This window comes from Varroa destructor, unplaced genomic scaffold (genome assembly GCF_002443255.2).
Source record: "Varroa destructor unplaced genomic scaffold, Vdes_3.0 BEIS01000003.1, whole genome shotgun sequence".
NCBI classification, from domain to species: Eukaryota; Metazoa; Arthropoda; class Arachnida; order Mesostigmata; family Varroidae; genus Varroa; species Varroa destructor.
In genome coordinates this window covers 4,022,472-4,094,560 of record NW_019211456.1, presented here as the reverse complement: position 1 = coordinate 4,094,560, position 72,089 = coordinate 4,022,472, and the positions used below count along the sequence as shown (strand labels likewise).

General features: G+C 39.4%; 2 long non-coding RNA genes across 4 annotated transcripts; one reads left to right on the top strand and one right to left on the bottom strand.

Moving 5' to 3' along the window:
- Positions 1–21,292: 21,292 nt before the first annotated feature.
- LOC147756407 (uncharacterized) lies at positions 21,293–52,180 on the top strand. Of its 2 annotated transcripts, XR_015324373.1 has the most exons (6): positions 21,293–21,607; positions 22,322–22,489; positions 22,707–22,800; positions 32,382–32,446; positions 33,008–34,168; positions 49,435–52,180. It is a non-coding gene; the product is annotated as an uncharacterized LOC147756407 (long non-coding RNA). The 2 variants fall into 2 exon arrangements; XR_015324374.1 differs by lacking the exons at positions 21,293–21,607; positions 22,322–22,489; positions 22,707–22,800; positions 49,435–52,180 and adding an exon at positions 31,646–31,828 and having other exon boundaries at positions 33,008–35,032.
- Positions 36,040–46,062, bottom strand: LOC147756408 (uncharacterized). Of its 2 annotated transcripts, XR_015324400.1 has the most exons (5): positions 45,891–46,062; positions 40,583–40,736; positions 39,541–39,731; positions 38,046–38,516; positions 36,040–36,447 (listed from the first exon to the last, which is right to left on the bottom strand). It is a non-coding gene; the product is annotated as an uncharacterized LOC147756408 (long non-coding RNA). The 2 variants fall into 2 exon arrangements; XR_015324399.1 differs by having other exon boundaries at positions 38,046–39,731.
- Positions 52,181–72,089: the final 19,909 nt, after the last annotated feature.

The window sequence follows — 72,089 nt, the reverse complement described above, 5'->3', positions numbered from 1 at the left end:
AGAATATTCAATAAATTAAGCCTGCGAATTATTTGGTCATAATTTTCACCATTTTAATCGATACAAAACTGAAATAAATTTTTACTTTTCTTTGAGTTAGAAGATAACGCTACATGGCTAAGGGTGTGTAATTTTCCGTATATATCGTTCAGAAAAGATTTTATGTGTGTTTGCATCCGGTGAGTCGCGGTAGTTTGTTTAAACTAGAGCATAACTCCTCCAGTGCCCATTTGAGCTCGTTAAACATCCAGTCTGTAAGGTGAAGACCACGGATCGTTTCTTTTGTGTCTAGCAAGCTTGAAGCTTGACATCGTATGCCAGCTTATTCGACAGTTCCTTTTATTCAGTACTTCTGTCCGTTTCGCTTATGTATAAGCGAGAAAAGCGACGTTTCGGGACGACGCGCGTTGCAGATAGACACATGCCACTGGCGAGTTTTGTATTGCGCTTATTTTACCTTACCTGTGTAGAGGTGAAAAGTTAATTAGGTTAGGTAACATCGAATCACGACCAGCTATAAGCTGAAAGCCCCCATTACACTACAGTTTAGACCGTTTTTCATGCGATACAGGCTCACTACACCTGTCTAGGTAACACAATTTTTAGAGAAAGGTAAATTTGTACATTTAATGACATATTAGCGCTGAAGATGCTGGTAGCCGTCCTTATGTTCGTCAATGACGGTGCGGCACCGTTTTCGTTTGTCGGAAATCGCTGGCTCTGGTTGACGATGACACAAATAAATATGCTCGGTAAAAAAGAAAAGAAAAGCAGAGCTTGTTCCCTGGGGGCAAAAGTTTTCGTCCGACGAAACTCTAGCAACCCCGTGAAAAAGTGAGCTTAATCCGTGCATACTAAAGGTTGTCTTTGAGTCGGACAAATTCAAGATTTTGATTTTCAGTAAATCAGTAAAGTATAGCGGAGTAAGTAATAAAATCTTTACTCTTTGTTATTCGTTTTGTAGGCTTCGATACAGTCAGATGGGAATAATAATAGGCATTCTTCCGAAAGACTTCATAACGTCAGGTGTCGTCGTTTCCTCAACGACCTATCTTGTACGAGTGCTACTCTGATAAAGCAACGGCGCCTGGGTTATTGAAAAAAAAAAGGTAAACATACGTTGACCACGATGAAACTATTTTATCACTTACGACCTAGATTGCGTAATGCGAAAATGGTATTTCCAAAATATTCAACGCTTTTAGAGTTGAGCCGTTCAACCACCCCAGTAAATATACGATACGTTATCCTGTATAGTTGCACGAGCTGCAGATCTGAAATAAGGCACCATTTGACTTAAGGAAAGGCTAGCGTTAGCGTATCAGTGCGAAAATAAAACAGATCGGATCAGAATATTACCAGTTATACATTTTCAACACGTCACTGTCTCTGACTGTTGATACAAAACTGCTAGTTTTTTATGCAGATCTCGATGTAAATACGCAACCCCAAATTTATCATGGCAGCATCTACGCTGCTACTTAAGCAGAAACTCGAAGCGGATTACAATAGCGTTATACATATTTAAGCAAAAAAATATAAGCGGAGCGATAAGGTACATAAGTGAGCTGTATAAGTAGCTATATATATGTCTATATATAGATATACAAATCTGGATTAACTGACCCGCTTTTAACCTACGGACTTAAAACACAACTATATATTTGATGAGTTTCCGTATAAAAATACATTATTTCCTTTAAAAATAGATCGAGAAAAAAAAGATCGACTTTCTATGTGTAATTACGAGTTTATACGTTTTCCTTATCCTTGAACTAGATTTTTAGGCCAAGCTCCGTAAATCCTGTTTTTACATTTTTTTTCTGCAAAAGCATAAGTTAGTTTAGACCCTTTCGCACGGAAAGTTCTAAAGTCACTCAAGTTTAGTAACTTTCAGGATGTTTATGTTATGAATTTCTTTGTGATATCGTGTCAGGGAAATCAAGAGAATCTAGGAGAATTATAACTCAAAAGATGGAAAGAATATACTTAGGCTTATTTGCGCAGAAGTGCTCCTGCTATGCTTTGATCCTTAGATACTACTGCTTAAGCAGCAGCTAGGCAACCTCTTCGTTACTTTCTGGTATTTTCGGCGTATAATATCATTTTCTCTTGCACTATGTCATAAAAAAACACTTCTCTCTTCCTTTAATCTGCGGCCTCAGGTAGCGGAAGTTATCGTCGCCAATTAGATAGATAATTTCTTCTAAGATGAATCTCCGAAAAAAACCTTTTGTCCATACGCCCACACTCGAACACGCTACCTACTTTAGACTGGCTCGTCGCAACGGCCGCAGTATTGCCTGAGCCATCCCTAGTGCCCGCATGTAGATCGCATCTTCTGTAAACATGAACAATTTGTGAAGTAGTATTGACCCCATATTATTAACCGGCTCGCTGATCATACCTTTTAAACAATTCTACCAACCAATTCCTTGGACGCGTCCTATGAGCTTTTTATTGGAACTGTGGCTCTAAAAAATGTTTACAATCTGTACATTTCAAATGTTTAATATAGGTTTTTACCGTGCGTCAACATTTTCTTTGGAATAAAATGCTAAGCTGTTTAGAAATCAGACGCACACAGAGATGGTGTACATTTGAATACAATCTGATCTTTTAGTAATAATCAGAACTGTAGAAAAAAAAAGGCCAGGGATATAGTAATATGTTCCCTTAATCGGTCGCTCCAGATTGCACGTACGGAGCTCCCTACCTTCGAAAGGGTCCTAGTCTGTCAGAGTCCTTATGGTCCATTATGGATGTATTGGTCCTGAAAGGTTCCAGTCTTTCTAAAAAAACGCACCTATTTAAGAACAGGAAGAAATACAATCTTGACGTCACAATCACTATAATACCTGTTAAGTAATTTAAAAGTTCCCAAATTGGCTTTTTTCTACACTCGTGTTTCTGATCACGCCCTAGGCTATTGTTGAACATTGCCCCTGTTAAAGTCTGCGAAAGAAAGACCTATTTCGGAATTAATTTTCTGTGACTATGATTAGGCCTCTTCAGTTCAGCTTTTCCTTCAGTGATTTTAATGTCTCTTGACAAAAATTTGAATAATCAAGATTTCCGTAGAATGGACGTGCTTAACTCTGCAACCCTTGCCGATCTATTGTCGCTTTGGAATATGTGTACAAAATATAATTTAATTTTTATTCATGACCTACTTTAAACTAGAACGAAAAACAGAAAAAAAAAAAGAGAGAAATAGTTTATAGGCTAAGAACACGTTTTCTGTACGGCGGTTTCAATAAGGCCTGATAGGTTCACGTAAATAATGTAGTAGAATGTATTTATTTTCTACTTAAATATTGTGCAAACACACTTCTGAACACTATAATGAAGATGCAATTGAACAAGCAGCCGACATTTTTAAAGAATATTTGGCAGAAACGATTTATTGTTGAACTATGTCCCTTTCGTTATATATCTTACAAACCAGTACCCTACTCACCGACATAGTGAATCGTACTGATATCAGCGTGCTTATGTAGTTTACGATAAACATAAGTGCACATAATATTGAAACGGATTTACGTGAACATTTGTTATTTTAATAAGTCATTTTGAGTACTTGGAACGTAGCTGAGCTCGACAGGGTCGATCTTGCAGAAATTTCAACCATTTTTAGGGTTATAGGTCTGGACGTAGACATTCTAATACTTGTAATATATCGACCATTCAAATTTCAGCTTTCGAATGACATCGATGCCGGTCTGACTTGAACCATGTTACTTAGGACAGACAACCTAAATGCCACCTAGCTACAGTGTGTTCAATGCAGACTATGCTAGCGATGATTATTATGGTAACGGGGGTGATTATCTCTCGTTGGTATCCCATCGGAACACTTTACTCCAATATGCTATTATTGCTACCGCTAGTCCAGCAGGATAGCTATGGCTCGCAGCAGTCTTCAACCTACGATTACATGATCGAACATACATATACTCGGGAGCGCATCTCGTTTCGATCTTCTCACACCACGCTCGGACTTGTTTTTAGCAAACGCATGAACTGTGTCTTCACTGAGAGAAGAACTTTGTTTCCGTTGAGAGAATTTTTAGAGAAATCCAAACCTGGCGCCTATCAACACTGGCAGGCCCACCCAGCCAATTCAGATATTGTATTCCTGGCTAGCTTATTCCTAATAAGAGTTCATCCGTACCTTTTCACGTTCGTGTGTTCTCACGTTATTTACTCGCGTGTGTGTGTGTTTTTGTCTGCATGGCAAACATCCCTTAGGTCTCGATTGCACAGCATTATCGCACCATAAGGAAAGCACAGCGGCGACGCTTCCATAGGCATCAACACGCTCGACTCGCAGACAGCTAACATCGCAAGGGGAACATACTCGAATGCTTCACGTCCTAAAAGGAAGGACAGATCTATGGCCTAGACAGCGGCGGCAGCATAAATAGTAATGGCAGCGGCAAAATACGAACAACAGCTTATGCTTTTCAGCTCAGTTGGTCCCATTCGTCGAAGCCTTGGATTTGCCGCTTAGACTTGGATGTATGGAGAGGAGCAGGAAAACGACCGGAGAGCACTGGGAAACTGGGGCTGATGGAAGAAGAGCAGAGGACGAGGACGGGTGGGTGTGGGTGTGGGTTCGACAAACGAAAGAAGAGGAAAAAAAAGCCTCTTTCGGCTTGACGTCGTTTTCGGGCTTGATCTGTAGTTTGGACGCTCTGTCTGAAAGTGTGCACATGTGCGTGTCTATGTCAATGTCTATCTTTAGCGAGAAACCCGTCTCCCGACGGCGCAGCACCGCTTCGCCTGAGATCGCATGGAAAGCAAGGACGGCATTGCTTTTTGTAGTCGTTGATCCAGACACGTGTTTTCAACGCGGTAGAAATTCTAAAAAGTTTAAACTGTTATTTTTATGACAAAGAACGCTTCTTATAACGCATGCGAGGTGAATATTGAATAGCTCCGTGGCTTTGCGACGGCCCTATTGGACGGTTATATGATTTAATTATTCGGAGATTCATTGACTCATAGCCACTAGTTCAGCTGCGGGTCGAAAATTACCTTGCCAGTATCTGCTTGTTTGTAGCCCATGTAACTCAAAGCCCTTCAGGTTTTTGGGTGATCGTAGCCTAGACGGGATGCGAGCTAGCTCCGAGTTTGAAATAGTATTAGATCACGGCGAGGGTTTTCTCAAAAACTAGCTTTCCGCTTACGCCTCAGAAAGTCTATAAATGTTTTGGGTCGACAAGTGGCTGACCATAAGAAGTACAGTAAGTTGGGCCAATGTATCTAGCACCACATAGGAGTAAGTACAACTCGTAGGTGATCGACTGAGTGAAGCGACATTTTTCTGATGGCAGGTATTAAGTACATGTTCCAGCCTATTCGAACGATGGGTATAAAAGTAAACTTATTATCGCTATGCCAATTTACCATAAACAAAATACATGTATATCAAATTAATCTCTTTAATCTCTTAATTTTATACTTAATTTCATTTTGTTAGATAACATCTTTCACAACTACTCGAGAAGTACCATAAGCCAATCTGATACCATCGATCTGCTGGCAATTTATAGCACAACTGAAGTAGCTCTCATCGACGAATAGGCACGGCATTATTATCGAGGCCGCTTGATAAAACGTTTTGTATTACGATAAAATCAGTATCACGTCAACGTTGCATCCTAAAACCTACTGACGCATACGTATCATATCAGAAACAGACAACCCAACATGAAACGACTGTTAGTGTTTAGTGATTTGACAATTTAGTAGCAGTAAGGTATCGTTTGTATGTATCTCTTGTTTTCCATTGAACTAGTTGGGCCAACCTAGTTATTATTCCAACTTTTCCAGATAAATTATATGTATAGCAATCTCGCACTTATCTTCCGTTTATCTCATTATAGGCTCGTAAGGTGCTCGCTGACGTGCGGCATGTGCTAAGTAAAAATGGGACGTTGGATTGGGGAGGACCGTGAAGCATCGCCAATGATAGACAGAGAATTAATTGAGAGACATTATTCGTGTACTATTTCAAGCCGAGTCGTGCTTAAATGCCCATTACTAAATGGCCAATATAGCCGTTCGTTGTCTTCTATTGGCACGGGAACCTCTGCGGGTTGTTCACTGGCTATTTAGCAAAGCTTAATATATTTGCTATTATTGATGAGATCCTGTTAGATCGCCTACTTCGTTTCCAAGCGTCACGGATTGATTCTGGAGAGCCAAATGAAGCCTATGCAAAGCAACCTCTCTACGAATAAAGAGCTTATCTGTGTGCCTGAGTGTTCTATTTTGGGCTAACAAAACTTTATCAAACGGTCAATGCAGTACGTTATTCGAACAAGCTGAGCAGTTAAATCAAAAAGGAAAACTCCTTTGCCGGTCTAGGACATCGCAAGATGATTTAAAAAAATGGGTCTCCGAGAATTCTGCCGCAATTCCCAAAACGCTTAAAAAGGACTGTGGATCATAATAGCCATTACTTCGGTGACTGAGGTTTTGACTATTTTCAAAAACAAAGCTCAAAATTGACTAACTATATTGACAATTCGTTCTTATATATAATAAATATGCATTAATACAAGAGAGGCAACGTCCACACACATTTTCTGCGCCTGTATAACTGTTTGTTGAAACATATGCATTTACTTCATCGTTTCCCATTTGTTCCATCTGTTTCAAAAAGTAAAGACGCCCAAAGTGTGCGTATGAGAAAATTACCTCTGATTTCCATATCAAAGGCAGCCTTCCAAAAACAAAACGTTACTTTTCACGAGCCCCCTACTCGATTCTTGCAACGCAAGCAAACGAAGAACAGAGGAACGAAGATGCAGTTAAGCGTACGTTTTGCTGACAAGGACGTCGCGATCAAATGCGACCTTAAAGAAGAAAAGCGAAAGCTTGCAAAAGAGCTTTGAAGTTTGCCCCTGGTAGGCACATGTAATAGAGTCACATGGTCGGCTCGGGAAATTTTGGTGGCCTTTTTTCAACTACGGTTAGTTGTCGGGCCGTAACTGAGGAAGAAAAGTAAATCAAAGCTGAGTCCTTTCCAGACAGGATTGTCGTATTTTAGAATTATTATCAAAAGTGCCAGCCTGTCCTACTACGATGTAATGCAGCTTCCGCACAGGTTCGTATAATTGGCGCGTATCTCTACGGCGAAGCCAGTGGACACCAGCGACTGACTCTGGTAAGCGTGCGTGTATGCATAACAATGCACGCCAATTCGTGCATCACTGCATCAGTTAAGAGCAATGATATTTACAGACCAAGTGAAGGATTATAGCCGTCTCGAGTGCCATCATTGGAGAAACCAATTATAGTTACGCTACACGAATCGCTTCTAAAAGCACGTGAAGGTAATAAAATTTGCATAGAACTAGAGCAGACCTGTCTCATGGATAACACGCTTAGCCCATGTAGCATGCATGGTCGATATCTATAATATTAACTGGTTGTAACGTATACGTATTTCGGTGCTCGTTCGCCAAGGGCGTTCGAGAGATACAGGGCTGATTGGCGGATCACATCATGCTGAAAAAAGAATCACGTGCATGCACACACAGTATGAATGTTTGAATTTCATAAATGTTAGTTAAACAAAGGTTCGCGGTTGGTGGGCTGGGTGGTTGTAAATTCTCAGGTAGTGCGAGCCTATCTGTGTATAAGTAGATGTTGTACTTGTAGCACATGCTTTTTCTAAAGGGGATATTTACTCTCCACGAGTCTCCGCGACGCCTGTTATTTTTGATATTCGACCTTTCCTCTAGCACTTTAGGCAGCTACTTAACTGCAACCATCTATACTTTTTTCACTATAATTATAGTTATTTCAAGCTTGATCAACGCTCGATTCAGGTAGTGAAACGGTCTTCTATAATCAAACCGTTTCTCGCTGCTTAAATCGATTCGTCTGGGTGTTTAAAATAGCTATTTTGATTTAGCTCTGTAGAAAGATATCCAGATTGTAATGCGATTGGCAGACACTTGCACCCATCCCTTGATAAAACTACGTGCGGTGAACGTGTGTTAAAACTTAATGGAGACCCAGAATATGTTTTATGATAATCGCTACTATGAACCCATTTATTAGAAGACCGTAGAATGACCTGGACGTCAATGTTGAATAAAAATTTGCTAGTCTTACAATCATATTTGTTGAATGCGAAGAAAATGGCTTCGTGTGTTTAAGAAAAGTGGCAGCCAAAAATGTCCGTTTTCGTATTTCGTTATAACTAGCTGGGTGTGACACATTCGGGGTCGGACCATTTCTTTGAAGCTACATACATACAAGTAGAATAGCTATGCACAGTTGGTCTATGCCCCCGCCCGTCTGATCAATGCTAAATGGCATCATCTGAAATGGGTATGTTGTTTGTACCTAAGAGGTAAAGTGTGAGAACCGATATTCTGCACTGATTATTGTCCTAGTCTAGGCGGTGGTGTTACAGTATTTATCTTGATAATATTAGAAACATGAGCAGCCCCGGCAGCAAGAATTCTTAGACAAACACACCATTACACATATATGTGTCCCTTCGGTGGGATAGGTTCCATTGAGATTTAAGTAAATAATTCATTTCTTTTATTGTAATACATGCGTATGTGAGTGTGTGTGTGTGTGTGTGTGTGTGTGTGTGTGTGTGTGTGTGTGTGTGTGTGTGTGTGTGTGTGTGTGTGTGTGTGTGTGTGTGTGTGTGTGTGTGTGTGTGTGTGTGTGTGTGTGTGTGTGTGTGTGTGTGTGTGTGTGTGTGTGTGTGTGTGTGTGTGTGTGTGTGTGTATCTAAGACGAGACCTGACGAGAAGATCATAGCAAACATGTATCCACTAGCTACTACTGTGGCGATGCTACGGCTTTCGCTATACGGACGAATAGGTACATCATCTACACTGAGTACGTATTGCCCCTCAATGAAGGTAAACATGGCGCTATTCTATTTTCTTTGTTTCCCTCCAGCCCATGTCAATATGAGTCTATGCGCCTATTACGGTGCTACACAGGCTGTAGGTATAGTGATACCGTAGTGCTATACTTGGCGAATGTCTTCTTCCCCTAATTCTCGTAACACGTTGCCAACATTAACGCTTTGGACATTTTGAATTGATCTTATAATTAATTGCTTACATCATATGTAGCTAACTGCGCTCATGACGTGTATTTTGGCTGCCATACTCTGTATAACATGCTGTATTATAGGTCCTCCGCTATATACCATAGGTGAGCTGCGTCGCAATTTTTCCCACCTATAAATCAAGCTTGTGAAAAATTATCGTTCCTTCTACTACCTATGAGTAGATGCAGCCGGCCAGTCCCGTAAACAAATATCCCGTCTTGATGTGAACCTTAACTTGAGTGCATCTTGCCTCCAACAATAAGAATATATAGACTATAACTACAATTTGAAAAATTTCTAAATTTTCATCTAGATAATCATCAAAAAATAGAGAGAAGGGGTTATCTAGGTCGACTAAGAACGACTACTTGATAACCAGACCTTAGTTTTACTGTAGCCTTAATTAAAGGTTTCGAGTTTGATCACGTTGTCCTGAGACCTAATCATCGATGTCAGGCAGGTCATCTGACGCGTATATACAATTAATTAAGATTCTGCTCAGACGTGAGATCAACGATAGACCCTGTGTAGGCTGGTTTATTGGTTGTTGTCTGTTAGTCAATAGAGCTAGACCCAATTAACGATCCTTTTTTATCTCTTGAACTGTAGTATGGCTTAACTTTAAACGTATCAGATGCCTTCACACGAGTAGACTAGAAACATCGTTCTTGAAGTATATGCGTTCCGCATGCGCTGATCCCTTCCGTTAAGACCTCGCTGTTTTTAGCAGGAGATATAATTTATAGCTACTTTTATCTATTAAAGAGTCCCTCTTTGAGTTTTTTTTTCTTATGATCACCATTATTCTTTTCAATTGATCATTTGTCTTCCTGCATAATCCGCCTGCGAGGATGAAGCCTAATGAATTTTATAGCTGTTTCATGAATCAGGTTATTCATAGTCTATATTCGTTCTATATATTTGCAGCCTGGATTTTTTCTGTTTGATCCCTTTACAAGACAGGAGATATCGGTTAGGGGAAAATGCTCAAAGATGGTTATCCTTGCTTCTAGTGTCTCTATCCGGACGCAATATATTCAGCCATATTCTGTAAGTTAGGCAGATAGCATCATGCTATGAAAAGGGCGACCAAATATAACATTGCTTTGCTTCCTGATAATTTTTGTAAGACTCCGTGTGTGACTATTCGCACCGAATCTCTCTTATTAAAAATTGATCAGCACGTAATAAGGATAGGCTAGCGCGATTTTGCTGTTCGCTATATGAAGGAACTGTTCAAAACGTTGGACGTGGCTGTTCCTGAAGCACTAAACGAAGTACCATCACGTGGATTATTGTGGACTATTCATTTCAGTTTGAAGCCCCTCTTAGTGATTTATTTGCAGCCATTCACAACTATTTTTCCTGCTGAAGAAGTGCATACGATGCCTTGCCGCACGCGAAAGTTTCTTGCAGAATGCAAGCCAATCAATCTTTTACAACATCCTTGTGCCTTTTTCATTTGTTGTAGTGCGGCTATAACCCAAAAAAGCATAATCCTTGTACCTGTATTGCCACGATTCAGATCCATGGCAGAAGGCCGGTAATAATTCTACTAATACCATTCAAATATGGCAGCGTTGACATTTTCGACGATTATCTCGGCAATCGTTGACATGTTTCTTCTAAGAGAATGCTCGGTGATTTTAAGACTTAAACAACCTTAAAATTAGATGTTGCTACCTTTTCAATTGGCCGGCATCGCTGCATACTATATCCACAGAACTGGCATACAATAGAGTTGAACAAAAAAACGTTTTCCAAAAAAATGTCCTTACTTAAAAGAGGTAGCTTTAGGAAGAACACCTATTTTTAAGTACTTCCTATCAAATCTATAATATAAATGTAATGGAGAGACGATATTAGAGATACCTTTATTTCATCGAAGTCTCAGGTTGGTTATTTTTCGACGATAGTGATTTTGCGGGTGTTTCTGTATTTCAAATAACTGTCACATTAACAGCGAATACCGTATCTGCGGGTCGCGGTGTTTGGGTGTATTTTTTTGGGTCGCATCTGATCGCACTGACGAATGATAGACCACCTAATATATAGTTTTATATTACATCACATTTTTTTTTCGATAAATCACCTAACTCATGAAGATGTTTTTAGTAAGGAGTGATCCCACAAACGGTCTTCATAAATCTTCCAGGTCGGATTCCTGCCTATTCATGACAGCGTCTTAATGAGGTTGCTTTTCACTGTCCAAGCTAAGATTAATGGGATTTAACGACGCCCTCTGCAAAACAAATTGGCCTGAATCAGGTTCACTTTACAGTAAACCTATCTTCCGTAGCTTCATTCTCTTCTCTGTATTTTTACTGAAAGGCTGAGAATGCAATCAGGTAAAAACAATAACTTCGACCACAATCGAAAGAACGATAAAATCATTAGTCCTCAGAGTTGCCTCCTACGTCCGCATCAGAGCTTTTGACCTACATATAAAAACTAGAAATTTTCACTGGATGATTCAATGGCATGGCTGTATGTGAATCTCTAAAAAATCGTTCTTAACCATCACATAATGCGTTTTTTCTCTCCCTCTCTCTCTCCCTCTCATAATGAGTAGATGCCAAATGTGATCGATATTGGCCGCGTGAAAACGGTCCAGCTAGATGACGCCTGCAATGCTTGCCTATGTCGACAAAGTTCCGCGAATATAAACTTAATTACATAACAAGCAGTTACTAAGTGCACGGACACTACAGGACTGAAAAAACATATTTGTGTGATTTAGAAAAATAAAGAGTATACAGATATATATATATATATATGTTAACACTGTGACGACCTATGTGATGAAATTTTTTTTGTGCTTATACGTTCGTCCAGCGGATGAGCGCAACACCAGCTGGCATTGCTTTTATCTAAAGTGAGACAGGTACTCCGAGACCGCCATCCACGTGGTTATGAGTTTGCTGTTATCAGACAGGGTATGTGTTTATAACAGTCACACTACGGCTCTCATTTCTTTTTCGCTTTCCCCTCACACATTTATCTCGAATAGCCAAGCTCCAGACGTTCTCTGCCCCTGCCGCCCGCCATCCCTCCTAGCAACAATTTTTTCCCCGCCTACTTCATGCCCGGCCAGCTTTTTCTCTCTCCGAAGTTCGCTGGTCTTTTTTCAATTTTACCTGTATTTGCGTTTCATTACCACCACGATCATCATCAACAAGCGGCAGCAACATCGCTATCGTCACAAGGGTGGCTGTCTTTATCTTAACGTACACACTGTGCATGCCTGATTGCCGCTTCCTTCCTTCCGCTCCCTAATATAAGCCTGCTGACGCTTTGTCAGAACATTTGGCAGCGGAATTCTATCAGTAAAGGAAAGTAGTTCGATTTAGAGGGGCAGAACAAATAACTAGACTCAGTGTACGGGGAATAGATGTCGAAAACGGCTCTACCATATATATATCGCTACTACTCCCACGTGGTACCCAGTATCCTGTTTCGAGCTGAGGCGGTGAATTCCGTGCGCGGCCGGATTGAGGATAGTAGGAAGTCAGGGACCGACCCGAAACCATGTGAAACGATGCCCTGTTTTTCGTTCGTTGGCTCCGCTTAATCGTTCAGCGTTCGTATGGCTGGCTTGAATAACAACTTTCAATGCGCTGCACCGAACGCCATATTTGCTCCATTCACAGCTTTATTAGTTTGTTCCACGGTTTAATATAATGAGATGTTGAACTGTTTTTCATTTAGTGTTATTTTATTGGTTTTCACTCATTCGTTTGAGGTCGCTCGTCACGAAGGTTACAAGAATTACATAATCTTTTGCCGGTCAGATAGCCAAAAGCCGCTTATCTATGCGAGCTATAATATCTACAACGCCCGCGGACCATTCTATTCATGCGCTAAATCACTGCAAGCAAGTTCTCCAGTAGCCAGATTTGAGAACCTTTAGCTTTGCAAGGTATAATCGGGTGTACGCTGGGGAAATTTGAATGGACGAAACTGAGCTCTGGGAATGTAGCGTCGCCCGATGTTTTAGATAGTACACAACGCTGTACATATATAAATAAGCATTGATGGTTTGTTGTGATTAGGTGGTGGGGTCATGCAGAAGTATTACGTTTGCCTATGACTAATGATTTTTTTAATTGTATACCCGTCCCGTTGAGTTAGAAGAGCTGGCGCTCGCTTAGAATTTTTCAGAAAAATGTAAGGGCCTAAAAACAGGAAACTCCCTTTAACCGGTGTGCTATCGTTGCGATGTCATTTTGAATTGAACCGTCGTATTGTTTTGTAGAGTAAGATGTATATTTTTCCCGCTTTGCCCTATTTAGCAAGCTTTCTTCTATTTTTAATATCGTATTATAATTGCTCCATACACTTTGTGTATCGGCAGCTCACAGGTTTCTATCTCGGACCGAACATTCAGATCCATTTTGATGGCAATATCTATCCCATATAAACATTTGCATGTTTAGAAGCCTTTCTATATGTTAGACAATATGTGTACCGAACAGATCTATTGATGTTTATTCTATAGGAGATATGTTTTTAAATGTACCACCGTGGTCCATGTTGGGTCGAGATATATATACTGCCGCTTGAAAATCGACACGAAAATGCTTAATAAGTCATTTTCGTTCGAAAATACGAAATTATATATACACCGATGGCTTGAATATTTTATTGTATAGGGGTTGACTCTAAGTAGCAGTTGAGAACCTTTTTCTAAATATTGATGTCTTCTTTGATTCTTCGCGCCGTTCAATAGCTACATGAAGCTTCGAAAATTTAGCTCTGTTTCGTCATGAGATAGCAAAATATCCAAAGGATCATAACAGGACTACGGCAACGGAGCAACGGCTTAGTTTCGATAAATGCAGACGACAGTTGTCACAGGGAAATAAGGCATTTGCTAGAGACGCCAGAATATTGTTAGAATACGATAGTAAACATATTCGTCATAAAAGTTAACGAAAAATCTAGATAGGATATCAGAGCAACGTGATTGAATTATGAAAACAGATTAATGAGATAGTGCAGCAGTCCAATAACTAAAATAGTCCAGTAAATAGGCTGGTGGAAAGGTACAGCTTCTGTTAAGCTATAGTGGCTCAACAACGATCCTTACAATGGTAGGTACAGCAGGCTCATGGAGAGTTATTGGAGACAGCGATTGAGAGTGTATTCAGTGTAGATCGTAATGGATATAATCGTTAAGAAAGCGAATAGGGCCTTAAAAACAAAACGTTGTACCTACCTACCTACCTACCAACTTGAAAATGGCGTTAGGTAATTTTGCGGTTTTTTCTACATAGTCTTGATTTTCGAAAAAAAAAACACCACCTTCAAAGCGACCCAATGTGGAAAAAGTCGAGTCTAGACTATAAAATACCAAAAAAAAAAATTCGCTGTCAATTCTAATGTAAACTAGAGGACGATTAAGTTTTTAGTAGTCATTCCCATAAAAATTTAGTAATTCTCTAACATCTAAATGCAAAGACTTCAGTTTTTGATTTATTCAAATTGGGCTTTCGAAAAACTCCAGTTTTTTCTCCTTTTCATTGCTCTAAAATGGTATTTTCGTTAGACAATCATAAAAAATGGTCCGATTGTCGATGTTTCCAGTTTGCGCACAAAACTAACAGGTTTCCCAGTTGGACTGATACATGCATGGCGTTTTGAACGTTATCTCCAGTGACTAGAAAACGAAATAGCGGCAATGAAATAAAACTGGGTAACATCGACAGGGCAATGGGTTGGAACTGGTCAACTAGCGAGCAGCCAGTGGAATGAGAAAAAATACTGGAAAAAAATAGTCGAATTGTTAAAACAGGGAAACCGAACAACTGCTTTAGAACAACAAAACTAACTTAAAATTATCTGAAATATGCCATCGGCAGAGCAGTGCAGACGGAAAACAAACCACCTATACTAAAGCTGAACTCAATTTCAAATAGATTAGGTTAGGATCTATTTTAGATGCAATTGAAAAAAGGTGCGGAGGTGTTAGCAGACGCATAGTGTAACGTATGCTCGCAAAAAAGGCTGAATAATTAATAAAACCTAATTATTCTTTCGTGTCCATTTGGGTCCCCCTGCAGGTCAAATCGCCTTCACCACTCAGCCTCGATAATAATAATGATAACCATGGCAATAATAAGCAAACTGTGCACGATTGTTTGGCCGGGTTCTCGTTAACATTTAGATCGACCTACGATAAGGTGTACTTAATGTATACATATTGGTACATGGGACGTGAGGAAGAAGGTAGTCGTAGGCATGGAATAACCGAGACACGGAACGAAAGTTCTATCTAGACTCATAGCACAGCTGTCAATGAATGCGTGATCGATATATACTAGGTAACCCATTATCTGCCAGAGACAAGTGATCAATCCAAGCTGCTCGACTTCCAAAATGGAACTGTTCACCATGTTTACGCATCCATATTCTATGCTTCCTTTGTAAAAAGGAAAAAAAAACCAGTGAATTTGGATAACTCAAATTTAGTCACTTAACTAAAATGAACCATTCAAAAGTTATAGTATAAAGCGTTATATTACAGTAAATTTCGTAATGGGACCAATGTATGTACTTGCATATATTGCACATTACCGGCATCTGTGTTCCAGATAGGAAACATACGTCTTCGTTCTACCAGCTTTAATGTGAGTCTCATCTTAGATCTGAGCCTACGCCTATTTACTATAATTTTTATCAGGATTTTCTCTAGGACTGGAAACGTCAAGACCTGTTAATTGTTTACCAATACCCACCATATTCTCTGTGTGGTCAGAAGCTTAACTGCATTGTAGATGTAGGTCGTTGCAATATGCGTATGGTAGGCATTTGCATGCGGTTCATCGACCCAAGGGTTCCTTCACTCTATTTTCGAACGACCGAACTAGAAAGCTATTGGCGCTGACGGGGTCGTGGTACATAGAGATATGGAACCTTGCAGGGTGCAAAGCGCATAAAGGCAAGCCGTGAGGACATTGGGTACGCAGGGCTATCTGTGTGGGTATGTACAGCATACGAGTATCTGCTACGAACTCGATTGAGATCAGAGAGTAACCAGCTTGAGAGGGCGACAACAGTTATGGAAAGAAGCAATATTTGAGACTGACGCCGAACAGACGCAGTTGCCGCCGAAGGCCGGGCCAAAGGCGGCAAATAACGGTATCTCTCAGACGTGCGAATGGCGATCGGACATCGACGAGCGGACCGAAGACGCGCCGAACGAGTCCGCTACGTGTTACTGGCCAAAAGCAGCCTGCTGTGTTCCGCTGGGCATGCCCTCATCCATCGATATCGCTGCAGTGGAAATTGTGCGTGCGACCAGCATACGTTCACTACACTTATGTCCATTGTATTTTTTTCGCATTTATTCGAGCGTTAAGCTGTCAACTGCATCGCCTATAGCCTAATGATAATCGAACCCAACAGACCTATATGGTTTGAACCAATATATACAAGGTAAGAGAGCTACCGGAGATGGCCTTACGTGTTAGTTGTATTCGAATGTCCTCCTTGTAAATTTCTGTCTAAAGCTCCCTTTACCGAATGTCGAAGCCACAGTCAGTGACTTACAGACTACATGGTCTGAAGCAGGAGTGGCCTGACAACAAAAATTGTTATTAAGCTAAATACATAAGGAAAATTTACAACCATAATCTGCTTATTTTACTGTTACTTTTACAGACTTTTCTATATTACGGCAACATCTGCAATTGATTTAAGTCGCCGGGGTCGCGATAGAGAGTTGCGGTTGTGAAAATTTGTTCCGAATGGCAGCTCGTTAAGCTTTAGCTAGCGTATAATATCTAACAAATACTCGGATTTGCACCCAAACGGTCGCGTATAATCGGGATAATTAGTCTTATTTGTACCTGAATTGAAATTTCGACAATGGCAGAAGGATCGAGTAAGTTTGTAGAACTTTGCAGATTTACAAAGGAAATATTACATTTTTGATGAAGTCGCATCAATATCATAGTTTTAACAATTAGCTGGCCAGTCTTCATTCTGCACATTTGTTTACAGCGTATGACAGTTCGAACGCCATCCGTATGGAACCTGGAAGACAGGTCACAACTTATTTCAGGCATCAGCATGGTACATTTTTGCAAGTAAAACGTTCGAAGTGCAAACAAGTTTACCAAGATGGTAACGTTTTCTGAAAAAATTTGAAGCGCACTAGCGGCTAAAACGTAGAACGAATGAAAAATACGACCACAGTACAGACGGTACGAATCATAGAAGATATATCGGAACGGCATAGTATCTGTTGTACGTCCTTAAATTCTCCCGTTACTTATATAATATAGCTATGTTTATCTATGGTTGCCTATAGAAGACATTTATCACAATTTAATGTGACTTTCTTTAAGAAACAAAAAAAGGTAAGTAAACGTATGGCCATTACTTGAAGCTAAACAAGGACTTTTAGCGAAGTAGAGCTTTTGCAAAGCCTGTCAAGACCGTATAGAACTACGTGACTTTAGCCGGTGTAGCACTAGTTACTCTTTTCGGGTTTTGCTTACTAGGCAGTAATAAACTTAAAACTAACTACTAAATTTTCAAAGGAGCGAAAGATGGAAAAAATGTCTCCTCAGCATTTGTCACGCTCCTGAGAGTTTCCTATACAAGTAAGCGTTCTTGGGGGGGGGGAGGGAAGTGAAGCTTGGCACAGTTCGTATCTTCGCTCCGAACGGTAGATAGTTCTCAGAACTGCTTAGCGAGTACAACTTCACCTTCAATCACCCCACCTACCCAAACTATATCAGCCGTGGACGGCACGTCATCAACAACGTTATAACAATTGATCTTAATATGCGTCGCACTTATTCGTTATCCGGACGCAACATGCTTCTTAGCTTCAAGCGTAGCGACAAATAGTCGCTGGAATGGAAATTAACTTTCTTCTATTGCCTACCTCACATTTCAAAGCTGTGGCAGCTGAACGAGCTAGAAGACGCAATCGTTAAACACATGCAACAATTTTTTTTTTTTGCTATAGCCGTTTGTATTTCGCTGAAGTTCAATTATGCTTCAGCATTAAGAGTTATAACTTGTACTTACTTTTAGGAAAAGCGTGTTTAACGTAATTGCTTGTTCACACTATCGAGAACACCTTACATTTGCTGAGAGTGGAAGGTAATTGAGGTATAAGAGGTGAGGTATGAGACGTACCTAGTACGATCCCTACCATAGCTTTGTAAAGTTTTTAGTTGCATTTCGAATTACGACTTGACAGCCTGCAGGTTAATTTTTTTTTAAAATAAACTTGTTTTTAGGTGTATTGTGAGGCTCGATCATTTGGAGATGTTGAACGCGAACAAATTGATTTCATAGAAACAGGCAGGGCAACATGGTCGGTTTGAGTTCCCTTTGATTCACGAGCTGCTTCCTTGTAGATGACGATAAATAAACAACGAAACAGGACAGTGCCGATATGCCTGAACGATAGAATGCCCTTTCACTTATCTTAATTGTCAATAGTTTTAGCTCAATTTGCGACTCCCAAAGGCATACATATGCTGGGATGCGTTTTTAACAATACTACTATGCATTCTTTTGTCTAGACATTTGGAACAAGCCTTTGTTTGAAAGTATACGTATGCTTGGTTTTCATTCACCTATCGTATTTATGTGTACATCTAACAATGGCAAGCTCGGTAAAAGCTCTTAGTTATATTTAAGTGGTTCTTACAAAAGTTAAGCAAGTTTGAACTTGTTCGCAATGTAGGCTACCGGCTTACTTGGAAATCAACAGCCACTGCTGCAAGAGTAGAACCGATTCTTGTATATATTGATTAAGCTAAGTTAGTGGCTTTTCGTTTAGAAGCGATCGATGCAAGAAACGCATCAGCCATTGTTAGGGTTTTTTCGAGTGTTATTTTCTAACGAGCGACCGGCTTTCAATAACGCGCTAAAGACCATGTCTGTTAGAAACCAGACAGTCTGAACTAAGTCTTTGCGAAATGCTCGTTCTCTTCCCATATATATACATATATGTTATTAACCATCCCGATAATGGCTTTTCTACGCCTTCGGAGGCTTCTGTTCAGCGCATGAAATTTTGACTGTCCAAGTGAGTTCTACTATAATATATAACTAAAATGATCATAATGAAAGCATAGCTGGACGGGATTGCAGCTCACAAAAAAAAACTATAAAAAGCAACTGAATCAAGTCACTGGGGCAATATGGTCGATGTGTTTACATTCAGACAGTAGAGTATGGTGTACAGTGTAGCGGCGAGAGGATTCTGCGAGAAGAAGATTGTGCTACGGTGACATCGGTAACCATAACCTAATGCAACTAGGTAACAGATCAACGGCAATAACGTATTCGGAAGCGTTTCGAATTAGATACGGAAAAGCAACAGGCGTCCTGTTGAATAGTGCCCCGTATACGTGTTTGCTAAAGAGGAATTCAGCAACACTGGGTTTAGTTACTTGGATTGTACTGAACAAATGCTGTCCCCGGCTATCGGTGGCTGATAATCGAATTTTGGTTTAAACCGAAGACTCTCGTGACTGAATTCACAACAAGTCACATATTGTTCGTAGTAACAGGTTCCAGTGAGCCTAATCCAACAATACACAGAGCCTTCAGAGGTAGGTACCCACTAGTCGTCCACCGTAAAAACTAACGCGGCTTAAATATAGGCAGCAATATCAACTTATTCTATTACAATCATCAGAATATATTAGTGAAATAAGATGACTCGAAGCAAATAGTTAGCTGCTGCCTGAAGACAGAACAGGACAAGCCGGTTTACTACTGCCAGTGGATACCGTTATACGGCCATCGCAATGTACTTTCGTGACATTCCTTGCCATGGTAAAGAGGACACCCACCGCTTATTTCATAGGATGGCTTAAAAATCGCATACGCATTTTTATCGGGCCACTGCTCGTTTACCACTCATCAACCGATTCCGTGTCGTCGGAATGAGCCGGTGTGAAGGCCGTGACACCATAGGACAATAAGTATATCAGCGGCTAGCACAAATTTTAAAACAGATCTAAAGGTAATACTTAAATAAAAGTAACGACACATAGATAACCGTATTATAGACGACTACACCTTATATCAAAACAAAACTATAGTTGCAAAGAACGTAGCGTTCTTTGCAACTATAGTTTTGCGTAACAATTGTTTATGCTAGAATTGTAAAAAACGCCGCTAAAAGGAAAGATCTCGATTTGAGTCGGATTTAAAAGTCAATAAAGCTTCACTCAAGTATTAAATTTACGTGCAGTGTTATTTCTAATCGTCCTCTCACTCATATCTTTACAATTTACTAACAATATTCTTCGCCGATGCCTTAATTGTAATATTATCTAGCATGAAATTTGAACACAAGACCGACTCTGTGTCCCTGTGATTAACCCCTCTCAATTATCGTAACGGTATATTACCTCCGCCCCCTTCTGCATATCGTCATGCATAATTATAGTAATTACTGCAATTATGCCCGTTCAAAATTTTTACTTAATTTAACGGTCATATCAGGATTGGGTGTCATCTTCTATGACATCGAGTTGCTTAACATGTAATATTTTCTATGGTAATATGTTATACTTAGTCTTATTTTTTCCCTGGACACCAGCTAAAATAGGCTTACTTTCGCTTATATAACACAGCTAGTTCTAGCGAAGTAACCTTGACTGATCTCTGTTGAGCCACACTCAGACTCGAGTTTTTCTCAAGATTATTTTATTCCGAACTTGCGCAAATCGGGAAACACCAGTTCTTGTTCCTACAGTGTACGGGGTTATCTATTCGTCAACGTCTAATCAGCAGCCATCGACTTGCATGAAAAAGTACGGTCATAGCTATGCCCCTCCGTGTTATTCTAATAACTGGCTTCAAGAAGATAGCGTTAAGTGGAAGTAATAATTTATATATTAATTCTCTTTCATGTTTCGCAAAGTAGCTGTTCTCATAATTTGTCGGAACAAAGCCTGGGCGTGTATACGGTGTGCCAACAAAGGCGGAAAACTTGAATGTCGCTTTTGTTGTATAGCTACATGTCTGCGCTTCAACAGTCAAGCCATTATAACAGCTATATAGGTAGTAGAATGTCCGCTATTGTTAGAAATGAATTGCTCTATAAGCTGTTTTCATTACTAACTGCTATTTTGAAACATATCAGCGATTCGACTGCCACGATCCGCAAGTCACGCTTCATTTTCGGCAAACAAAACGTCGCAAACGCATCAAGTATGAATAGGCGAGGCGAAAAATTCGAGGGGCCTGCAGTGATCACGGAGACGAAAACAATTGCGTTCATCTTCTGTCTCTCAAGAGGAAACGTCTCCGCTGTTTGCGACAGTGTCGGGTGTGCTCAAAATGTAGCATGTCTAAAGCCCAATATAGCGCATTCTCAAGACGAGGCACGATTTGCACCTTCAAGCCTTTGAAATACAGTTCACTGAGTAGGTTAGATCAGGCCACACACAGTGAAAAGGTTCGCTCAGTTGGGCAACGGAATAACAGGTGAACGGCGAGTTCCGACAAAATCATCTTCGAGAGGTGAGGTCCATTGTTACCTTGATAGCTCCGTAAACAAGCCACACTTGGGATGATGAAAACCCACATATAAACATAAAATTATAGCTTTTTTTTTGGGGAGATATCGTTTGATACGCCCGAGCTTTCACTGGGTCATTTTTACCAAAGATGCTGTTGGCAATACGAGTGCTGAGTGACGTTAAGACATGATCGCTCCGCCTCAAGTAGGTGAATAGTTGTTGAGCATCTGGGACTTCAATAGAACAGTTCCGTTTACCCCACGGCGGCACGCCAAACGTTGCCTGTATAGTACGAACTATTTACTGTCGCATAATTTTTCATCTGCGCAACTGGAATTGACCACCGGGATCGTGGGATTTAATGCCTTTCAACTTCTTTCATTGTTGTTTTTGAAACAAAGTTCATGTCCTTGGACCTACAAGCACTTAAACCGTAAAGAAGAAAGCTGTTTACCGTATTACTATTCATTATGTATGTCAAACTGCAATATAAAATTCGTGCAAATCGCAAATGTGTTAGCAAGGCCAACGAACGCATCTGCCAGTTGCATCACACATTAACCCCGCATGCATACTTTATGATGGAAAGAGCATTTCGGTATTAGGTCGAGCAAATTGTGTCTCAGATTTACATTTTTCGTTTTTGTCTGCACACATAAATACCATGATTACTTTTTTTGAGCCGATAATTCTTGTTTGTTGTTGTGTCGCATAGTCGATGTTTATCATTGATCCTCTCGTCGACTAATTCAATATGCGCCCGACATGTGTGTGTGTGTGCTAGCATTCCGAGCAGGACAATTTCGTGCGTGCCAGCTGGATGTCCTGGCCATGACCGGCATACACACGGGCTGATCGACTAGCAGAAGCGAACGCGGTTATGGTGAGTCGCTCATCAAGTTATTTATCATTCTTGTCGCCTTCGTATTTCCGCTGATTTAACTCGTGCAGCTAACAATTCCTTTGCGCTAATGTAATTCTCCGCGCAGCCAGTCAAAGGGAGCCGAACTGTTTTGTTATTCAGCGCTAATTTGCATATAGAAGGATCGTATTGAATCCTATTCCACACCGACCTTACTAGATACTTTTTTTTCTTCTAGGAATAAGTTTACAGTAAAAATCATATCAGGCGAAATGGCGAAGTCTAGGACGATTCGAATCTCGGCGTTTGCAGGTGAAGCCCTTGTCCAGAAGGTAAATTGCATGAGAAATTTATGGGTGCTACTGGCATGGTTATAAATCTAACCGCGGCTAAGTTTAGCAAAAAAATGTTGAAACATTACATAACGATGGCTTCTTCATATAGGGAGCAGTTAAAGGTCGTCTCGGAACAACATGGGACTTACGTTAAAGTGAAGTCCTCAAATCTTTACCGAATCCGGCCGCTGCCGTTATCCAAATACACGTAATGATAACAATTATATTAACTCTGTTATGAGAAAAGAAAGTCATGTTATTTTACATGTTGATTAAAAAAGGCAAAGCTTAAAATTGATCCTACGCAAGGGCCCTGAGGAACGCTGACTAGGTTCAAATCTATCGAAATGTATTTTATAATATACATTCAGTCCATGAAGTTAAAGCTCGATGAACGAGAATGCCCCATGACGCTACTGGAGTCAGCTGGCTTCAGTTATGAGGCTAGGAACTTAGTTAATACTGTCGTCTAAAATCGTACGGAAATATTTTTCATAAGGCAGCTATAGTGCGTATTCTGACACCTAGAAATTTAAGAGGTTTCCAATGTGAACGAAGCCTTCACATTATCTTATGGGACTCCTTTGTGAAACATGCCTGCTGGTCTTGTGGCTGATCACAAAATATAAAAAATAGGATGAATACCTAATTGCTCGAAAGATGTACCAGGGATTTAAAAATAAGTAGAAGACGTATATTCGCGAATATTTGGTTTACTACATTTTTTAAGGACGGACATAACAAAAGACCGCTTGAAAAACTTGAGCATCAGGCCATTTTCAGATCATTGACAAAAAACAGATTGCAAAAAGCAAGGCTATCTGTCTAAATGACGTGCGAGAACTTAAAATATACCAGAGATATTCAGAAATATTTTAATTCTTTAATTTTCTCTTTGACTTCATTTACATCTATGGCAGAAGTTAACAAGTTAATAGGCAGAATGAAACGAAGTGAGTGACAGTTTCTCATTAGCTGCCAAAATGGATCAGGATAGATTCTTGAAATACTTCGCTTTTTTTTGTAGTTGACAACAGTCTGATCTCTGTTCCGATCGAATCCGCCCGGCATTTAGTTACTCGATCACAACTCGACGAATCAGTGGTTGTTCTACTCTGTTAAATTCAACACTTGGCAAGAAGTTGTTATCAGGAATAATTATCTATTGCTTACATTTTAATCTAAACTAAATCGTTAGAACAGGTCCATTTGATTTCATTTACTTTCGCTGTCCTCGTAGTTGTTTTTGCCATTTTATCAATTACCTAGTTGAAACGATGTTCGACAACGTACCGAAATATGACGCAGATGCTAGAAGCGATCACCAATTCTCGGTCAGAAGAATAAAGCATAATTAAATGTCAAGCAAAACCTACGATTGTAGGTCAAAGTTAATACGATATAATTACGGCTTCATTTATTTCACTGCCATTGTCGATCATGAGTATCTGACGACTGTACCTATATAAGGCCACGGCTAGGAAACGCAATGGGTAACTCGTAATCGATAAACCGTCTGGATGATTATTAATGATACCAACAAGGTCATAGCATTACTAACACAATAGAGTATACTTAAACATCTGTGCATATAGATATTTTGCCTTTGTTAGAAAGTTGACGCACGCGAGTCAAACAAAAATCAGGACAAAATTGTGAAATACGGTCGCATTGACTGAACGAAAAGCCCTCCGCAGAGTTGGTCTAGTTAAATTGGTATTGGAGTTTACTAGGCATGTATTGCGCAGTGATCTCGATGAGTTCAGCTAGCGGATGCTTTGTAATGCAGATCTTGAGGTCTTTCTTTAAGTGGTACTTGAGTTCCACATCAGCTTTAACAGTTAGGCCACGAAACGGCTGTCCAGCGAATAGAAAAAGTAAACATTTGTCTGGAAGGGCCTGGAAGTTATGGTGGGTGCAATAAAAGCACCAACTCGAAGTCCAGGAGGGCAGCTTTCGCGATGCTTGCTGTGTATGGCCTTAGGTTGCAATGGAGCAGGATGGCCTAACCTTGGTTGTCGAGCCTTATCTTAAATAGCTTACTTGACTCGATACAACCGGGCCAAACAAATGTGCCGAACGTGCCTGGTTCATAGAAAGCAAATCTTAGCCTTACGTTTCCACCAAACGTAAGGTATAATGTTTTTTGGTTGAAATCCCGATTATAACCTATTTTAGAGTCAGGTTTAAGAGAGTCTATAAGGTCCTCAAGCTCCAAGCTCTGTGTAAATTCAAAAAAGTTACGGTTATTAGGACAGTCTTGTTGCTGTACCGCATCTTTTAGGCCAATCCTTGACTCGTCATGCGTCTTCCTCTAATACTTTAAATGGCCGTCATCAAATTGACGCGGTCAGCTAGAGAGAGAGGGACATCCCCTCTCCCAGTGTACCGCTTTCAAATGTTTCCAGTTATTTTTGAGCACTCCTTTCAGCAATAGTGCCGTGTCCGTACGCAGGGCAAATGTATTAGTGTCAAAAATGCATTTTTCCTGCCTGGAACATACATTTTTGGGAACTTACTTTAAGTTGAAATTGCATTTGTACCATAGCAGCAAGGTGCCTAAGCAAAGAATATTTTTCATGTTTGCTTTCGGTACTTAAGCCGTTAGCTACTGATTTAGATATGATAGATCAGAAGTAAACAGCACGTAGGGGGGAAATGGGAAAGAAGAAGTTTTTGAAAATAACCGCGGAAGCTTATTATCCAATTTAATAGGTCATCTATACAATGCCATACTGCTACGAAAAACGTATACGGAGTGCGGTGACACCGGCGCATGAGCGTTCGGGGGCTCAGTTGCCAATTTATGTTTGTTATCTTTCATCACACTCATTTGAGAAAATACTTGAAAAAAAATGTACAGTACTTCTAATTATAAGCGAATGATACCACTGGAATTGTTGTTAAAAACAATTCATTCTAGTATCACTCTTTTTCAACATTTAGACAGGTCTTACGAGAACAATGCTATGGCTGACATAGCATTGTTCTCGTAAGACCGGTTCATTTTTAAGAGGCCGCTAGACAGATACGAAGGGTCGAAAATAACGTTACAGATTTTTAGCTTAAAATTAGACGCAGACATCAGACATTATTAATCGATCGGGTTCGATCCGTTTGACCATAGCGGTCTGGCATATCGCATTGTTGCTTACTTATATTGTTGGTACTAAGTAATGAAGGCTTCAGTCTCCATTGTGTGAACGTTTTAAAACTTTGCAAGTAAAAGCCGAGTTAGGACATCTTTTTAAAGAAAAGAACGACTGACTCAATCCAAAAGAAGCTTCACACCTCGTATTTTTGGTTGCTTCTGCACTTGTCTCTGCACTCGTTTAATCTGAAACCAATTCGGACGAGAACTGTGAATGTTTATGAAAAAAAAAGATCAGATTTGTGTGCCGTATGGCATGTTTACTTCGAGCGGAAAAATTATAATCTGGATAATAATAATAATAATTGGATAATCTGAAAAAGAAAAACTAAAAATCCACGCTCAAAAAATAATTCTAATTAATCAGCACTTAACGGACCAAAATGGTTTTTAAAATGACGGGTTCACTTCAAACAGTGAAGTACGCTATGGAGAAAATAATAAGCGGTATCTAAATAGTACGTCATCAAGTCAACGCTTCCTTTAAGGAACCTCCTTTTTGCCTACCGGTCCATCTTCAGGAAGTGTATTAACAGATAATCTCAGGCTTAATTGCGTTAAATTGAAGGACATTTAGAAGTTACTAGATGAGTCTGCGAAGCTCTGCGTAGGCATGTTTTCCTCTTAGACACAAAGGATCAATCACATTTACAACAGGAATAATATCGAATAATTCTGGTTTTAGCGTGAGATCGTTCCCTTTGACATGGTTAAAATTTTGATTCTCTGATCGTTTGGATTGCCGGATTAGCAGTAAAGGTGGACCATTTGGCTCATTTTTGGTTCTTTCCTTTGACGTTTGTATATTAAGTGAGATTATTTTTTTGCAGGGCAATATTGTCGCCTCCTCATCTCCTGTCCTCCTGATCCTAGGCGTTTCGATGTGAATTAATACGATTCTCTGTTTGTAAATTTACAAGTAGATAAGTTCCTATTGTTCATCAAGGTCAAGTTATCGCAAGGCGCTACGAATAAGAATATTTCTAGTTTTGTTCATTTGCTTAAAAAGGGTTTTGACATTTCGAGAGTTGGGCTCGCAACTGAGAACATGATCGCCATTAAACACCGGTCCTTTGAGGGACATCTTCTATTGCCTGTCATTGTACTTAGTCAATCGTTATAGCGCAGCGTGATTGTACTGGAAATCACTGTCGCTCTAGTGAGACTTTATTTTTTCTTGAAGGGCTTTTGAATTGAAAGGAGTGAGGACTTTTGAATATACTGCTGATAATAATGAACGATCATTTTGGTGCCGTTGCAGCGTTCGTAGTTTTTGTTTCTCCTTAAGATGGTCGACGAACCATTCCTGAGTCGTAAATTGTGAGTGGACGTAGACAGACTCTAATACTGTTAAGGTACTTTGTGTGGCGTTGATATCTACTGTCGTTTGACTAAACGAAAAGTACACTTTGATATTTCCAGAAAATTACGCAGTATCTCAACTATGCCGAACGATCTCCTTAACAGGAACGAATGTGCGTTTCTTGGCGATGATATATCCATAAGAACCTCGAACAATGCTCGTGGATAGGTGCGGTGCATGGTACAATAGGGTATCATTTTGTCGCAAGGTGGCGTGATCTCATTACTGGCGTTTTACAATGGCCTGCCTTCATTACGTTTAACAGAAACTGGGAGCGTCCGGCGTCAGTGTTGTCCAGCATTAATAGCTAAATTGCTTATACAGCGTTTTTACATATACAATTTACTTACCTCTTTTAAGTTGACGGTACGAAATTTTGGACGAGTCAGAATTTGTAAACGGCGATCACTGCTATTTAGAAGCAGATTTGAAGACGTTGGGATTACTGGTCGTATGTATCGTGGCAGCAGTAATGCAGATTGTATAATACAAAACTTTGGTATAATTAAGGGACGATTATGAATTATTTCAGAGCAGTGACCTTCCTCAACGGCACCAAATTATCTGAAATAGAAAATTGGATTGCTCGGTATTATTTCGAAAAGCCTTTGCTGATGGTACGTTTTTTGGGTGCAACTCTTCCACTTGTTTGAGTATAGTTACATGATAGAACTTTGCTGTTTTACCTTTAAAAATGTGTACTTCTACTTCCTCCACTGATTGACATTTGCTAAGCTGCTTTCATTTTACTTTGTTTTACCTTGCCAAAAATATTCAACATAGGCACAGTATTCATCTTTGCTACAGCTTCAATTAGGGACTGCTCATTTGTCATTTTAACAATATTCCTCCTTTTAATCCTCAAGTAATTTCCAATAGTGGCTGGATGCGATATTGCTGAATATATGATCATTATTATTATATTGCAATATCGGTATAAGTTTTCCGTTTTTTTTTTTAAATAAAAAAGACGCTTTCGTTTGGTACTACATAGCGTAGAAGATGAAACTGAACTGCATATATATGCGAGTGCATAATCTCGAAGTAGATAAGTTATCGGCTGCTAACATGTTCCCTACTAGGTTACTAGCTCTATTTGTTACACGGGATTCTCTCATACGGAAAATTTTACTATAGACAAAACACTGAATTACTGTTTTTCTAATCTGTTGATGCGATTACGGTGTGTTATGTTGGGAACTATAGAAACTAACTCGTAATGCTTTGATAGTTTCTGCGTTGACCTCTTCCGCTACGTCAAGATGGCACGTCGTCTATTAATTCGGATCATGTACGCATGCACGTTGATACATCAGAGTCGCTGTAATATGACAGTACGAACAGCTTCACTGTATAGTTCAGATTGTTCTTAGAAAAATTTCTAGGCAGTGGTTCTTGCATACATAACGTTTGTTTTCAAGCATTTCAACAGGCGACTATATTTGGGGCTTTCGGTTTTCCGCTACGTGTCTAGGTCACTCCCTATGTTGCTTAGCTCGAATTTTTCGGTATTCGGATAAGGCTGTAGCTTGCATGGATACGACCATGGTCGTGTCCACGTTCGAAAAACAAAATGAAAAGAAAAGCTTGTTATTGTAACTGTGGTCCACATGCGGCGTTCCTGATAAATTCGTTCGTGTCTACCTCAAGCTCGATATGCCTGAATCAATAGCATACTCTCTCCGTATTAGGTGAATATGAATATTTATTTAACTACACAGTTTCTTTTCTATCGTGAGACATGTTCCATCTGAAAATTAAGCAATTAAGCCTCATGATTAATAATTAAAAAAAAAAAAAAAAAAAGCAACAATAGTGATCCTCAAGAGTTGTTTTTTTCAGTATTATCCATCGATTATACGTTTACTAACCTGTGCTATTCCCCGCCAATTAACCAGCTATATTTGATAGAAGGAACAAGATCCGAACCACCATGAGATCCTTATAAATAGTTAACGCCTTTAAAGGCGAGTACTTGGAAGTTGAGTTAGTATAGTAGGTTGTTAAGTAAGTCTTCAGTAAAATATATGGAAATATTTTTCTGTCGAACACAGTGCGACGATGCGACAATACATTTTATTTATCTACGAAGGTGCGCACCCCCCCGTTAATCACGTTCACGAAGCCTGTTGTGAAATTGAATGCTCTCCCGGGGATATGCTCTTTTTTATTATATGGTTTAACTAGTAAGCTATCTTGTCAGCGATCGAGTTGGTGAACGAACATTTAACGCCATACTCGCTAAGTTCCTTCTACTCAGATTAGAAGGTCACCGTTGTACCAACGCTTTCAAGTATCCAAAGGTGAATCTATTGTGTCCCACACGCTTTTCTATGAACCGATAGATACAAGCATATTGCTGTTGGAAAATTAAGCATTTGTTTGCAAAGGACGAAGTGGCCTACGAGAAATTAGCTCATTGAACGCAACAGTTTGGAATTAATACAATAAAGAAAGAAGACAAATCAATTAGTTATTTGAAACTGAAGTAGGACAGCAAAAGTTCAGCGATGCAATAATACCGTGTCCAGTTCTCTCATATTCAAAAATTGAACAACCCTTAGGCCACCTAGGCTGCATATTTGCTGTAGGCCTGCATCTTTACAATGAACCGGTTTTCGTCTGACACTAAGAGTAGCGGATGAATGCATGAGCGTCATAAACACGCCGCAAAGGGGCCCAACCTTGTATATGAATATGATCGTGAATAAAAACAATGTCGACCAAGTAAACCCCGATCTTCAGTAAAACATGCCAATAAGAAACTATTGAACTATTAGTGCAGCCCAGTGGGGTGCTTAGGGCCTGTTTCTAAAACATTTGGTTCGACCAAAGTTCTAAATGGTCTTTCTATCTTTCCCTATTCCCATTTATTCCTAATGCCCATCTCGTATCCATTCTCATACATTCCTCTGACCCCACCACTGCGTTCCACAATCTTGTGACCTTTCCCCATGCAGCAAGGTTCGTTGCCATATACTCCACCATTTTCCTGATTATTTTTCTCTGGTCCTTATTGGCTGGGCTCAATTGTCGCTTCATTTAGAGCTGTGCAACGTAAGAGTATGAGTACTTTTCCCCAGCGCTGCAGGGAGCGCATAAATCTATTTGGGCTCTTCCTTTATTCACCATGTAGGATTGGAATTGTCCATTAGCAATACCTGTGTTACATCGTACGTCAGCGCTCTTTCCGCTCCCAGCCACATCCATACGTCTGGTATCCAACTTTTCGTCTTTTATTCCAATTCTCACTGTTCTCCGAACCTCGCGCCAGACATCAATTCCTGGCCCTTCCAGTCATGGTCATATCCATATCATCCCTTTTCCATACCATACCGTCTCCCTAGAAGGAACCACAGCACTACTTTGGTTAGAAATAGAAACGTTGAAGTCGAGACCGTTTAGTAGGCCCGGCTTACCCTGAACGCCAGCTTTCTTCGGGCCCATCTTAGTGAGTTCCTATTCTATGATGGTTGCAAGGCCATGTTTCCTATATGGGTGATAATTACAGCGTCACTGAATCCGTAACCGAGCCTGGAATCTATGGTTGCCCCCAACGCTCCGCCAATTCTCAGGCTCGCTGGGCCTTTACGAAACGTTTTCCATGTTCGAACAGTTCGGTGTCGAAATCTCTCGCCTCTTTCCTGATTTTTATCGGGTGGCCAGCTACCGCAAGGCTAATTCCTCTTATCCACTTCCGACCTGTTAAATACAAAGCCCCGTCTTTTCGAATGCCAACCGTTAGTGGTTGTGATCGATCCATTATGGTACTCTCTTCAAGGCTGGCTTGGGCTAGCATTTCGGCTCATTAATCAGTGTTTCAGTCGAAGTACCTCGCCATAAACTAGATTATAAATATCCATGTATTCATCCCCGCTCCCCCCGCGCGATCGCTTTCCGATCATTCAGATAAGATAGGATCATCCGGCAAAGGTTATGTGATATATCCTTTCTTCTTAGTGCATTTATAATGATCCCTGATTATTCTGATATTAAAGACATTTTGAAGCGCATAACCCTTACACCTTTTCCTCCTCGCCCGTGCCAGAACCTTTTTGAGTGCTTTCTGGGGTAATTTCCTTTCCTAAAAAACCGTATTATGCGTTTGGTAGTAAACCCTTTTTGTTTGTTATCCTGTTAAACATATACAGCAAAATGTGTTCGAATGTTTCCCATTGTGTCTAGCTTTTCTGGGCCTTGGAGCTGGAATCAGGCTTGTCCTCTTCCATATTGCTGAGAAGTGCCCTTTCCTGGGAGGCTCACTCACCGATTTCAGCAATGAGCTACTCCCGCCGGCCGCGCGCATCACTGCTTCAGATGACTGCTGAAGCAGTTGGTGCGTCCGAATTTTTGTTCGGTCTGTTGTGCTGATTACGCGTTAGATTATCTGGACTTGGTCTACGGCAGTTTTTCAATAACGCGAACGAGATATGTTTCTTTCGTACATCTGTCGAATTCAATGGATATAAACAACGCTTCCATAGTCATGCTAGACGCGTCTCCTTACGACCGTCAGTTCAACATCTCTCAGCTAGCTCATATATGGCGTAATAATAATAATATTCTATAATATCTGAAGAGGATAGGACTTGTTATTGTTGAATAATTTTTGCCTGTTCTATTGATCTTGCTAAGTAGGCAATCGTCATTGGGGTTAAGGGGCAGTAACTATGTTCTTTCATTAGCTGATTAGCCATTGAGCATAGAAGTTCTGGTAACTTGGTTAGTGAGATAGCTGTTGCATGTATAGTTGCGGCATTTGTTTTATCCATCTAAGTGTTGTGAAGTCTTTGTCTTTGATGCCTATAGTGAGATCACGTATGCAGCTGATTCAGCTTACCCTCGTGTTTGTCGAGGCAGCGCACGATTCTGGCGCGAAGGCGGTAGCCTAGGGAAGTAATCAAATAAATTAGGCGGACGCAGTCCTTCCTGTTGCACTTCTACTCTGACCGATAGTAGTTGATATTCAAGTTGATTGTAATTTTTTCACTACATAACCAACTCTGCAAATTGTTCAAACCGACCGTTTCATGTTATCTATGTGGCGCATTTTTCTAATTGCAGGTGGATATCCAATAAGAATGTCCGATGAATGCGACTCTGACTGATCTCTCGCTAAAAACATTGATGTAAGCATTTGTACATTGTATATGTGGTGCCTGCCTGCCTGCCTGCCTGTCTGACTGCGTATTCTGTGTGCTTTCACTATTTGCTCATAGAAATTTTGAAATAGAAACATCATTTGAATATGATCTGATATTGAAAAGGTGCGTTTGATAGTCGGCCAAAAAAGCCTACATTCATCCTACATGTCAGTTTCGCTTCTGATACCTCTCCCGTTCTGCGATGGTTAAGCTTTCCTCTATAAAAGTATTGCCGGTTAAAATTTAACTGTTTTCTGTGAACTAAGCACGTGCCGATTGTATTACTCTGTACCGCAGTAAATCAAGATGTCGAAACTTTGCTGGTATATTTCCTCTTTCTCCAAATAGTAATCGAGTAATTTTGCAGTCTGTACTACTATTGGACTGTCCCCTAAGTTCTCTTACGTTTTCGTTTCGCAAACAAAACTGGCTGAGTCAAGAGGAGCAGTTGTTGTTTACGTTCGCAGAATGAGCTTCCTTCTCCTGGTATCGCGGTCGATTCAGGAAGACATTAAAATCCTCAATTGATTCCATTTGAATTCATAGGTGAGTGTTCGTCGGATTGCAGGAGGTAGGGGGATCAGCGACATCAATCGTTCAAGGACAATTACGTCAGCTGAGTAGAGATCTAAGCTTCTCATGAGTCGATCGCGCGCCAACTAATAAACCGTACGTGCACAGCTGAACGTCTTCTAAAATAGACGTAAACAATTCTCCTTTGGTGAAGACGTTTACGGCTGATGAAGAGTGAACAGTGAATCGATAATAACGTCACCCGGGGCAGATCATGTACATATTAGAGAAATGCTGGAGTCGTACGCTAAACCCGGAACAACTGATTAATCGCCACCATGCACAAATTGTACTAGTTTGAACTTGTTAAGTACTTTCCGGCACGTAGAATCGTGAGACTAATGCAGCGGCGACCGCAGTCGCTGTGTGCCTGATTGGAATGGATTGTGAACACATATCCCACATAAACATGGCTCCCTGCGTAGAGTCCTATAGCAAGGTCCATTAATTTATACGTGCAAACTAAAACTTTGAATGTATTCCTTGTTATATACATGTATATGGCTGACAATTAAGACATTCGACCTACCGTGCATAACACGATCTGTGAATGTTCATATGCTAAAATGGTGCGATGTTTAGCATGCGGCTATAGATATTAAAAATAGTTATCACGAGACACCAGAAAAATGCCATGCTAGTTCTATACATACAGCCCTCATCCAGCGTTACAGAAACAATTTCAGAAATAGAATGCCATGCCTTGTTTGTGCCTTTGTGTATTCGCCTTTGAAAAAAAGAAAGAGAAATATTCATTCCCTACCCTAATATTTCGTCGATACTTTTCAGCCGCTATTCCCTACATTATACATTATTTAGTTAAGACTGCCTCGCATATCTAAGGAGTCATCAAACGTTTTAAAATAGCAGTGATAGATGTTATTTTATCCATCTGTATGCAATCAGCGACGATCATTTTTCTCCCAGTATCTATTGTCGACCTAATTTCTTGAAGGTTTTCTGAAAATTATGACCTTGGAAATGTTTCGTTTTCTATAAGCGCATAGGTTCATTGATTTCCCTTATGTATCTAAGGGTATGCCCAACGGTGGTGCCGAACGTTAAATTCGAAACATTTGTGCGCCATGGAAGCTAGAATAGCTGAAGCCCGCGAAATTTGAAATTCAATACTAAGTAAGTACAAACCAACGATCCAGCATTGTTAATTCAAAGTTCAACCGTTACCTCCGCGACAGCAGACGACTATGCTTAACCAATATATTATTATTCGTTGTATCTACCAAAGCAAAATTTCTTTTCATCTCAAACTAGGTCAAACTCCGATGCAAGCATATGGAATATTTAATAAATTATTATTTAGTACTCTTAAGATTGTCTAATGACAAAAGCCCCGAAACCTTAAGCCGTTTCGCATCCATTTATTCCTGTTCCTGTGTCCCAACATCCATTATGCAATGTATGTGTTTGATCTACCTTAATGCTAGCAGAATATCTTCACAACTCTTCATCACGTATATCAAACAGAATCTAAACAAATGAATAGCTGAGCCGTCACTAGAGATAAATGCTAACTAAAAGACGTTCCAGAAAACAGCCACAACAGGGGCTAGTTTTTCTGATATTCATGTCTTTATACAGCCTAATCTGCGGCCCCATTCTAGGCTAACAATATGGAGGTTGTTCGATATCACTGTAGACTTTTCTAACAGATAAACCTTACTCGTTCTACTTATTAGCAACTACAATGCCCTGGTGCTACACAAGCAGAAGGCAACTTGAGATTTGTTTGTATCCCGCGAAGCGGGTCGTCTGTAGGATAAAGTGACCACGCTCCAAAAAGCACAGTTTCTAAATCGGCATAAAGACGCTTTCTCTTGCTCTCAAACTTCCCATTGCACCTGCCTAAATCATTTGCCTGCCTTTTGTTAGCCTCGAAATTTGTTACCTTCGAAACAGCTGTTAAATATTACAAAAGGCTGATTAATTACATTTAAGTTTGTTAAACTACACTTTTCCTAATAAACGTATATGAACGTATCGAATGTAGTCATCCACTGAGAAAGAGATACGTTACTAAACGGACTGTTCCAACATTTCTAAATGCCAACAATAGAATACTTGATGATACTTTCAAATCAATATTGACCACTTTTCTCTACTTATTATATATATAGATATATACTTATATCTCTACTAATATTAAGTATTATCGTGAGAAATTGATTAACTAGTCTATTTGCCATACTGAACTCTCGTTGCTTCCATTTTGGCCTTCAGCAAAATGCACCCGATCAGCTTTCATCCATTTGACCCTCGAAAGCTCTCTAGGCTTATTCAGCCATAACCACATACACTCAAAATTTTATTATTTAAGCAGTTCCACACTAATTGGTCATTGAGGTTAAACATGTACCTGTCATAAATAAGTTTCCCACAAGACTGAGTAAGAGCCTTCCTTGCTCAGCTTTGATCTTCGCTCACCGACGGAGATTGATTAACTTAAACAAGTTACTTTATTCGGTTTAATCAAACTAGTCCTGTAAGGTTAGAATTAATTTCTATATTTAACGAGCGTCTTTAGTCAAGATGGTTTCCGTTTTTGTGGGTGCCTCGACTAGCCGAAATTGCGATTTATATAGGGATCGTGTACGTTCTTTAACAAGCAAAGGCTTTCGCTAGAAAGACATATCAGATACTCGGATAATATTGATATATTATTGTTATTATCAGTATTGCGATAATATGTGTTAATTGCTTGTTTCGTTGATAATTATAGTGAAAAAAAAATAGTTTTTGGCTTATTGTAAACGCTATAAATATTGTCACTTTACATTTACTAGCTAGTAATATGGTTTTCATTCGTTTATACATTCGAGCGACAGCTCATCAACGCCAATTGTAAGTTTTCTAGGACGACAAACGATGTCGACCATAACTTCCTGATTTTAAGATTCGAAGGAATAAATTCTTGCTGTATTTTTTTATAAAACATTGTTTGCCAGGACATCACTTCTGAAAAAATCCGCAAGCCAATGTTTCGCTATTTGCCTAATACTATAATGTCCGTGAAGACTGAGTTTATTCATGAATCTTTGCAGTAGTACCATCTCATGTCACTAAGCTGTGCGATCGAGGAGACCCTATTTGAAAGAGAGAAAGTCGATCAATTTGGAAAAAGTACACGGCATTTTTAGTGGCCTAACTTTACAGCAGGCACTTGAATAGGTCACAATGCGCAGGCATAATACCTTGGCTATAACCTGTTTTATTTTTTTGGCTGGAACTTTGCATCGCGCTTCGGATTACTGTAGTATACTCTCGTACGCATTCCCATGATGTAATATTTTTTTATTCCGCCTTTTGTATGTCCAGTGCAGTCAGTTTTCAATCAGCTCCTCGTCAGATCTTGAAACTGGAACAAGTCGGGGATTGCATCGACAATTTGGTCATATCTGAAAAGTTTATATAGAAGGTCCCTTTACGTTATACTATATGTACCTTTTGACTATAAGCATTCTTCTTCTAAGCCAAACTGGACGCTTGTGCCGACCAATATTATTTTATTAGAGGGAAAGCAAATATTACGAGCAATGGTATTATAACACTGCCTGCTATACTGTAAGAGACTCGACAACGCAATAGGTCGTATTGGCGAAGTTAGGACATATGTAGACGCTTCGTTTACGGTTATGAGAAAGAAAATTTTATATAGTAACATTATTGCTTAGAGGAGGTACACACACATGCTTAGAGGAGGTAGTCTATATTTAAAAAAATATCCTACGCAGCTTAATAGACATCTCAAGTGATCAAAACATACATTTTTCGTTCGCCTCGAAGATATAGTAGGACATTAAAGATGTTATTGCATTATAATCGGAGAACTTTTGCAATTGATTAAGAAGACATAACACTGCGCGCTCTGTTTGTTTACTATGTATAACAAAAATATGCTTGTTTTAGATCAACTATATGGATAGTGTATGGGTGTTATGGAGTTTGATGTCTACGAAGGAAAGGAACAGAAGCTAGTTGTTTGTTGCAAGCTATACAATATAAAGAATAAGCACCTCAATCATTTTACCGCAGAACGTTGCAAGGGCAAGCTATCCCTGTTGAGACAAATGCATAGAGACCCAAGCGGAACCATAGCAAGAATGCAATCTGCTTCAAAAGGCTAATTTTTTTTTTAATTTAGTTCATACCTCTAGTACTAGCTATTTCAATTTCTAGTACTATAGAGGGCCTATTCTGGAGAACTGCTTTAGACAAATCTGTTTAGGGTATATCCATATCGATATAGGGCTCATTGGTCGACTGATATACGCTTTGCGCAGGAAGAAACAGGCCAGTACTCCCGACATCGATTTATGTAATAGGTATATGAAAGGTGTTTATACAATACATAGCATTATCAGATCTTTCACAACGGCGTCTTTTTAAGGTCATAATGTATTTGCACGATACTTTGGATTTGTAAGTGCCCTCTGCCAGGCTCTGGTTTAAAGTATAAGTTTGAATATAGCTAGCCGGCATATATAGCATAGCAGTCATAATCAAATGAAGGTCCTATAAACAGGTGCACTTCCCTAAAGCAAATCGTAACAAAATATTTTGCAACTTATAGAGCGCATATATTAAAAGCCTATCAAGTTTTGTCCGACATTAACGTCAAGCGACATTAACAAGATTTTTTGAGCCACAATCTTCGCCACGAGCTCTTTTTAATATAAAACACGGTAGAACTGTACACGATGTTATCTTTACTAGTAAGAATATTTCACATGCAAAATATGCACACGCGATCTCTTCATATGTGTAGAACCTTTATGTGGCAGGGTTTTATTTAAAAAAAAAATTATCACAGACGTATTCGGTAAGTCTGCGATAATTTTTTTCCGTTGATCCGACACACTCAAGCTACAACATCTGAATATTTTGTAGCTTCGTAGGTAATGCGTTCATTCGTTCTTCCAAGTGCGCTGGCTACTCTGTGCTGCCCATAGTAACACATGATAGATGGAGCCGCTCAGAGCTGCCAAATGCTCACCTCATCTATGTTACGCGACAGTGTTATTCATTGGCTTGCTTTGCGCGCATATCAACAGCTTGGCCATTGCAAGCACCCATCGGCTTCAACAGAACACCTGCAGTATAAGAGGGATCAACTGGGGGATCCATTGTGAGATGCAGATCTAACTTGGGCCTATCTTTTACCGTGTTTGGAGCTGGTACACACTGGTTTTGGCTAGAGAGAGAGGAAAAAAAAAACCGAAGCAAACGGAGATGAGTCTCAAACCCAACAATAAGCGCTTTTTGCAAACGCGTTCGTGCTATCGGGTCTTGCTACATGCTATTGCGGGAAGGGTCGGGATGCAGGCAAATGGTTGGTAAAATGGGCCATCAATAGCAGCGCAGTCGGATGCCCATCGTGGTGGCAGGTAGGGCAGGCTCGACAGCCTGCTCCGTGTCACCGTGTTCCGAGAAATCGCACAAGTAGTCATCTATCTGCAAAAGACAGCTGAATGGATATCTGGTTTTCGTAAATTATAGACATCGATATTAAGAAATACCCTAATGCATTTAAATTGGTTGGTGCCACTTCAGTGCGTTAACGATAGCAGAGCTAACGTATTATGATTAGGTACGAGATGTTCGCGTGAATAGATAAAGAAGAAAGTATTATAACACTTGCCATATCTATTTGTGAGTGCGCGATAAAAGCCGGGAAGATCTGATGACGAGAACTGCAATCTAACAGCCCTATTTTAATACTCAGCGTCTTCTAGAGAAATGTGTATCTTAAATCTTGTTCAAGATATGCAAGCCTAGTGCCGATTAAGGAACTAAGGCCAATAATAAATTGCCTGTCCGTGGTTGCTCGCATACTATTATTTCCAATTTTCTTGCCTGAACGGAGCACACGTTTTTTGCCATCGATTAAATGAAAGGTGGTCACTAAAAATATCCAAGGGCCAAACAACTTGTCGTTTGCAATCGCTACATAAAAAGCGCGGCCGGGGTATTTATTAGAGTAGACGTCCACAGCGAACTGATTAGAAAACTAGAGCTAACTAACCTACTTTGAAAATGGATTGGCTTTATATCACGCCGATGGCTTCCAGCACGATACAAACGTGCCTATTTTTAAATTCTCATTTAACACATTCATTCTATTGCATCATTAGAATGATCTTCGAAAAATAGTTTCTTTTCGCGTCGTCAATTAGGGCGTAGGTCGTTTCGGTCGCAGTTGTATTACGGCCTTGCAAAGGACGAAGCGTCAGAGCGCAAAAATATCGTGTGTGTGTGTGTTGTGCATACTGTGCAGTTTGCGATTATATGACTGACGTACGTCGTGACTGTGTAAATAAATAAATATGGATGCCTATCAAAGATATGTACGGATAGATTTTCTGAAACTGCTGAAGCTTCATTTCACATCGAATGTGTCAGCTTTGTCATACTTCTGACACCTGTTATAAATTATAAGCTCTGCACAATAATAAGTTTATACTGAATGAAGTAATTCACGAGGTGGATACCTTTATAGAGTCATCTTATCTCTCCTTCTGGTTTCATTTTGGAACTTTCTACGCTTGAAATTTAGCGATGAGATCCCTTAGAAAGTAATAATCATCATCTTAGTGGGTAGCTCTCGAAGTGTTAGTGCAAGTACACCGGAGTTGAAGCGGAAAAAAACAGGCGCTGATGAAGGTCCATCGATTTGCTGCTGCTGCTTAAAAAGAAATCATTGTTTAGGTGAATAAAGATCTATCAGTTAGTCCTGCCTGTTCCGGCCACTTACTACAATATTCTACGGGAGTCCCTGTCTATACTGACGGATCAGAAGGCCCATGTAACTATTATTTGGTTTGTTCTATGTACCGTTCTTGTACGGCACCTATGCGGCATCAGTAACTAGGCTAAGCAGGCCGTTGGATAGGTCCTGACGTAGAGCAGTCTACTTACAGATGATAGCTAGCATCCTACGGCATATTTCTGTAGTTTTGTTCATTACTAGAATTGAAGAAGTTTTAGTTACTCTCTCTTTTTTTTGTTTTTTTTTTTTTTTTTGTTTTTTACTTAATCCGTATGATTCGGTCCGCTGTTTGCACATTCATCTGACTGCAACGGCTCAGACATCATGTTCTTTTTTCATTTTTAGCAACCATGATTATCGGTTGCATGGCACAAGTGACCTTTGTTAGGTCACATTTCATAGATGACCTACGCCAAAGCAGGTTATATATATGTGTACCAAAGAAATAACTGTGCATATGTTTTGCAATTCTCGTGTCTTTTTGTAGCCTACCTTGAAGATCTGTAATAGCATAAGGGGTGGGTATGACATAAACCGAAGGACCAATATTATCTGTAATAGATAGTTTCAAGCGAGCGTTTCATAGATCTTTGTACTATTGCGTCACCGGCAACAACAGCGATATTTGTATAAGAAAATAGTCTTTTAAGGAAATAGAGAATCGAAAATCAATTTTAGAAGTTCAAATTAAATTTCGCCATGGCCAATTGCCTAAATGGGCGGCGTTTCGGTCCTTCCCTAATCAGAATCGATAGAATCATTACCTTTCAGTTCCGAGTCGCGTGGCACTCAGATCCCCAATTTCTATAACGGTGTGCGAAGCCTTCGATGCTCACCAGTATCCTCGATTGTTTTTTAATTTCGAAAAGAGGTTCCACAACCTAAAGTACAACACACGGTGACGACGACGAGACGAACCTGATCGTGTACACGAGACATTTCATGATTTCTACTAATATGACCTATCAGATCTAGAATAAAAAACGTGTGAACTATAGAAAAATAATGAAACAGACTATATATATATAGCCTGTTTTTGTTTGTTGTTGTTTTCGTTCGGTAACGGTTCAGTAAGGAAAACGACTTTTCTGTAATATACAAGACTGCTTCGATCTCATGTATTTTGAACCGTATTTTTAAATGTGGGTGGTGAGAACATTCGCAACAGATCTTATTCATCTTTCAAAAAAACACAGCACAAGTGTGCTTTTCATGGCAAAAATACGGCTTTCTTCAATGCATTGGTCAAAAGGTCACGTGGTAACTTTTTGACACTTTCGACCTAAGAAGCACACTCCACGTAAGTTTTTTCCATTCGTGGATCTTTTTTCGATTCGAGGATGGCTGCGAATTACTCTTGATAGAATATGCTTATTACATTTTTTTTTTTAACCATCTCAACGTACGGAAAATAACTTGTTTCTGTACGAAGGTCGCTTTCACGACCCAGAACATAAAACAAGAGACAGATCGAATATTGCGTATGTGTGCATCTACGAAATATCCCTAGCAATATAGTAATGAGATGCAGGTAAATCTGCTTTAAAATCACCCTAAATCATCAAGCAAACTTCCATTAGATGCTTGCTACTTACTACTGGTTGCAGGAAAGCAAAAAACAACGCTTAGGAGAAGCAAGAATAATGACATTAAGATAAGTTAACTAAAATCGATGTTGTTTTTTAAACTTAGCAACCTTCTTCGAAGTGCTTGTGTCGTATAAGTCTAATGGACTTCCTTACAGCATTGGAGGAATTCACTGCATGAACAAACTTGAGAGAATTAAGTAGGATATACACGTTTGAGCTAGAGTACAGAGATAAATCTAAGGTAAGTTGCATTCGTTTTTCGTTAATAAACTGTCCTCAGCAGTTTGCCGTCAACCTGTCATGGTTCCTTGCTTTATATTATTAAGGTATTGCAGCGCGTAAAATATGTAAGTTCGATCCTTTGGATACTAGCAAATGTGTCTAACATCTTATACAATGACTCGAGGATACATGGAGACGCCTACATAGTAGCATTAGGTGCCCATAGATTTACACGTTTTTATCAAACAAAGGTTCTTCTTTCATAGCGTGTTTTTATCGTATATAGATTAGCAGCTGTATGATGATGTTCTTATTTGTCCAAGGAAGGAAAGAAAATGAAAAAAATATTCTTAACAAACTAAAGCTAAAAAATAGATGTATGATGATAGTCTGTTTTTCAGACTAGAAGCTAAGGCGTTGTTACGTAAAAAATATACTGTATATTTTGTTATAAGTCGAATATACTAGTTCGACTTTTCGGAAAGCTTTAAAAGCACGAATGAAAGGCAAATATTAAAGAAGTATTTCGTTTTATTTTTGCACGGGAATGATTACGAGTAAACGCTGCTATGTGGCACCTTGCCTACGCGACGTAGCCAGTTACGGGCATCAATTTGCACATCTGCCCAAGCATTAGATGATTTCGCTGTCTAGGTCTAGGTCAAACGAATTATCAGGACCTTATATCAATCTTTTGTCAATGTCTGTGGGCGCGAGAGCCCGCGTAACATCGATATTTCATCAATACCTATCCTCTTTGAAAAATCCGAGAACGACAGATTGGTGACACAGTGGACCGGTCGGAAGCAATCACAACCATGATAAAAATTTGCCTGAGTGGCTTTTTTAGATCTCCTTCACTTCTGCTTCTTATTATTATTGTTTGATGAAGTTTTTGGCATAAAAGACATAGAAATGCCACTTAGTAGAAAGCTTGTGGATTATACAGCGAATGCAGAACTACTAACAGCGATCACTACCTTAAGCCTCAATCCAAAACTGACCAATCAAACCTGCGCGACGCAAGGCCCTTTTCGGGTTGCCTGGGTAAAAGGCAATGTTTTTAGGCAAAGGAAAGATTTTTGACGCTGCCGACTTGTGTCCTATTGGCTCCACGCTTTTCTCCGAAAAAATCGTCGGACCGCTTTTAACGAAGTAGGTAGAAGCAATGACTTGGCTTAATGAGATAGTTTGAAGCAGGTTCAAATCTCAGTTTGAACATCCCACAACCATTAGTCCGATTACGCGTCCAGACCGTACGTTGATTGTCAATCGTATGCCACGGAAGAACAAAATTCAAAAGTTTTGCGTCGCGGTTGGCACATTTTGGATTTCTAATTTCTAAAATTGATGAATATTTTTGTTACCTGATAATCCTTTTTACATATTTTTCCGCAAGCTACACTCCGTATTTTCGTATGCATGTGTACAGCCAGTGTCTTGGGCCTTCCGAAGAGTCTTTTGGCGATGTCAGCTACGTTTTCCTTGCGGCAAATTTCGCTTGGAGCTCGTTTGCTGAAGAGCTAAACGATACAATTCTCATGAAACTGTCAACAGATCGTCATCTTCATTATCTCCACCTTTCATGTCTATCTAATCAAATAGGACGAAAAGAAACTCGAATATATTTTGAGATTTAAAGATGAAAAAGCCTAAACAGGCGTATACTACTAGACCAATTAGAACATTTCCATGATAAGGCATATGTGCAGAACTAAATTGCTCTACCCTCATGCTAGTAATAGATCTTTCAAGTTTTTCCTCCGCAAGGTATCAGGAGGAAATTATTCCCTTAGGGTTAAAAGGTTTCGCCACGATAGCTCTCACAGTGGAAGGTGTTTCAACAGCAAGCTATGAAAAAGATACTAGGTCCGCGTTTTTGGAAAAATCTGAAAATGCGTTAAATTCCGCATTGCGATGTAGATTTCGAAGTAAAAATTTAAAGAAGACGCAGCTCGTCTTTGCTCCACGAATCATCTAGTTAAAATGACAGGATAGAAATGATTTCTTTTAGCTTGCCAGTAATGCCCTATTACGTACTACTATATAAAAAAATGAGAGTGAACAATTGGATTTCAATTGTGTCCGCTCAAGTGTCCGCTCATTGGATTGCTATCCAGATTGACAGTGACTTTTAGGCAAAAAACCGTAACAATAGGTTCTCTAGCCATTTGGCTTTTATTCGGGTTAATACTAAACACCAATCTGTCGGTAGTTCAGAGTGTATGGCCGATTGCTTGGGTTCCATTTACAGTAGGACCAGCAAAGGAAAAAGCCCTCAGTGCATATACGATGCAACATCAGTTGTAATGAGTGTATTGTAAATCTAGGTTAAGATGTAAGGTACCATAGCGAGTGCGCGGTGATAATTAGCAGAGACCTAATTAAAATATTTTTTCGTGTCTAACAACATTAATATATCTAGCCATATTTTTGTAACCCTGTAATTACTTATTACGAATCATGTCGATGATCCGACGCTGCCTATACATTTATGTTTGTTACGAACGAAAAGAGCATAGCTCGTTTAGTTTTCCGGTAGAGTCGAAGTATTTAAAATAGGTATGAACCCAAGACCAAAATAGGTTACACCGATCGAGGCCTTACGCAGCCGTAGCAAAAACGTAACAGTGAGACCCAAGAAGCAAACATTATTTAAATTTATTAGAAAATCAGATATGTTAAGTTCTATGCTGGCTTGGCACGTCCTATTCCTATTATATATTTCACCTAATTTAAACTAGTAGACTATAACGAAGTAGCCTGATTGATAGAGGATAGTTAATATATTTGATCAGATAGCAAAAAATTTGCCAAAGAAAACTACATTAACGTCAAATGTAGTTCAGATCTGGTCATAAACAATTACATAAGTAGGACCTTGATTCTCTAGAGGAGGGTTAGGTGTACGTATAGAATTCAATGCGCTGGATAGAGATACCGTCCTGCAGGATTGGCTTTCACGTATTGCGCCCTCTGTTGTGCATTTATGTTCAACAGCGACTCCGAGCTTGAAGCGGGTAGGAAATCTGAGGTGTAGATTACGTCGTCAATTATAAAAAACCTTATTGCCATTCCCGCGAAAATTTAGTCGTACAGCTGACCAGTAAGCAATATGAATTGAATTTACGAAAATCGCTCAAATAACATTCCCAATTCAAGTAATTAGGTAATTAAACTTCTGCATATATTTTTGGCGAAAGCACGTATTTTTTATCTCAACAAAAAAAAAAAACTCACGCAGGGGTTAGCAGAAATAAAGAAGTTCCTAGATAATTAGTTGTATGATCCAAACTGTTAAATGAAAGACATGACTCTCAAGAAAAAAGAGGTCCGGACTAGAGTAGAGTATAGCTTCTATCGTTCGGGTTAGTCAACTTGGATGCTATACTTATGCTGACTATGCTTATGAGCAGCACTGAAGAAATAGTATGGAACCTCAGTATCTACAATAAAACCTATACACTTAACAGTCAGTGAAGTTGACAGTTGGGAGATCCTCTAGCTAGCATAACAAACTCTTTCGCTTTGACAAGGGCTTCTATAACCATGGCCAGTTGCCGATACCCCCCCACATGTCTGCATTATACGTAAAGAAAAATCGAAGTACCATTAAACTTAATGTCGTGGAACCTTTGCTGGATGACCCAGAAGGGCCAGCCAAGGATCGTCCGGGCTCCCGTAGATACAGTGCATACGTATAGTAGAATTAATTGAATCCTTACTCGTTAAACTAACATCTAGATGCAGGCTGTATCTTATAGCTAGCACAGCAGCATTCGCTGATGGTGAGCTTGGCCAACTATTTGCTATTTTAATCATCAACCTATAATGGCTTAATAGACATATCAATACTCACTAAGGATCTCCCCGCCGGCATTAAGTGAGAAGTGAGTCTCTTTCTAAATTTACTTCAGCAGCATCAAACGATCACGTGAGGATCATTTAGGTCAAAACCCAATGACGCGTTAGATATGCTCGAAAAGTAGATAAATATAGAATGATGAACCCTATACAGAAAACCTCCGTACTCAGTCAAACTCTAAAGTTTACACTGAAGGTCAACAGGCCGTTCAGGCCTAACTGGGCCGTTAATGCTTCAAAAAACAATACTATTGCAAATACAGTAGGGACCAATGGGCGACGAATTTGGCCCTGTTTCTGCCATGAATCATTAGATTTATACTACGTGCAATCATGTTACACGGAATGGCAAAAAAAAAAAGTTTACACTCGTGAGTAGTATCAAGTCGGTACTTACGTATGTTACGCACCATAGACAAAGTAAAACTGAAACTATTTTTTATTGAAATTGAACCTGTCATTTTTAGCCAGCTCAATTTATCGTAGCTTTCGAACAAGTGAACACGTTTTAGTCCTCATCTTTCTACGACTTTTGTCCATTTTTCTGGTCGCAAAGGATGTGTGCTTAAAGAACGCGTCCGGCAAAATGAAAAAGCTTTCTCCTTCGAAGCGATCCATTACTCGATCTGTCTGTAAACTTCACTCTCTGTTGTGAAGTGTTTGCCTTCCTAGTTACATCGCATCGGCCAAAGCAAGCGATAATCGCGTGATGCAATGTCCGGACTCTACACCGTACATTCAAGATATTTTTCTGTTGGGTTCAGGCGCAACCAGATGAGTTCATTTGCATAGCATGCCCCTCTAGCGTTTTCCTCATATCTGAGTTAGTTGTAGAGTAACATTCCCTTCCTGTTCCACCATACGTAAAGGTGCATCTCCTATGAACTATTCTCCGTGATATCGAATTAGAGGGATCTAACGATTATGACTTCTGCTTGGGGTTACCATAAAAAATGAACATCTATCTATCTCAAGTAACGATCTTCAATAGAAATTCCTCTGCTTTCTGTCGTACAAACAACAGGCAAAGAGATATTGTCAGATGTTTTTTTTTTTTTGTTATTTCCACAGAGTTCCTCCCTTTTGGATCCTCCCTTGTGCATTCAGATGATTGACAATAGATCATTTGGCTTACCCCTCGCCGCGCAAAAAACTATCGAATCGATTATACCAATCTTGCTAAAGGGGCATCCACAATTCGTTGCTGTTCACTTGCAACCGTCCGGAGCGTGATTTGTCGTTCAAGCTGAAAAGTCCACTTCTGAACTGATTAAATAAAAACGGGTGGGTAGTCCGCTCACTTTCGACTCTTTTCAACTCGGAAGAATTTCTTCCATTACGGAGGTAGTGAAGAAGACAACGTCGGGTACACGCATCAAATCACCACTTCTGAATGAAGACAACCACGTACAGGCAAATTTCAGCTGAATATGGAATTCAGTCAGTGATGTTATTTACATCGTATGCTGCATATACACCATATAGAAAATATTATCGGCGAGGTAAAACTAAAGTATATAGATTTTTTTTTTTTAGATATAGGTATCGTTTTGTTTAATCAGATTTACTTGCTTGGTACAGTCGCCAACGCATATTTGTGAATGTAATCCAACAAAAATAAGTGTATGTGCTAATTATAATGTATCCTTACCTTTTTAACTTCAACATGCACGAAGTATTTACTTGCTTTCTACGTTCCTCTCTGTTCAGTTAGATAGTCACCTGCTCCAATAAGCTAAAATGACAAATCCAATAGCTTAAGGCAACAACAGCGAATGACTTTGGACTAGAATATATTTCAGCGAACGAAAACTATTTATGATTTACGCCTGACTTTTCGATTGATCCGACTTCTCTCCAGCCAGATTCTCTAATATTGCAGACGGAACGAGTTCAGGATCCATATTATAACAAAGAAGCTTTCCTAAATAAATTCCCTAGACGATATTTTTATATCGTTTGTATATATAAGCTGAAACATATATATACAAAGCTGAAAAACAATATATAGCTTACAAAGAGAATACTTTTGAAAATCGGCGGCTCATGTGCGTGAGCTTGCACTTTAGGTCAAATACTCCTTCCGAGATCCGATAGCAGAGCAGCACAGATAATAGCTATAGATATTCAAATCATAGACTAAATACCTATATCTCATATCAAATTTATAAAAATCATGATCTGACTAAACATAGTAATCATTTTGCAGTCGATCGTGATATATTATCAATTGACTACTTCAAGAAATCAACTTCATTGCTCTTAAACTACATGCAGCACGATATTCCATGAATATAAGCAGATGTACTAATTTTTATTAGGCCGAATGCCCAGGAGAAATAGCTAGTAGCTAGCAGTATCACTCAGCCCCTTCGGTCAAGCAGAAACTTCTTACTGAGAATACTGAAATTTATTTTTAATTGATTTTTGAGCCTGAATTTTGTTCTACTTGAGCTCTTTAACCCTACGATTCTTTAACTATAATTTAACTGTTTTATCTTATCATTTTACGTTTTCATTACGTTTCACCAGAGAAAGTGCCTTGACATCCCCTTAAGTGTGACCGTCACATACGACCTGTAGCAACTGAGAATAACTGTATGTGTTTGGCTACTCATTGTAGCCTACGCAATTATAGGCCAATTCAGGTAAAATTTTAAGAGCCAAAATATATCCGTACACGTATAGTTGGAATCTGCAGTGGCTTTAAGGCCCTGATATTCGTCTGTTCGTCTGAGCCTAGAAAAATACTAGTATTCTTATGGTTGCATATTTTAAAATGGTTAAATGATCACGTTAGATACAACTTTGTTCAGTTGGCGCTCGATTCCCTTTTAATGCGCTAAAAATGAATAAAGTTGCCATAGACATTGGGGTCTTTCCCGAGGTAGACATTTTGGTAGTGGCTCTATACGTTTGAAGCCGTCCTCCCAGATCAAAGGTTGCATTCTAAAACCGGACAATGAATTACTTCTCCAAAAATAATCTAATGCAAGGAAGGTAAAGCTTACAATTACTATTTCCATTTGAGCTACTTGCATCGCACGCATTATTTTTATTTATTTTTTTTGCAGAACTATGCTGTGGGAACAATCAAACATAGGCTGTATCTATTGGTTAAAGAGAAACAGTAGTATGCGTCTTTAGTTGTAGTACGCTAGTGTTTGTGGTGCCATCTGATGGTTGAACCTTCAAGCGACTGGATGTTTGGCAGATCTAATCAATATAAGGCTGTACTGGAATGGGTGTTAGCTAGAGCAACCAGGAAAATAAACCTAAATCATTGTCTCAGGTCTTACGTCCAGTATTCAAGCCATGGCCATTGTGTCAAATGGTTACCTGCCACCACAAGGCGAAGCGTGGATTCGAATTCAGATGTCACGTGTAATAGGGAGACGCGTGGTTACTCTATTAGCACGGGGATAGAAAGGTAACAAGTCACTACGTTCAGAATGGAGAATCTATGTTTCGAAGATAATTTTCACAGATATGTCAATCGCAACAACTTACATCATATTTAGGTAGTGACGACACTGTCTTCTGTGCTTAACGTAGGCTTGAGGACTGCGTCAATTTTTCACTTAGCATTTACGCTAATACGTTCTTCGATCGAAAGCGTAGATGGGCCATCCAACTGGTATTGGCCGCAGATGATTGACGTTACGCAAATAACCAGCAAGCGTTTCCCATCTTAATTTTTCGTATGACTCAATCATCAATCGTTATGAATTAGTTGTATGGGCGTACATAAAGCTGCGCGTTCATAGCATTTGCAGGTGACTTTTTCGATCTTATATGTACACTTTTATTACCCTTTTACCTCTATTAATATTTTCAAGATACTTGTTCTCGGATGAATCATCATTTTTTTCGAGCAGGACGCACAACAGTATAGATTTTTGTTCGACGCTGGCCCTACGTTTTTCTATTCCTGCTTGCAGGTCAGACCGACAGTGGCAACGACGAATATGGTCGAAATTGAGTTACGCTGTGAAGGCGATGAAGGCAGGCCAAAAGAGATTGCGCCCCATGAGAGTGAGAAGAGGTCTGGCAAGGAAACAAAATATACCTGCGAAACTAAGAAGACATGTTACTGCCGCTGGCGCTGTCACTGCGATTACTTCGACAACATGTTGTTAACTAGGACGCTTACGACTAACGTTATATGTCTTGTTGAAAAGTTGCTTTGCCCTCTTGCCTTGTCGATAAGCCAATATGAGATAAAATTCGAGTGATCGTTTAATGTATGCATATATACAAAAAGAAACATCTTTATTTCTGACGCATCACCAAAAAATACGCAAGTATAGAGCAACAGCGTTAAATGCTAAACAGGCGTGCCCTTGATCAGCTAACAAATAAAGAAAACATTATGGAAACACAAAAAAAACCGCTACGAAGGGCCTTCGAAGAGATAAGAGAAAGGAAACTCACCATCGATATTCTGGTAACGAAAAGCAGAGTGCTGAAACATAGGATGAAACCGTAGAAAAGGAAATCGAACTGCCTTCCGCAAGTGTTTCCGAGTAGTAATATTTTTTAAAATAAAAATCACTCTGAAGCTCGACCTGTAGTAGATAAAATAAGCAGAGGTCGAACGAACAGGCCTATCAGACGTCTGGAATCGCGTAAACGGTCGCTGTTCAAAGAAAAATCTATAATTTATTCAAATATTGTTCATATAGAAAAAGAAAGACATCGGCCTCGACCGCTTAAAGTAGCGCAGAGAAGCAACACTACAAACACAACAAACGAAGCCTTGGCTAGATCAGCAGCAAGTGCGGTTACGATGGTTACGGCTGAGGGTACGTGTAGCACTCTCGGCTAATGCATACGTCTACCTGGCAGCAGTGAAAGCGTTTAAACTCAGGCAATCATTGCGGTATTTTGGTAACCCCTTTTACGTTACGACGTAAATTTCGGTAAGTTGTTCGATAGAGGCGTATAGGAAAACGAAATCATTGTGCACGAGCTCTTCGGCTGGATAAACCCGAGGCAAGTCACAGGAATATATTTTCGTTCGCAATGGCTAAGGTCTGTCTCACCGAACCAAACAATAGGACTACAACAATAGCAATAGTTCGACAAGCATTTAATGGTCCAATCCAAAGCTATTGATGTATTTTTCTATAGGTAAAATAACATTAATCATATTCTTGTGATGAAACGAGTCCTACGCATGTCAGTGGAAGTTATAGATCGAAAGTCCGAGCTTACCATTATTAACGTGTATCTGGCAGACAACCAAGTATGGGTACCTGTAGCCACATAATAGGAAGAATGTTTATTAATTCATACATTTATATGGTAAGGCATTGCATCGATAGTACGGTCGATGATATTAGAATCGGTGTATGATGAAATTTCGCTTGAATATATGTACGTGTATGTGAATGAACCACGTCTTCGCTGTCTAAAAGATGCGTGCTCGTGCCTAAACAGGCTGAGCTGCAGACCCTGCGGCAGTTATCTTTGGTTGTGCAGAAAGCAGGACCTCGGAACCTAAGGAAATATACGGCAATTTTTATATACGACATATTTTTCTTCAATTATAGACTATAAGCGCTATATATATTCAAATGACTATATTCAAAATGAATGTTTTTTTTTTTTTTAGTATAATTTGTTATCAAGTATGTTGAATATTTCTGTACTTCGATGATTCAGTACTTTGAGCCTGATAGAACAATGGCTAATCTTGCAGTAATGCTTTTGTCAATTGGCAAAGTTTTCTTTGTCGTATTCTGTAGTCCTTGGCAGTCTTACTATCGACCTAGATATTGCATAAAAGTTTGCAGCATATCGAAGTGTTTTTGGTGCGAGTATGTAGGAGTGGAGTATACGGATTTGCATAAATTTTCATTGGTTTAGATCACGGAAAATCATAGCTTTACCTTATTAGTATTTTAAAACTTATTTTTAGCATGTATGCCTCTTGTAGAATTATTTTGAAATATAGGATACACGTATTGGTTGGTTGGTTGGTGGCTGCATGTTTCACTAAGCGGAAGATAGTTAACTGAGTGTGTGAGAGCTACCTATCTTATCGAGTAAAAAATATCTCGGACTTCAGGTAGCTGTCTTTGTCTTTGATCTCTGTATCCCCTTAAATGTTGATAGCTATGGCCAATGCGGCACATGCACTGAATTTAATGCCGAACTTATATCTTACTTCTTGTTTTAGGCTTATTTCTGCTATTCTATTTGTCCTGTAATTAGCATAAAATTATCAAGCTGAAGTCAGTAGTTGGTGTTAGCTAGTCTTTTGGCGAAGTGACCTTTCAATTCCTCTAGACCTAGCTTCGCGCCAAGTAGGCATGTGTCTTCTCTGATCTTCGTTCAAACATAGAGGTCTTATAATTATTTCAGACAGAGACTAGACAGGATGGATCCCAACACTGTGCTTTGTAGTATTTCATAGAATATGTTTGTAAGCTATTTCAATTATGGGTTGCTTCACAAAACCCAAGTGAAATTCGTTATATGTTTAGATTTACGATATCAAATGTTTTTTAGATGCATGTTTACTTTCTTCGGTGTGTCTTTGGTACATTTCAGAAGTCAAAGACCATGCTAGTTTTTGCTAAAACCGCTGTCTCTTTTCCATCGAACTGAACTAGCTGGACATCTAGAAGATGTCGTATGACTGCCATCTTGAAAAATAACGAAAATAGTTCTTGTAGCATGCAAGGCCCAATAAATGATTCTATAGAGGAAGCAAACAGAAGAATATTCCTTTTTGCCATTCAACATAGTAGTTAATTGTGACTGACTGCTAATAGTAAAGACATTTCTTTTCACATGGGTAACTTGAAAGCTAGTTGATCATTAGGGCTAAAGTAATCAAATTTGGATCAATCCAACTTAATCAAATTTCGCCTACGTTGGTGAACTATATACCGATATTTCCTATTCATCTTATGTATTAGTTAGACATTTTAAATTTCTCTCGTTCACCTTGTAGCTTTTTTTTCTTTTTATATAATCTTATAAAAAAAAAAAGTAAACAAGTTCTCTTAGCCTGCTTTATCGAAGTGAATCGAGTTAAACAAAACTTTAGATATACAGTTTCTTTGGTCGATTTTGTTTTTTGTATTTTTATATCTTAATAATTATATTCTCAACAAATCTCTCGGTCTTGGGAGATACTCTCTGTTAGTGGCCTATAGACTCTGTCAAGCTATAGCACTTCTTCTGCATTTTTTATCCCTACTATTGTTTTTATCTATTTGCATCCCTGTATATTATCGACAGGCTATTGGCCATTAGAGAACAAAGATCGTATTTAGCAATTTCTTGCATTCTCGTTTGATTTTTGCTGATTTTTTGATCGCTGATTTTTGGCTTTCGATATTGTCACAAACTGTGAAAACGACATAAAAAAGCTGTAACCGTGGACCAGAGTTCTTACAGGTTAGGTTTTTTACGGGGTGAGATCTTTTTACACTGCGCTAGAAATTGTGCTGTCTGGAATATCATACGTAGCCGCTGCCCCTCGATACATACCCAGGTGAACTTAGAGAAAAAAAATTTGCTTACAATTAATTTACTTGTTCTATGTTTAATCTGGGTCCGAAAAAATATTTAATACTTGACGCGACGAATCTGTGGCGTTCTCTGTTGTTCAGTCGGGTCTGTTCAGTTCAATGGTAAAGCAAATTGGTCGGCAAAAGGCAGCAGACGGAATTAGAACGAACGCGAATGCAGCAGCTCGATTGATTTTTTTACTGCTCATAGTGGTAAGACGAAGGTAAAGGCGGAGCTGAAGGGTAAGCGAGAAGGTTGGAAGCGCACAATACTCGTGTACTTTGCCACCATTACATTATTGTTATCATTGTGTCATACTGGCCCAAGGCAGTTGTCGTGTGCCCGACCGCCAACGGGACGTTTAGCTCCGAAGAAGGCTTCTTCCAACAGGCAAGGTTCTTTCTCGGTCCTAGTTGATACGTGCAATATATATGCAGTGAGGCCTGTTATGTATTCTGAGAAAGAACCCACGATCATATACATTTCCGCTGTTTCATTTTTCGTCGCAGTTCCCGCCTCTATAGCTTCTTTTGACCGCTGCACGTTACAGCATCAAGTCCCACACTCATAATATTTGGGTTATTATGCCGGACAGGGCAACTGTCAGGTAAGCAAATATCGAATATAATTAGGTAAAAGGCTAAAATGCAACAATTCGTTGTCGGCTCTCGTGCGGGGTTGCTCCTTTTTCGTATATTTCCGCGTACATAATACCTGTATTTATAAAAAAAGACATCGTTTACCATCAGGTGGCCCTAAATCCGTTACACTGTGCCCTCTAAAAACCATCTAATCTTTAGTAGACGTTGAGATACGTGATGCAATTTATTTAGAACAATATAGAAAGCTACCTGAGTCCCTCTATTTCTGGATTAAAAAGCAAGCGGATCCAGGCTTCTGGGAACGATGCCAGTTTGCTAGCAAGTCGAAACGGGCCGAAAAATATAAGTACACGAAAAGATTCAAAAAGGCCGCTGGTAAATACGTTGATAGCAAGGCAACATAACTTTAGCAGCAACATGAAACGGTTCCACGTTTGTCTATGCTAAGTTACGGCTACGCGTGGTTACCCAAAGTAATAATAATAAGAGTACGCGTATAACATAAGCGTAGTCAACAGGATACAGTAATACAACTGTCGGATTACATATAACGGTGTTAGAAAAAAACTTTTTTTTTTAAACAAAGAAGATATTTTCTTTAGTCTTGCGAAAAAGGTAAACACTGCAAAGCGTGTAATTTTTCGCAGCACCTTCCAGCTAGTTAGCTTATCTCGTCCGCCTATTGCATTGTCTGTACCGTGAAGCGTCACCCTCGAACGTGCGAGACATTCCGAGCATCTGAGTATTCAGAACAGTCATTTGCTGAACGAGCAGGCTGCAAACAAACATTCTTCTGAAGCCAATTATCTTTTTTTGTTTCACTTAAAACAAACATTCTAAATGTTTGTTTTAGTTTACATTTGTTCATACGTCTACCCAACTGATAAAATGGACTGATATATCATCGTATCCGAAAACGAGGTACTGTCCTAGCAATTTTCGAACAGACGATTATGTTTGTCTCAAAAAGATGCATTAAATTAAAAACAACTGGAGCAAAAGGCAATGCTTTCCCGTTCCTGGATGTCGACACGAAGGCCCATGAGGTTCGTTCGAGTTTTGGTCTGGGCTGGTCCTTAGAAGGGCCATACTCGCGATATCTACTGTACACATTGCAAGCATAATTTTAAAAGAGGGGAGTTGGTTTGGAGGTGGCCTGTATTGAAGGTATTAGTCTTGGTCTGGTGACTTGCTAGCGCGTAGCAAATAATACTCGGCCCGAATCATGTTCTTTTTGTAAAGAGAAAAAAAACCCGTAGATGCAGTTGTCGATGATCGAGGCAGATGGCTATTAAGTTAATATATTCGTTTGTGATACTTACACCTAGCGCTCATTTAAAGGTAACTTTTATCTGCACATTCACACTGATAGGATATCTAGAGCACGATTGTACCTTGTCATTTGTCGAAAATAGCTTTTATAATGTGGGCGTCCGCATCGCAGATTCTCACGTTTCTTCTACTTGTTGCGAGCTCTTTTGAATCAGCACAAATGAAGATTACCAATTCGCGGGGAGAAAAGGCTGTGGCCCATTTAAGGTTCAAACCTTGGCTTAGTCTACGGCCGCCACTAAATTATAGTCGAAACATGTTATCTTCTAAATCAGATGAGGATCTCCAAAGTTCGTATAGCTTCATGAAATGAACGTTGCCAATCTTGAAGTCGACGATGTAACACATTAGTGTTATTGTCCGGTCAGTTTCACAACAGGCATACTGCGATAGCCCTGTTTTTTTATATACTCAGCAGTTTCGTAGAATTTTGGCTTTACGAGTGTCGAAATTTGCAGGATGAAGGTGCCCAGAGTTATTCGAACAGGTCGTAGCATGACTGCGTTACTCACGTATTTGTCCTAGCATACGGCTTACAGCTAGACCAGCTCATGTTCAAAAGTACTATTAGTGATTATTCCTATTGTCAGTCGTCAGGGGTTTGCTTCAACGAAATTGGACGATTGTTCTCAGCATTCCCGGAAATCCCCTGGGGCGCTTGTTCTATTTTGTTAGAACGAGAACTTTCTCGGCTGCCGGAACCGTACCTGTTGATGCACAACCGTACATACCTCGATATCTTTCGCAGCCGTGAAATTAAGAAATGGTAATTTCGCTGGCAATACGAGCTCCATAGCCCTGCAGCTGTCGACCATTTTGTCCGTCTTTGTGCTGCTGACCAGTTCCTCGACTGCTCGGCCTTAGCGGCTCGACTGCCAGAAAGGAACCGTAGTAGCAAAAATGCAATACTACTAAATACACTATTCGAAGCTGCTTTTTTTACTCTGTAAGCCTCTGGGAACTTCATTATGCCTTGAGCGGGATTCTACCTCAATTCAATCCCTAAAAGTGTCTCTGGTAGGAAAATTGCGTTTTCGACACCTGCTCTCGTCTGTGGTACGCCTTGGCCAAAAAGATACCTAAATAAGCAGAGATATTGGTGCCATTGCACAGAGCGTATCCGATAATTGACTGAACTTTTCATAGAGGTTTGTAAACTTTAAAGGTGGGATTTTTTATTCGAAGTATGTACCCTATCCTGGTTAACTGTTCGAAGGCAACGAGGACCGTGGATGACAACCAACTGTGTTAATAGCGGAGAAGGTGAATTGTGAACGCTAGCCTATTGTTTCTTGAATCAAAGATGACGCGTCTAGGCGCGCTGTAAGCAGGTGTAAATCGCATTGGGAAACACGGCTTCGTATCATCATCAGCATGTCGTCCTGCACAAGCGCAACATGCCACAATAACAGACTTCTACACGGCATTCCTACATAGTTTATTTGACAACAGAGGGCGCCCGAAAAACTGAGTGGAGGGCCTTTTCAACATCAAGCTGCAAATTTTTTGACGATATGAATAAATTTGTTGTGAGAATGAAAAAAAGTAACGCCGAAAAAATAATAGGTTAATTTGTTATAAGGATTAAAATATAAAGCTGTTTTTTCTTAACCGATATACGTATTTCTATGAAGATCATTCGGAGAAATGTTTAACCTATAACACGGAAACTATATATTGCACATTGTCGCAGAATAGACGTAGCATATTACGTTCTGTTTCCGTTTCTCGAAGGGAAGACTGTGTGAATTCTCGCGTCATTATGAAAAAAAAGGTATTCGAATTGAAAGCTAGTTATATCTAACTAGGCCCGCCCCGTGCCTACATTCAACGTCTTTTACCCCTCTTGTATCCTCTAGCAGAACCTTTTCAGGACCAAACTATCCGCTCGAAAGGCCACGTCGTACATACAGAGTAATCCAGAACAGATGACAGGGCTATAACGTTCCGTTAAGTAACCATTTAAGCTATTCTATAATAGAACGCACAGATTGTCACACCTGATTCGTGTGTTTCACTCTTGTAATATATACGAAAAAATATATCCTTGGTCAAATAATAAATTCTCCTGCACCGCAAGCTTAAAACTAAAATACGAAATCTATGCTTTAAAAAACAAGCTTGCAACATATCTGAAGTACATGAAGCTCATCGCTACACAAACCGAGAATTGTAGAAGGGGTTTAGTGTGATTAACTACATTTTCGTCTAAATGCAAAGATGGCAATAGGCTGCCGATTTAGATTTCGCCACGCAGCTACAAGCTATCCTTCAACATCTGTTGAAGCTGGATGAGTATATTGTTGACTAAAGTAGGGGCTGCGTATATAAATACGAAATCAAAATTTACCTAACTGCCTTGTTAGAGCTGTCCTAACAGTTTATTTAATTGCGTTTATAGACTAGTCTTACTTGTGCGTAATCCTTATATCAAAACTCTAAATGTTCATCGTTGGCATCTATCCTTGCTTGGGTCCCTTTACTAATATCTGCCTACATCCGGCAGATCAGTCTATTGCCAAGAAGCTTTCTTTGCTCGACAAACGTGTCGCTACTGTTTCAGATTATGAAATTGTACAGATACATCGGGTTCTACAGACAAATACGTCAGACGACGCCTACGGATGTAAATAGACTGAAAAAGCAAAGCTTGCTACGCGTACGCCACGCGCTCTATAGCTAATAATAACAGGCTAACAACGAACCACAATGAAGCGTCCGATGGCTGAACGAGAATACAAAAAGGACAAACATTTTGTTTAGATCAAAAAAAAAAAAAAAAAAAACTTCATTCTTTTAATATACGCGAAAAATACTTCCTTGTCCAAACAATAAATTCACCTATTATCCCGCACCGCAAGCTTTAATTTGTTATTAAGTTAGTTTTGGGCAGTACAACCAACTATATAATTGATACACGTTATATAGGCCACGTATATTCCGAGTTGTCTCGACAGCTTCTTGATGCTGACGCGAAACTAGTCAAAATGTCGGGAAGATGAAATGCTACTTCTTGGCAAGAACATACGCATCTCTATAGCCGAAGAGTTTTTGTTTGATTTTTCAAAATGTCTGGACTGAGCAATAAATAACCTCATTGAAAGTACTTTTCGATAGTATACATTGCTTGAGCATTAGCAAAGGGTAAATTGGGAAGGAAAGCAATCAGATAAAAAAATTAATAGAAGTATAGCTTTTGCTTAAGCAGTAACTTAGTGTTACTACACACAGCTGGATGTGCGTTACTATCTAAACGCTAGCGCCTTTTTTGAGGGCACATTACGGCTAACTCTACCATTATCAGAAACATTAACTGGCACATGCCGTATAGTATTATTAGTCATTATACAGACTCGCCCCAAACTGTATCGGATTAAAGAATCTCATTATGAGGAACCTAGCAGAAATAATTGCGTTTTTTAACCCAAAAGAAGCCAGTGTCTTAGTGTCAACAAACAAATCATACGTATAGTGATATAAGATGCGCTAAGGCACGTGTTGTCAGTGACCACACGATTTGGCTATTGGCGTTTTTTTTTTCTTTCTAAATAATAACAGCCGTCGCGCTGTCGGTTACTATTACGTCTTCCTCTGTGCTACTATCGACTAATGCGCGCAGAAAAACAACGTTCGCTTACCGCAATGAAGGTATAACGAAGGAATGAAGCACGTCGCAGAGTAGGCGGTTTTCCTTTCAGGTGTACATACGTATGCATTTATGGATACTTTGATCTAGTGCTGCTACTTCTATTAGTGCATGTTGTTTGTCGTAATTGATTTATTGCTTCGTTTCTCAGTAGGCGACTCCTATTTTCAACTGCCGTTGTCCCGGTCGAGACTCCAACGAATATCGCTACGATAATTTTTTGTCGAAAAAATTTGGCCTATCTAAAAAACACATAGTACGTCGTATACATAGACTTGTGTGTACATTTGTGGCACCTATACATATCATCCCATACCGTTGTTTGTACAAAAGTATTACTACTCGTATTTTTGGGATTAACGTATATCTAGCTACCCTCTCGAAAATGGCGTTCCGGGAAAAAACGAGCGGGTCAAGAGACTTCTTCGTACGCGCAGTGGCAGACAGGAAGACAGATTATAGGCAGGATAAGGCGGTGCTGCATCTTATATCTTTGCCGTTGTTGTTGGCGTTGCCTAGGAACCGCCGAAAAAGATAGAGACTGTAATCCCTTATTATAATGGACCTCAATTATAACATACGTCTTGGGCCTGCTTTCTGATTTTTTTTTGATGAGGAAAGTGGGCGAGAGGGAAACAGGACGAAGGACATTCAGTATCGCATTTCAAAATCGTCAGCATCAGCGTTCGACTCATATAGATGAAAAGTATTTCGTTTAAGCTGATCTAGTTGCCATAGCCGAATGCTAAGTTCACCCAAATATTTTGTAATACAACGGCATCTTTACAGCTTGTTCAACATGTGCAAATAATGATTTACTGGTCTTGAGTTACCGCGCATATATAGCAATGGTTTACCAAAATACGTAAGGTGTTCTACAGTACAGCCGAACTACACGAGCATTGAATTTGATTATCCAACGCTACGGTAATGTGACTCGAGCTAACATGATAACTCTACGACGACGTAAACTCATTTCTGCCTTCTGACCCGCTGTATATGTATGGAAATATTTTTTTTTGTGGCACATAGCTGAGTGCTACAATAGCTACTTCAGGAAAATATCACAGATAGGAGACTTCGAAAATGTGTCAACATCTGAGCACATTCTCAGTATCTTCTATCAGAGTTTGGAGATTGCAGAAAAGGTTCCGCAAGCAACTTTATCATCTATAACGAGATATCAACGGGATGAGGGAAAACGATTTATCTAAAAGCATATTGTGCAAGCAAATTACTGGATTTGATCTCAATTAGCCATATACAAAACCAAGACAGACCTGACGCCATATATTCAGATGCATCTCAGATGCCCAGCTTCGCCATACAAAGAATCAAAATTCTCGACTACATTTGCCTTAACCAAGTTTTTTAATCCTACCAAGTCTCCTAGTAGTGTAATTTTGTATTTTTCTGCTAATCTTAGGGATACGTTGTTGGTCTAGCTTCCCACCCAGGCATGGGCACACCTCGTTTCCTATTAGAAGCCAGCGTGTGGTGGAATTCCTAACGGCGATACAACGCAAAACATAGAGGCTTGCTAATAAAAGAAGCAGACCTTACAAATATACAAGGGAATTACTGCTGTTCAGAATGGAAACTTAAATACTGAGAAGTCAAGCAAACAAGCCGAAGTTTTGCTCACAATGCCTTAAAACAATATATCTATTAGGATATCGAGACGATGGCATTTCAAAAGTTTTTAGTAAACAAAGTGTATAAATAGGAATATAGCATTATTAAACAAGGTTTTCGATATAAATGAATCCGAATAGCGGAAATTAACCCTACGTCACGTTTTTCAAGGTCATGGGATCCATGCAAAACTTATTCACTACACAGAAATAACCTTTGCAACTATCCTCTTGCTCTATAATCGGTGTTTGTCCCAAATGATCAAACACCAGTGCTGGCTCGACTAATCGCAATCATGCAAAGATGCACTTTAAGACCTTACTACACTTTATTTGGAGGTAAACGGAAGAAAGAAAATAATAGAAACTGCCCGTCTGGCTATGTAAATAATACCAAACTGTGTCACAGCACTTTGTTTGTCATTGCTGGGGTCATAGGAAAGATATATAGTGATCCTGATCAGGAACTCGAAAACAAAAAAATCTGCCAGTATTAAACATAGAGCAGCTACGGGAGCCCAGGCAAACGGAATCATTCAAGATGACTCAGTTTCACCTTTTGCCATTACTTTTCGCACAAAGGCTGGTTGGCGGCGAATATTTCGAGGTATGCGAATGACCTCTGCATAATTTCGAAAATCATGCGACAACACTGAGTTAAAAAAACAACATGAACTAATGCTACGAAAATATATATATATCATGAAATTCCGATAAAATAAAGGAACCGTAGAAAGAAGTGTAGATGGATAACACATGACTATCTGTTCGGGCGTTACTTCAAACATTGTCGGATCCGTAGAACCATTTAAGGAGCGTAGAGTCCAGTATTCTCTGACCCCCTCCTGTTTAAAAATGTTTCAAGCTTTACGTCCAGTGCATCTGTTAAGCATTACTTCAGACGACTATTATGTCAGACCGAATATGTTAGAAATTTGCCTGCAGTTAATACCTGTTGGACCACAAAGCATCATATCATAAAGATGAACTTCCATCGGATTCTATTGATCAGTCTGATTACTTCAGGGATTGATTTTTCTTCTTCTACTAATAGCGTAATTAATAATGAATTCATTTAAGGTTAGCCTAATCATTTCAACTGCGAAATAGTCTTTTGAGAAAGAAAATTTACTAACTACAAAAGCTTCCGCTTTTTCTCCGACAGAGAGTGGATAAGGCATTGACTGTTCTGAAAGTGTTTAAAATTGGGGTTCATAAATGCTTGTACATCGTGATACCTTAGCTGGCTGTATAGCCTTTCAACCTACTTAAGGTAGCTACTTCTTACCGGAACTGTATTGTAGTGTCCTGAATTGGCTTCTTTTGTAATTGTGAATGCTTTGAATCTTCAGGTTTTTCCTCACGATAAAAGTTGCCCTGTTTGAAACGAGAGCTGTACGCTTTGCTGATCCTGATAGGCCCTTCTCTGCTTTTTTTTCGGCTTGTGCTGGTCAGCTTTTATAGCCAAAGTTATTTTCCGCCATGCAGGTAGCCCGTACAGAACAGTAAATCTGGCTACCGGCCACATCTGCATCCGGACATCCTATGCTAAGCTTGACAGCTGTCTTAACCACTGGCCTGTACAATTTGCTGACCAGCTAGTTTTTTCCAACCACATTTCGGACATACGGTAAGCTCGTTAAGCCTTTATGCAAAATTACCCTAATGTATCTGGTCTGCTTCATGATCAACATGATGTACCTATCAAGCATGATCTAGATTGCTCCACGTGTCTTGCTTTTCCGCGTTTGTCATCATCTCGACGCCGCAAGTTGATAAGTATACGGGCAGAAGATGCAGAATTGATCCCTGGTATATTTCGGAGATTTCAAAATTTCTATCGCGTAAAACGCGTAGAAAAATGTAGGTATTTTAGTAACCCCTATATAACAAGTGTATGCCCTGCGAGAAACTGAAGCAGGCGGAACTTAGTTTCGCAAGTGAGATTTGAAAGTTTTATGCTCAATTTCGAATCAGACAAAATTATAGGTTCGTGATAGCCAGGTATACTAATGCGCGAGCCTTTAGCAGCGATTTGAAGCCTGATCCAAAGGTAAATCTTTGCTAGCCAACTTTACTCAGTATATAAAAAGTAGAAAACGGCACATAAAAGAAATCCAAGAATCGAGTATCGAAGAAAGCGAAAAGAATATTTGAATAAAGGCGCCAACATATTAAACTTAAATATTGTAAATGAATAGATACAAGGGTTTCAACTCTAAATCGCTTAATTTTTTTTCAGTATGGCGAGTTAAGTTGTAATAAGAATGACTGATACAGTAAATAAATACATTTATTTAAGTTACAGTAAGCAAATAATGTGCTTAGACGGACTGTAGTGACCTGACATTAAGGCACTGGACTTTTTCGGCACAGCGTGGACAAACAACGACATAAAGGGTGGAGACGCTTCATCAAGTAAGATACTGCTCCAATAAAATAGTATATACAAAAAAGATACTAGAGCATTATAAACGTTCGTAGTAGACCACTTAAGATGTTAGTATCAGAATTAAGCAAGTAATACCACTGTACAAGTTGTAACGAAATTCAGGTACACGATAATAAAAAAAAAATGTCGTTTGTGTGATAATGTGTTTTTGTTTAGGCAAGATTTAAATGGTTTGTATGTATAAGAGCTTCCATTCTTTTTAAAAGCGAGCAACTTCAAGATGAGATCAACAACAAAAACAACTAGATACTTTTACAATAATCTTCATTTGTTATAGATTTTCGAAAGTTAAGATTCTACTTATATACAAGATCAGTAAAGTGCATCTCATCTTAGCGTTTTTCATAGCGGTTATTCGTTTCAGTTTTTGGCCACTTTTTAACAAACATCTGGTCCTATTTGTGGGAAGTTCCTCTAGCTTGTCCACCACATTTTTAGTTGGGAATTATGTAACCTATAAAAAAAATGTTTATCGAAAACCCACGAACGGAATATTCCGCAATACAAATTTATATCGCGAAAAAGCACTGTTTGGTGCAGCATGTCTGCAAGAGGTATTTTTTTTCGAGGAAGCTGTAAACTTCGTTTGCCTTCAAAAAATGATCTTAGCTTTTTGAGACCCTAAATCGGTGAAAAAAGTTTGCGAAACGTGCGGTTTCAGTAGAATAGGCCCTGCACATTGTAAATAGCGTTACCCACGGATCACTTCAGGCGGGGTGAGGTCGAATGGCCCCCCATATAACGTGACACGATTCCGCTTGACTTTTTTTTTTATGGGAGTACCCAAATATCATAACGTACCACCACAATCCACGAATGGAGGACAGACTTGAGGAAAATGTCTTTGCTGTCATTTGAGAAATAGGACCGGATGTATAGAGAAAAGTGGGAAAAACTAGTGCAAGTGAATAACTGCTATGGAGAAACCCACTGAAGTCCACTTTATTGTTATTGTATTTAAGTAAACGTACAAATAACTGTACATGTAAGCATATAATACAAATGATTTACATACATTCTTTGTGTACGTCAAATTGAGCTTGATACTGATTAGTTAGCTATCCATATATATATATATATTATGTTTAATCCTTGCAACGAACTCCAGGGGTCACCAATGAATGTCGACATGAAGCAATGCACCTTCGCGGGAACGTCTACTACTGCAGTACAATACAAATCCGACATCCTTGAATTCGTTGTAGTGTGGCATACAAAAAAATTAGTCTTAACAAGTAATCGATAGAGTAAAGGCTTCGCTGCCATTTGTGCTTTAGTAGAGAACAGCTGACTCATGCGCGACATATCATAATCTATTGCTTCGCATGCAGACACTGTTATTATCATCACAGATGTACATCAATGGCCTCTATATGACGTTATCAATACAGTTAAGACGCTAGCAGACGCCTCGTGAAGTAATCCAGATCGGTTTATTGCTGGCCAAAAATAGGTATATAAGAATCTCAACTTTCGAAAGGAATTTTTTTTACATTTTTAATATTTTCTTACTATAATAGATTCTGCAAATGTTGCAGTCGTCAGGACTTGGAAGGCGATAGATTTAAGCGCGTACTGGCGTATCAATCCATCATTTGGGACAGATAAAATATTCACACGATCAAATTGGAACGTTAAGACCGTTAATGAAAATGGAATGTATTGGAATTGAATAACAATTCCATAGGAACATAGGTTATGTAGAGACGAGGCCAACATGGCAGCTTTTCTACCAATTGGCAAATCATACATAGCCGTTGGCAATAAGGCCGATCAATTCTATTTAGAGTACTGGTTTATTTAGCAAACTTTGAGAACTGAGATATACTTAACAATGAAAAGCTATTTTTAGGTAATAATTTATTTTTTTTTGCGAATGACTAAAATACTGATTGATTTACTGGAATGGGAATAGTAATGCCCTCAATTATTTTTCCTCTGGTAGAGATATTCAGCTCAACGTTCCATAAGCGAACCAACACAAAGAGAACAAGAGCGTCGTAATAGAAACAATAGTACAACTGAAATGTTTTTGCAGCAGTGGAAGGGCATATCCTTATAGCTAACAGCAACCGTATGCGTATGGATAGCAGCGATATCAAGACGAGGCAAAGTAAAAGTAGTTGTTTGTATATCGCAATTATTTGGGTATTTGCCCCTGGAGGAACGACGTCATTTTTTTTTTAATTATTTGAGCTGATTCGTTTTTTACATAAATATTTCAAAACTAAGGCTACGTCATACGTCTTCCATCTTTATTTTGATATTGTCAGTTCTAGTGTATGATTAAGCAAAATCCTAATATAGTAGGACATAGTACAGATGAATAGTTCGACTTGAATGTAAGCCGGTCGAATCCCCCGGAAGAGCCTCTTGCAAATAGCTACACCCAAGATTCGTGCCCCAAATCGCTCTGCGTATAGGCAATGGATTGATATGGCTCGCTGCGTGAATATTGACCGAACTGTTTATTGCCGTTGTTGTCATCGTCGTGCCATAGGAACAACATAGGGCAATCGTTCTAGGCTTTCGTGTGTTTGTAGGATAGGTTGCTGGATATTTGGCCTTTCAACATCACGGTGCCTTTAGTTGCAAATCTACTCAGCCGACAGCATATTGATTTAGGTGCACACATCGGGTTTCTAATGGTCCTAGCAAATACTGCCCTTAGTGCACATCGCCTTGACACGATCCGCAGTCTGGTATACCTTTTTCCAAACAAGCTGCAATCCGCTACCTTTTGATTCAACTACAGTGGTGACGATGTGCTCTTCTTCGAAACAGATAATCAGTAAATGGTCGTGTTTGTACAAGGGCTTATATCGCCAGTACCGATATTATAAACGACTTACAGATTTGAGTACGTAAATAATGTATGTTAACATCCTAAATATATATTTTTATAATTTATGTCATAAGTAATTGCCTCAGATGCCGCGATGGATGGAAGCATCAAACCGACGAGAGCAAATGGCAATCAGAGGTGTGTCCACTAGAACAGTTAGCAATTGAGGGTATTATAAATGCGCTTATGCGTTACTTTTTTATGCGGAAAAGAAGGTACGACGTAATCACGGTACCTTTTATATCTCTTCACGTCTTCAAGCGATTAGGAGAACATACGTTCCAACGATTTTATCCTAGAACAGTAATTCGTTCAAGATGGACAGTTGGTCAATGAAAAATCTGAATTTTTGCGTTACTAACTATTGCTTTTAAAACACCGTTCTGGATGAATCAAGTATATGACATATTGGAAATTGGCAGCAGCAGCCGCTCCTAATATATTTAGTGGTGACAGGTGGCAGAACTAACTCTTCAAGTCCCCTGAGTGCAACGATAGTTGCCTAGCGTTTTTTTACAAGTGCTTTCATTGAACAACGTTAAATCTCTGGTTTCTCTAGTTGACAAGTATCAAATAGAGAATCCGGTTGTACCTGGGCGCTAAAAGTAGTAACTTGTTGGGAACGTTAGCAGCACTGAAGTTTCAGCCAATTTTTGTATGCTCTCAAGAGCTATTAGAACCGTAAATATAACGATACAACTTTGCCTTGATGGCGCTAAACTATTTTGGACTCTCACTTGGTCCGCACATGAACTTTAATGTCTTTTATCTTGGAAGCGTTGCCCCAAATAGAGATTAAGTATTGTTCGTAACACAGCTTTCAATTTTTTTCTACTTCTACAGAATATCTGTGCTTGTAAACAGATCCTAGCAACAGGCAATTATACAACGCGAGGCTCTAGGAAGGGCTGCCAAGCTAACGTTATATAAGAAACTGGATTCATTTTAGCCAAACTAACTTCAAGATCCTTAAATATCCCAGTCGTGATTTAGACAATCTTAAATAAGCTTTATACGTTGGTACTCAGGTTCGACAGTTTTTCTCGACTTCACACAGTATTAAAGATAGTTTTCGTTCCTTAATAGGACATAATAAATCTACACTGATTGATATGATGTCCTACCAAACATGACCAAAACCAAGATCTTGCTGAATCGTTAGCATCGAACATTTCATAGAACTATTCATAAAAAGTGCCTTTACGACGTAACACGGCATTGTCAGACGAGTCATCTTCAGCCACACTGACGATTTCTTTCCACACATATATCCTACTTTGGCAAATCGAACTTAGTTCAACGCAGAGAATTCTTAACTTCGAGGTTAACTTGTGTACAAATGTACATACCAAATAGTTACAAGATACCTCAAAGCACGAAAATTGAGGGAAACAACACTGCAAGCGTATCATCTGCATAACAAGATCAGACGCCCTGTCCTAATTTCTGTAAGAAGCGTTTATTAGTTAGATAGAGAAGCTATATCCATGCTAGTAAACTGAAATTATATTTTAAAAAGGACCATATGACTATAGACATAATTAGAGTTCTATTTTTGGTTATGTTAGACAAATTACTAAGACTACGGTTATGTAACATTTACTGAAGAATACATTTTCTGAGGCATAACTCCTCTGCGGACTCAAGTGATGCGTGCGTTAATGTTCGTCTTGTGTGTGTATATTACATTATCACGGTGCGTTTTTTTTACATGACTGAGGTGTGCTCATCAATCCCATAATTTACGATTTCGCATGTCTTTACGAATGGCAGGTTCGATGCACTTGGCGAAGGTTAGTGAGACATAGAATTTTGACTCCAAAATAATTAACTATATCTATCTAGCGTATGGTCATGTATTTCCAATACAATTCCATTTTTATTTCTGCCACCTAGGTGAATTATGTCCTAGTTTTAGGATCCTATAGCTGTAAACTAGTACATAGATACAGTACTTTATAGTTGTATAATCTTTACTACGCATTAGCAGTTATATATTATCAGGACGAAGAAAGCGTTCATGCGACCGGCTGTTTTACGATGTATTTCACAGAGTCAATATTGGAGAAAAAACAAATTACTAAACGTTTTCTGGATTCTTTGAGGATACCCAATGGACACGGAGCCGATTTTGTTACAACAGGTTTTTCACGTGGCAAGCCGGAAAGCTATACGAGGAGACGGGGACCTCAAAGGGCAACACAAATAGAGTAATTTCACGGTGTTAAGAACGCTTTTAAAATCACCTTGTGTCCATGTTACGGCTATAACAATGATCTATGTGCTCGGTTCGACACGGCTAAGTGTCTACTGCATAGCCCGGAGTAGTCCAAATAGTAAAAGCAAGGACAAGGGCCGCTTTTTCGTCCGGCAGGGTGAAACGACGCCTTAGGCAACGGTGCCTCACGTTCCTCCACGGCCTAACGCGATCAGCAGTCGTACTAACAAAAGTCATGTTAACATATTTCCGGCAAAATCGCTGTCGGCTTGATGTCAGGCCACCAGTAAAATCGACGTCATAACTGACTGCGAAACAGGACAAATCTCGTGGTGAACGCGTGTCAGACAAGCCAAGCCTGGAGCCCATTATTCTAACGGATCGCATATTGACGAAAATGCCGTTGACTAAACAGTCGCACAGATTTACGTTTATCATACTCGAGTGATTCCTTTTATAGTTATTATATAGTTCAACTCAGCGCAGTAATTGACTTATTAGTCGGGTGTCCTGTAAAAAGACTGGTTGATTATATGAATTGACAGTAGGAAATATTTCTTGTGCCATAATTGTGTGCCTTACGATTGAGGTCGTTTAGTGTGGTGCGATTAGAAAGGTCAAATCGATTCGGTAAATTTGCACAGGACAAGATATTGGACCTGTTTAGCTTACTTTATTTAGCTGGCAAATCTTTCCGGCCTGACTAAAGGCACCGGATGTCCCAAGGACCAGGTTCTGAGTAACAATACGTGATTGCGTGCTACGAGCAAACTCATCAATTCAGCCCTCTAAATACTGTTGACTTCCTTTAATTTGAAAAGTACGGGTTCTTTTCAACGCAACAAGAGTAGTGAATACGAAATTCGGTCAGAGTGGTCGAAGTGATTCGAATTTAAGCAGATTAGCAGTTATTTTCACTAAAAAGAAACGCAGTGATCGGCATATCCGATAGGTAGGCTACAGCTTGAACCTTAAAAGTATCTTTTAATCTGTCGTTCAAGTGGGAAAATAGTTTTGATTGTGTCTTCTGAATGTCTTGATTGTGTATCTGAATAGTACTAAGCCCCTGTGCTGGTGGGTTTGTTTTTTTTGACCGATCGATGCCAGTTGTTATTTGCTTATAGCGGTCCAATTGGCCAGATTTTCGGTCATATTCGTCTTGAATACAAGAGTATTCAATAAGAAAAAATATTTTTTAAGGGAGGAGTTTTTTTTTGGCCATAGAACATTTGCTCCATAGCTGTTAAGTATTTGTATACTATTCCCTTTATAAGGCTGTCTGCTTGCTTGGGTGGCGCAAAGGAAACGCAACAGCGAATTTGGAAAAAAAGCTTACACATCTCACACTTGACGATTTTATTTACTACGAATTGCTTTTGCCGGAGCAATTGGTAATTTTCTTTGTCAAGTATATGAAATCCTTTTGCGGCAGCAGTGTCCCTCTTCCATAGGAAGCGTAATGCTGATCTGACTAATCCGCGGGGTAGCCGATGAAAGCTCAGTCATCTCGACATATACGATTCATATTACCCGTAGCTCGCTGGTAATCTGAGTAAATTCACCCATTTCTGACGATATATGCGAGAACTTTATGGACAAATTATATTTTAAAGATATCTGTTCTATAAGTTCTACAAAGTGTAGTTAACATTGAATATAGAAAAAAAAAAATAAGATAAGTCGATCTGTACTGAAACGGTTCCTGATGAATCGGTTGGACGAATACGTTTTTCCAGAACTAGTTTCTCCGCTGTAGCGTGATCCTATTTTTGCAAAATCCTTTATGAAACACGAATAGGCATCGACGTATGGTTCATATTCCTTTCTTAATACTTTCCGCTTGTTGAAAGTAACGAAACCGGATATGTTGAAGAGGGTATCTAAGCTCCGACGACGTTCTAATATGAGATTGAAAATGATTAGAAGGGTACAGAGTTAGGTCCCAGATTGATTCTCGCGTGCGGATTTTCGCATGTATAAATGGAGTAAAATATTGTGTTAGGTTTATCTTGACGATTCTGTAATAGTGCCCAGTTATTGCTTCAAATAGCAAGATGCATGCAGTGCGTCAACTGATTCATTCCAATAGAGTAGCCAGTTATTAGAATAGAGTTATAGAATAATTGCGTCAAGGTAACGGCAGGGGTCGCTAACACACAGTGAGGTGTAACCTAGGTCAGTGGAGTAATAGAATTAAAAAAAAAAATGGCTGCCAGAGGGACCGTACGCTTATGTGCCGTTGCCAGCGTATAACCGGGCGATAATCTATGCTAGAAGTTTTATTTAAGGTGAACCAGATATTCCAACAGGCAGATAGCTGTACCATGTCGGAAGTAACACCAGGGCTGTTCGGATATTCTAATGGTAGAACGGGATAGATGGTAGGTGAAATAAATCAAGGGATTAGAGAATATGAATGTAGAGTAATTGCAACGGAATATTGTCGTATCCTGAGCTAGGTGTTACATCAACGAGCTCAATTAAGCAACGAGACAGAATCTGCAAACTTCATAGAATATGAGAGTCTCCCATAATGCTTTTTATAGTTTTGGGGATATATACATTTATTCTACTTTCGAAGCAAATTTTGTTATTGAAATTGTAAACACCAGCAATTAGACAAACAAGTAGATGACAATCATGAGAATCAGTCACACTAATATTATATGCTATATTCAATCAGTATTGCCTATCCCAAACGTCTTCTGTGTTGTTTCAAGAACTAAATGAAAGTAGACTATTCAAGCTTCTTCATTCGAGAAAAGAAGCACGGTATAAATTGACGTACACCGAAACGGTAGTTCTTCTAACTATCGTTCCATGAGCTCGCTGTTGCTTGTAAAGATCTACGCAACAAAGAATATTTCCAATGCATTTGAATGCCTAGTAAAACTTCTATCAGAAATTAATTCAGCTCAAAATCAGAGAAAATGATGAGCTTAAATATCTTGATTGTCGTTTTTTTCTATGATGGGCGACCCTCGGCCTTTGCGGTAAACTCAGGACAACATTTAATCGCACGACAAGTAAACACGGCATGTTTACTTAGATACAACAAAGAAGGACATCTGTAGCTGTATTCGACAAGACGGATTTTTTAGTTCAATTTGGCATTCGGCCAAAACTGCAGCCAGCTCGCTTGATACTTTGCTTCGAAAGATTCGAGCGTGAAGTCCTTGGGGATGCTCCCCACACTTTGTGCTTTTCGTACAGCTCAGTACTAAATTGCGTCTCTTTTTTTCGTATTTCGGCATTTTTAGAGAAAAGCGTGCTAGCGCCGGGCAAGAATACGGCTGTTCAACTTCTGTTATCACAAAAAAAAATCCGAGTGCGAGCACTGTGAGTTGGCTTTCGGACTAAAGCGGTACAAAGCTGATTCTGTCACAATCTGCGGTCTTCATTCATTTCAAGCGCGCTACATCATAACACAAAGTAAAAAAAAAAAGAAGCAAAAAACAGTTCTTGTTAAAAATATCTTTGGCAGATAAGTCGTTTATGTGCATCCTCATTTATTTTTTCCTTTTGTATCAAAATGAGTGCCCTGCTGTGTTTTCCATTATTGTATCTTTTAGCTACATTATGTATACAATTAGATTCATCGGAGCAGCTTGCGAGGGAGACTTTACCCCGTAGCAAAAAGGGCTTTGAAGAAAGCCACTGTATATGGGCAATAAGGAGATGCATGCCCTTTGAACTAAGGCGATCAATAAAAGCCGGGTACCTTTCAGGCTGACCTAATGATATCACATTCATTTATCAGACTGACCCACAAGCGGGAGCGTTTTCTTCAATTGTCGAATTTTGGCAATAAATTAATTTATTATGTACTCGTTATTCTCTCTACGACCTTCTACCATCTCTCAACCAATCTCTTTATTCCTCTCAACGTGACCATCACGGTTGATGTTAAAGAATTCGTCCAGAGCTCCTCTTCATTGTCAAATATTCGGTTACTTTTTTAGTTTGCCAATAACCAGAGAAAATGGTAATCCATTGTAGCGAGGTCTGGAGAATATGGTGAGTGCAAAAGACCGCCCACTCTTGCAGGGTGGTTTTCATAGTTTTTCCCAACTGCGTCTTTTTTTTGCCATTGTGGTAGAGAAGGATGACTTTGCCTCGCGTATCGAGTCTTGCCTCTTGGATAGCCTCGCTCAATCGATACAACTGAGCCATGTACAGGCTCTTGTTGACCATCTCCTATTCTTTTCAAGCACTTCCCATTGTAGAAGATCTTCCCAGTCCTACCAACTGCAAGTCATGGTATTTTTGGGATGAAAATCTCGTTTAACTCTAGGTTTAGAAGGATCTCCCGAAACTTTTCACTGCTACCTTGCCTGCTT